The following is a 72,089-nucleotide window of genomic DNA, read 5'->3' as shown; positions in this document are numbered from 1 at the left end:
TTTGATAATCTCAGTCCCAAAACATTTCGAAAATCAAAATACAGTACATGTCGTAAATTTTTGCGCATTTCGATAAAATCCGTAAGTTTGCGATAGCACAAAATTATATTTTATATCGCCATAGTAAGGGCCCGTAAGGCGTCGCCCACACGTATCCTGCCGACAGGATGTTCGGTTCTCGCCTGTAATCGTCCTAATTACAGCGTTCTTACTAATTTGACTCACGCCTGACTTTCATAAGTGGATGTACGAGTAGGTGTATGCGTCTTCTTTAGGAGATTATCTTTTGGTATTGTCTCATTGATGCTCTATTTAATATCCTTTGTAATGTCCATATAATGGAGGGTGAGGCATTTGTATTGCATTGCATTCTTTTTTAAGTTATTGGATCTACTATAGATGGGATGTCAAGCCATCTGATGGAAAGTGGTAAACCGTCTCCTATGTACATTAACTAGACCATAGACATCACGTTATCAGTAACTATAAACTGCCGACGATCTCTATGTAAAGTGTAAATACATACTATACTTAATTTCCTTTACATTAGCTAGTTTTTGAAAGCATTTATTCAAAATTATATTTTATATATTCTTAAATCAATCAATCACTCTATTTATTTGTTGAATATATGTAGATATTTGTAAGTTTATTTCACAGTGTTTTCCTCTATATTTTGCACGTGCAAATTTAAGTATTAAACAGTATATTATATGTCATTTAATTAAATTTAACTATTAATATTATAATAATTTTATTCTTAAACTAATTTATTATTATAAATTAAATTAAAATATTTTTTTGCGTCTACCTTTATTGATGATATGTCGAAGTCTTGTCTTAGTTTAGTTAAAGTAGGTATATCATAATTTGCATTAAAAAAATGTGCGATCGGCCCTAAAATACAAAGAGCCAGATATTATTCCAAACAATAACACTGAATCAATTGTTCAAACCCTATATTATTGCATACATTGCAGTTCCTACTCATTTCATCACATAAAACGTTATTACGTACGCCAATGCATTACGCGATATATCCGACATTGAATACAGAATAAGTTTGTAAAATCGAACCAAGTAGGGAAAAAATCATAATATAAAAAATTGACGTTCATAAGCAGCTAAAATGTTCTCCTGAATTTGATGTTTAAATGGACATTTATGTAATGATAATAATATTATCTTATAGCACACTTTTAATTTCATAGTTTTTAAATATAACAATGAATTCGGTAGACATTTTAGCTTGACAAATTTACCTAATAAAAAAAAATTAAGGTCTACCTCCATATTTGCGTAACCTCATAAATCCAGATATTAAGACTTAGGTTATAGGGCACAGATGATAAGTTGCTGTCTCGTTAATTATCTATTTGCAATATCATATTGAAAGAGGATATTGGATTTTGAGTTGAGAAAAGTAAACTATGAAACTAAAATTCATTCATGGCATACCTACAAAAGTCTTTAAGTTAAGGCAAAGCCCGGTAGGGGCCTAATATTGCATAAAGAGACACATAGATAATAAATTAATTATGGTATATACCTACCTAATAATATTACCTACATTATCTCTGTCTACCTGATAATGAATCTTCTGGTGTGAAGATAAATAATATTATCTTAAACAAAATGAGGGAGCGAGATTACGTTGGTTACGTAAATAGTCCAGCAACAAAATTATTGAAACTTCAAATTAAAGTCAAAGTAATATTTTATCTATATACATAAACATCTCCACAATTTATATAAAATATAATTAATTAGATTATTATCAAATGATTTATATTACTCATTATCATTATGCAAATAAGAACAAATTCTTGAGATATGAACTAATAAACGTTAACGCATACTCTCTCGTGAAGTCCATTGGTTATTCAGGTATCTCGTATTATTATTAATGACATACAAAAAGCGATCATACAAAATTACCAACATGGGGGACGGCAAATACACCGTAAATGAGAAAATAATTGATTCTAATAACGAACAGATGGGTCACTTTCAAAATGCTGCGATTTTCCTACAACTTACTTTAGGTCTTTACCTTCAATATTTCTTATCATAATCTTCAAATTTGATAATAATTATTCATATGGAATGTAAGATTTTTGTGTAAATAGTTTTTTACACTAAATTATTTTTATGTAATAAGTAAATAATTTTCATATGTGAATCATTGTGAAAGAGGTCGCTTTAATATTCTTTCTGTAAGCGTACTTAAAGGTCAAATAAAAAATAATTAATTATTATAAACAATTAAATTTTAATCAGTTTCTTATTCAGGTTATATTACATTGGTGAGATCTACTATTAGAAATGACAAAGTGTAAATATCGCTTATTTCCTAAAATACCATGGACATCATAAATCTATAAGCTATAATATAGTAGGAATTTTTGAGGATTAAGGCTACCATTTTAACAATCGTACTTAAACATTTTAAATGCGTAATCTTACATTGAACTATTAATTATAGCCTTATAGGTATTATTCAACAGTTCAATAGCAAGTAATATAATAATTATTAAGAAAATAAAATAAAATAATGTTTCTGAATTACTAATATTACAATATTAAATACTAACACATTAAAAAAATAAAGTTAAACTCACAACTAGCCAGGCATATCACTTCAATTACCTTAACATTACACTCATTAAAAAAAATGTTCATTCATTTATCACTAACACAAAACAACAAAGATGTTTAATATTTATACTTTTAACGTATTCTATAAACTGTTCATAAAAGTAAAAAAATATAGGTAAATTCTCACGTAAAACTTTAAAAACATAAAGTCGATATCTCTGATCTAAGGTCCATTCATACCGCGCGATGCGGACCGCAGATAAACTATCAACGTTGAAACGCGCTGCCATAATATTATGCTATTTCAAAACGTAACGATATCTAGTTGAGCTGCCATCGTACTGTCTACAGCTTCGGTCAGTACGCTATCTGTGGTATACCTAATCCTATTTCGTCAGCCACATTATTTTCTAACTAATGATAAATATCAATATTTTCCAGAATTGCTCACAACTGTTAAACACTGCAAGGCCATTGGGAATTCAAAGAATGTTTCAATACAAATATTATCGCACAGCGTATATTTCACGAATTTGTAGACATTATAGTTAGCGCAAATAGACCGCCTTTTATAATTACCAAGAAAATAAAGTACTAAGAAATCTTAATAATATGTGGAACTGACTTTTCATTTAAATGAAGCATTAATTTACTTAGTTATAGACACTAAATAGAATATTTTATACAGGTAGTTACAAAAGACTCATAAAACTATATATTCATTTTACTAGTTTTCTTCACACCTAGTCCCTTGGGGAGTAGGCAGCGTGAATTTAGTATAGGCCTCACTATCTCAATATACGAGTCTTTGTATGTTACCCTAAAAAGGATTTACCTATTAATTATATAATAGATATAAATATTCGCAAACAGAATGACATCGCTATGTATTTTGATAAAAAAAAGAAGTATTTATCATTTATCACCACTGCATTTGGTTCTCTACATTCATAGGCGTACTGTACTTAGGGTTGTTAATTCTACGAATAAATAGTAAATATTCAAAGTTTAATGCTGATGTTTAAAAATTATTATTATTGTATAATATGTAATGTAATACGGTATTGTAAATGTGAAAGTGTGTGCTCATTTCGTATCTTCTTTACGATTAACGGATATTACTAATACTAATAAAGGACGGTGGGATGGTAAAAGACTACTTTTTATTTTAAAAAATCACACAAAATATTTTGCCTAACTCACAATCTACGCACAGCCAAAACTACTAAGTGTCGTAAAGTCAAATTTTGAATATAGTTCTATTTTATACCAAAAGCATTCTATATAAATACTTTTTAATGGATACTCTTTCTTTTCTTAATTAAAACTTAACTACAGAACGCATGCAATATTTAAGTAACAATTTTATATTTGTATAAATATTTTTTATCAACCCTAACTGTGCTATCGTATGATCTGTCGAAACAACGATTTCGTGTAATCCTTTGACGATGCGGCTCCGTGAAACGAAGGCGGGGTTCCACAGGCGCCTCACGCACGAACTAATTGAACGAGCTTTGCTTTTATGTTTGAACGTTCATTCAAGATTTTTTTAGATAACTTGTCTTGGTTTTGCGGTGAGAAAATGAGTTCATGATTATTCACCGGTTAGTCACTCTTATTATGTTCGTTAATTTAAAGTATACTTATATCTATACCTAATGTAACTATCATAAGCAATCTAGATATAATACACCACAACAATTTTTTTATCAGTTTCTAAAGACATTCATGGTTACATAAAATTTCAAATTTTTCTGAAACGTTGGGTTTATAAATATAGCTTTAAATGCATGTCTTATGCATAGAAGAATTCTTAGAAGAAAAATAATAAGTAATGATCAACAGTAATTTCTTAATAACTTGTTGTATTTATTATGTAACTTGACACGATATACCTACTGGCACGAGATTATTAATTCAATTGTTACATACAGTAGTTCTTCCATTCTCTAATTTACATGTCTCCCATAGAAAAGAGTCTTAAAAAATATTTTAGCAATACATTTTCAAATAAACAATTGACTAATTAATTTATTCTATGTAAACATTAATAGTGTAGCAATTTCAACAATTTCCTACAATGTTGTTAAATGGCTCATTTATTTAGCATATAAATAATAAAACAAATGAATCCAATAACAAAAAGTAGCCTGAACAATTTCAACATACGTTAGGTGCGTCGAGTCGACGCGTATAAATTAGACAAGCTCACCAGGGTTGCCAACTTAGAACACTCTGGTACGAAGAATTAAAAAATGTCGTATAATAGTCTAATTTGTATCTTTATCATGGTACATCATAGTATTTTGACCGATTTTCATAGATCAAAATGTGGTACAAACTTGTACGAAGACGAAATTTTCTATGTACCTACTGAAGTTCAAAATGATCGTATGTGTACGGGGAACCTCATCCGGTTGACACCCCTGGTGCTAACCGCTCCGAACGCGGCGCGACGCAACAAGACTACACACCCGCGAATATCGCAACGAACATCTTAAAGTCATTTACATATTACGATTAGTGTACATTGTTGTCTCTAAATTAATTAAAAGGCCATCGTGCACTAGTAGTTTAGTGTCCGTTCTTAGACAGAGAAATAGTAAGTTCTCTGGCAAACATCAAAAATATTTGTTTATCAATTTATATTTTTAACTTATTATCCGGTAATCGAAGCAAAATAAATCGAGACGGCGCGGCAGTAGGCTCGCGCCCTGTATTTACTCTCTATTCTACATTTGATTTAAGTATAATTAGATAAATGTAGACGTATTATAATGCTGACAGTCGATTAATGCCATTAATTACCTCATCTGAGGTAACACATGATAGTAAAATTTACTTATTATTAGACTTTAATTAGTATTATTAGTCCTTAATATTAGTTCTTGGGTCTTGATGTCCTGAAATTATTATTAATATTATAAATAATTCAATACAGTGTATATGCAAATGACTACTGAACTGTATTGTAACATCTTTTATGGAATTTGAAAGTGAATAAGCTGCGCATCTGTATATCGCAAGTTTAGTAATACGTTAGTTTTATGAAAGAATTAAGTGTGATTTTTCTTAAACTGATACCTATTAATAAAATTGGTCAATTGAAAATCATAATAGAATGCGGAAATCATAAAACATCTATGGTAGTGGGATGTTAATGAGTCCTTAAGGTAGTATAGTGTGACCATATTATTATAATTATTGTCATTATTCTTTATAGAATAACTTTTGAGACACACCTGCTTTGCATGTAATAAGAATTGTTCATGCGGTAAAATAAAGCCTATATTTTAAATTATACTATTATTTTAGCAAGGTCTGTACCTTCTCCTGTGAGAAAACTGTATTTAATTCCAATGCGTGTACGAACAAACGGATATAGAGACAGAAATAATTAAAACTGTTGAATTGGTTTCTATTGCTCTAATTATAAAAAAGAACCCATTATATACCTAAATATTTTCTATAATATGTAGAGACATCGGCCTCTTACAGTATATATCCATATTCATATTAGGTATTCATGAAAATTATCTGTATGCCTATTACCTTTAACTTTTAAGGTACCGTATGAAAATCGACAAGTCAACATAGACTGTAGATCGTATTAACAGGAGGAAAATGGGACTTGCCTTTTGACTTTTAATTAAGAAAATAAGCAGTCATATCGGCATAGTTTGTGCAGTCGAAGTCGCGGGTAACAGCTAGTTTTATTAGAAAGATCCATAATAGATTCAAGGCGATCGTATGGTGTAAAACAGTACACATTCACAGACGCCGCCGTAGCACCCGCTAGGCGCCGCTCGGTAACCAAAATGTAGTCTTTTTGCCTTCTCATTGTCCTTTTTCAGTCTTTTGGGGGTCTACATACGTTCTTTTTTTTAATGAATCGGTGTTAACCTTCACATGGAACGAGTAACAGGGTGCCGATTGGAGATAAACACGCTTTCGATTTATTTATTTTTAAACGGTAAAATAGAAATGACAGGATCGGAAAGCGCTTTTGCCCCGACTGTTAAGATAGCCATCTTTTGGTTGGCTGTTTGTCTTAAATTTTGGATGGTAGAATATAAATTATAGCACTAATTAGGAGGTACTGATGTGTAAGTTGCAAGGATACCTTGTTAATAAGTTTTCCTTTTAACTGGTGTTTGAAGAAGAATAGATTATACATGATTCAGACTAATTTAGTTTATGAACGTCGAAATTTGATGGTTAATGACTATCAAATTTCGACAGACAGTTTTCTCGAAAAATATTGGTTAACAATAATTTATTTGTATTAACAAATAATCATAAATTATTGTATTTGGGTTTCTGCTTTCACATTTAAGTTTTGATGTTATGTTGTATATACTAAAGTTTATTGAAAAAATAAAGATTTATTATTTAATTACCTGTCTAATGGTAAGTATAGATAATTATTCAAGTATTCATATTTACTTGCCACTATTGTGGTATAAAAAAATTGAATTTCTATATCACTATCTCATGCAGAGACCTATAACGCCACCTATCGACTTATTGGTGTATTAGTAATATAGTAAAAACAGAGTTATTTCCTTTAGATAAGAATAAAATCGGAAATGATAAACTTGGATAAAGATAAGTACGTAGAATTATTTGTCAATATTTGTCATGAATAACAAATCGATTTTATTATTTAAGTTTCGCTACTCGTCGCTAGATGGCGCTAGTAGTCACAACAGGCACCTACAGGCAATATAGTTTTATTTAAGTTTTACTAAGTAATAAATACATCGAAAATTTATTTTTATTAACATATTTGATAACTGTGGTTCGTTGAATGTCCAAATTGTACCTGTACCTGTTACAATACTCAACAAAAAAGTTTGAAGTATTGCAACAATTCTAACTACATGCTTTACATTAACTCTACGAACTATTGTAATTCTTAAAATTTATGTATCTATATTTTCTTTACTTTATAAGAAAAAATATTTTAATCAAGGCTATGAAGGAGGTAGCTTTTATTTTCATTATAATTTTCTTCATATTGAACTTGTAAGTAGAACTTTCATTGATCTAATAATTTAGTCAACATTTGCTGCAAAGATTTTCTTAGAATTATGTTAAATTTATAGCTACCACTTAATTTAATCCCTTATTATAGTTAGAGTAAACCGACAAAGAAAGATTTCATTTCGGCACTCTTACGTTAATACCAGCAAAAGAACAATGCCTGTATTAAAAGATAACAAAGTATTTACTTGAATATACCCTCATATTTTTCGTTTATTGGTGTATCATAAAAAAATATAAGTGTAACTACTTAATATTCAACAATTCATTTTTTAATAAAAAAAGCTAAGCCCTCCCAGAGTTTCATTCATAAAAATATTTGCCTGCAAATTAACGGTTACCCACCAAACGAGGTTTAGAATTTAGATTTATGACTAATCTTTGTGGCGACGACTTGAAACCTTCGGCCTTCTTTCATCTTTAACCACGAAATTATAAACTATAGTATCGTTCATAATTGTTATAAATTCTTTGTTCGAAGCGCCACCTGATTATATGAAATTTTTCCCACAAATCCAAAACCAGGTAGGTATTTTATATATACCTTTTTTAATGTCCAAATGGAAATATATTAATATAAGATAGTCTAAAGAAACTGAGTCATAACAGTTTTACATAGGTAGGTAGTTAATTTTTACATATGTTTAATAGTTTCATCACGTTACTATTGAAGTTGTATAATTAAAACTAGGATAAGCTGTCGCTTCGCTTGTTAAACAGTGGTAATGGTAAACATGAACAAGATCAGACCATTACCAGTAGGTATCAGACAGAGATATCGCTGCTTCACCACCATTATTTACAAGTTTGCGCGTTTACCGCTAAAAAGAATCCATTTATCGTATCTCCTCAGTTTCAAGACACTCTCCTTGATGTGAAGCCAAATCTCGAGGTCCTTGGCGTTGATATATCCAGTGACGTTCAGTTTTGCGGTCATTTGGAGGACAAGGCTAAAATAGCCTCAAAAAAGCTTGGTGTGCTCAGTAGAGTGAGACGGTATTTCACGGCGGCCCATCGCTTGCAATTATACAAGGCGCAGATCCGGCCGCACATGGAATACTGTTCTCACCTCTGGGCGGGAGCACCACAATACCAGCTACTTCCATTTGACCGCATTCAGAACCGAGCAGCCAGAATCATTGGTAATCAACGTCTATGTGACAGACTCGACCCATTGGCTTTGCGGCGTGATATTGCATCTCTGTGCATTTTCTACCGCATATATCACGGGGAGTGTTCTGAGGAATTGTTCGGATTAATACCAGCTGCTGAGTTTCACCACCGTACCACCCGCCAGAAACTGAAATACCATCCTGATCATCTGGATAAATGGCGGTCTTCCACAGTGCGGTTTTCTAGAAACTTTTTGCCTCGCACAACCACATTATGGAATCACCTTCCAGCAATGGTATTTCCGAACCGATACGATATTGAAACCTTCAAGAAAAGAGCTTATTCCTTTTTAAAAGGCCGACAACGTACTTGCAGTTCCCTGGTGTTGCGGGTGCTCATGGGCGGCGGTAATCACTTACCATCAGGTGAGCCGCATGCACGTTTATCCCCTGTTATAAAAAAAAATATTTACCATTTTCTGGCAGTGGAAAAGAAGGTTATTTATTTTTGGACTATGTAGGAGGCAAACATGCATACGGCCATTTTATGGTAAACGGTTACTGTAGCATATGGACTCCTGGAACACCAGCGGTATACCGCCTGTCAGGGGTATACCGACTGGAACACTGTGCATTGTCAACCTTTAAAAACTTTAATATAATAAATACCCTTGGGACTCTCTGTCTTATGTTGTGTGTTATTATTATATTATAATCCATCACATTTATCATAGTAGATTAAATAAACCGTTACAAATTGCATAAATTGTTTGCCACCATAGTTGGATAAAAAAAAAGTAGTATATATATGAATTTTATTTTATGACGATTGTGCTAATTATTAGTAGAAAGTAAAATAAGTGCATTTAAATCTCATAAAATACGTTCTAGTAAAATAGTCTGGCAATAATGTATACTTAAGTATAGATGCACATACAAAAGGACACTTTATTTCTGAACCTCGTTTGATTAATCCTGAAACTTAAAAACATCCTTTCATGGCTAGTTAAACCGTTTCCGTTCACAAATACCATTTTCATATCCTCCATTCAACAGCCTTCTATCTATTCAAACCACGAATAGAAAGGATTTAGCAATATTTAACGCGTCAAAGCTTCCGATACAGACCAAACGGAGCCTGAAATCTTACTTACGAGATAATCAATTGTTAAAATAGGTGTCACATATTTCGGCGCGTCAAAGTACAAGATTTGGGCGATAAAGTAAACCCAAGCGAACCAAAACTTAACACATTGTTTTAAAGATAACATCTGCATGTTACCACTCAATGAATAACTGTACCTGCCTATCTATTGAATAAACAGTTTGAATTTTGTGAGATTACAATGACCGTAATCCGTTAAAGTAGCCGACATAATCATTTTCACAATAACCAAACAAATGTTGGGTTTTCTTTTATTTGAGATAACAAAGGGTTTTGCTGAATGCTAGTGGTAAGGATATGATAACAAGGGGTTTGTTACGCGTTCACGCTCCTACTTTTAGGGTATAATGTGTGCAATGATGCAAACATATATCCTTGTAATTTGTAGCTGTCCATCATTGGATTATATTTAAAAATAATATATATCGATATCTACTTTTTGGATAATTGAAGGATGAATTAGATATATATACATATATTATGAAGCCGATACAATAAATAGTATATATAGAATATCAAATAGTTTGTAACTTACCTAATCTATTTATAATACTTACAGTGGGTGTATAATATTATTTTGTATTAGTATTTTGAAAAAAAAATCTACACGTTAGATTCCAACTTCGTAAAGTATCTACGTCAGCACATTATCGGTTCCTATATATTTGCAAGAATTATAATCTAAATTCAAATTCTGTACCTAGTGAATTGCGTTCATCAGGCTGAACAGATCTACTGCGTCTTTATCGTACCTACTAGCATGGTTCTGCAATACCACACATATTTTTTTCTATTATAACTAATTGGTGGTTGAAAAGATGTTAAAGATTTATCACAGTATTTCTCAATCGCATCGACAAAATCGCGAATACTTTATTTACAGCAAGCAATTTCCTAAATTGAGGATGTAATAACAATATGCAATATCAAGAGGCAGATATTACTTAATACACCAACACTCAACAATATATAGGCGGCATTCTGTCCGCAAAGTAACACCATACCCTTGAGAACGTGACAGTTTCTCATCGACATATTTCAAAATTCGATCACTATCGCAGCGACTACGGCAGTTATTGAAGGAGACGTGAAAAATGATGGCCTGCGAGCAAAGGCTCCGCCGCTGGTCTCTTTTTTTTAATGAAAAATGGGAGCAAGAGACGCAAAAGAAATTTCAATGACTCACTGTATAGATTTGTCTACAGGTATGTATAATTGTCACATGCAACATATGATATTGCACATCCAAACTAGTAGAAAGTAATTTTGATTGTCTGGTATCATGGCTGTACTGATTACATTATTGGTACTCATGACTTAAATGGAGTGACTCATGAGGAGTGTACCGGGAGATACCCATGCTAGAATTACTTTATTAGTATCGTTGTAATAAATGTCTTGAGAAAAAAAAACATTTATTGGTAGGTAAAAAACATTTATTGCGTTGCTTCGATTTGATTAATAAGCATACATTTTAAAAATCATAGCTGTATGAGCGAACCTACCACAATCCTTCGAATTAATTCGGTTTGGTAATTTTTTGATATAATTACTTTATAATTGTATAATTGCTCTATGATATTAAAACAAATCTCATTGAAACTCATCAGTGTTATCTGACATTAGTCTATCATATCATAATCAGGTTTAAATACGAAAGCATGCGAAGGTAAGAAACAAGAAGTTAAATTATTTTATTAAATGGTATTAAAAATAAAATAATAACTAAGGACAATCTAAATAAAAGTGGGCTTGATGACAGAGATTTCTTTAAGTCAACCGAACACAGCGTGGCATAGGAAGTAGTAAGTGGGTAACAGTAATGCACACAATAATAATATTAGAAGAAATTCCTTAGGATAAAATTGCTCCGACTGTTAAAATGGTAACAAGCTTCATAAATAGAATACGTCGTCATCTTGAGCAAAAGCGGCACAATGTGACAGAAATGTTCAATATAGTTATACCTTCGCTCGACGGTGGTCTGCGCCAGCGGGGGGCCTCGACTTGAAGCCTCGGTCGCCTTACCTCGCCCACCGCGCGAACTTCTCACAGCTTTGTTGTCACATAATTAATTTATTGCACTTACTGCAATCATTCTAGAGCACCTGGCTCAGTAGGTTCTTTTAAGGGCGGTATGTTTTCCAATCGACGTAGGTCCGTTCTCGAAATTGAGACATTAGCGGCGTCTTTGACTTTGCGTGTATTAATGCGGTACCTTTATGTGTCACGGTCAGAGAATTTGTTGCCAAACACGAAGCTTTTTATATTTAGGGCGTATCCACAAGCACCAATTATAGCTGTGATTTATCCCTGCGTTATTATCCTAAAATGATCAGTGTTTTATTTGTATTACCTATAGAAACAGAGAGTTAGACATGATAATGTTATTTAAGGCAAATATTGACTTATGGCTAAGGTAGATAATATGTGTAAATACACAAAAATACTTATTACTTACTGAAATCAAATATTCGCGCATATTATTCAAAATGAATACTGAAGTGACAAGGAAAGACAGTTGAAAATCCGTATCCGTAAGACGCGTGTAATTAACGAGCAAATTTAAAAAGTTTCTAAAGTCACTAAATAGTACAAAATATACAATAGCTTGAAATAACTATTTTTAAATAAAAGTTGATGGCTCAATTGCTACTTTTAGTTAGTCATAAACATAATTACTTAATTGTTTAGTTTTAGAACTACCTTATATATACAATATACTTTGTTATTTTTCAAATGTAATTAAATATTTTTTAAAGTTACTGTTTCAATACACGATACAAATTTGAACAAGTCGCATCCTTATCACGTTAATTGACAGATGTACAGAAATAACTACAAAAATATGCATGTTATCATTACATAAAGTGCATTAGGATTAGGAGTTGTCGGTAGCGTATTACAAACGCAAAGCAAAGGTCACGGTTTGGAGTGGACACGGTGGGATTGTTGGTAATCAGCCGACTGGGAGCCATCAACTGAGGACATTGTCACAAACCAGTCCGAGCCGAAATCATGCCTCGAGTTTAGGTAACGTTCACTTCAACAGCGCTAATTTACTTTATTTAGCTTATTATTCTTATAATAAATTGTTATTACATGTAAGATACATTTAATATGATTGTAAATTAAATTAGGTCCGTATTAATTGGTCTGGAAGTAATAATAATTAAATAAGAACAATAATAATTAACTTATTCACTTATATCAGAAAATTTCAATTAATAGTATATTTTAAATAGATTTTATGTGTTTAGAATACAATAATTTCAATTTGATCATTTATTTATCAAAATATATTATATCTAGCTCTAACGATGTATCATACGCAGTTTGATTTGAAAATAAAGGCAGTCTACTTGTGAGTTCGTATTCTAAATCTTTTTATGGGGTTTTCTTAGTAAGTAGTAAACTATACCTACCAAAATAGCAGTTAACTATTATTTGGTCATACATTTTTCAACTATGTATGCTGATGAGAAAAATCGCAATATTTTAAAAAATATAAGAGATCCTCCAATCCACATGTTAGGGTTATACAAAGTGGAGAAAACCATAAACCGAAATGAACCGTCAAAATAATGTTTATCTCATAAAATATTGCCTCTACAAGCTTATGCGGTGACTGTCTTCGTAGCATTTTGTATCATATATGGGTAATCCATCTAAATTTTAAAACACATTAAGATTACTTTACCTTGGATTTGTAAGTATAAAATTTGTCTCAACTGTATTTTGTTACTTATCTTAATAATATTAAAGTTACTAGCTAATATACTAACAGATTTTTTTAACAGTAGATATGCGGCGAATATAAAACCTCAAAACGTCCGCTTACTAAGGTTATATCCCTACTGATATGAAACATCGATGTGAAAGGTTTACTAACACGCAATTTCGTGCTTTACTGCCAATAAAAACGGGTGCGGTTGAAGTGGGACATACGTATCGTAAATAAGGGTTTATATGACGAAAGAAGGAATAATTGGTGAGTTAAATGGAGCGTTCCCCGTGTGAAAAGGCCTGGATATTGAAGGCTGGCGCGGCGGCGTCGGGTCGGCTTCCGAACTATTATTGGTGGACACACAAGCTTACATCGTAGCTGATTTGTTAACAGACTTGTACGAAACACACGACGTGGTTTTGTTAAGTTTTATAGAGAAACTAAAAAGATACTTTTACATTGCTTCTATTTTTCACTGTGTTTCAATTAATTTTTTGTAATTAAAATCTTTTTGAATCACCATAAAATTAGTATTAAATTATCCTTTAATTAACTTTATAACAAATTAAGACTGTGTAAACCATATTCAGGATATATTAAATGATGTGTGCAATGCCATGCCATTTATTATGCCATTTACTACTATATATTGCTTCATTACGAATGGCTACAAAATTAGTGTATATATAAATTATACATATTATATATATAAACAAGCTAAAAATATACTTTTATACAGTTTTTTGCACTGTATTATTATTTTTTTATTTAATTAAAAATCTATTTCAATCGCTATAAAACTTCAGTGAAATCTTTTTCTACAGAAGGTTTTACTAATAATAAATAAATAATATTTGGTTATTTATACTATTTAAAATTTATTATTTTACATTTATACTGTATTGATTTATTAGGAATGGCTATAAAATTAAATTGAACAATATTCTCTTTAATGCATTGACATATTATAAACTACCATACTGAATATTTTATTTAATTTTACCTACTCATCAGTAAGTACATACAGGACAGTAAAGATACACATCAACAGAATATAACTAACATAAATTAATTCCAAACTAAACAACATAATTAAACAGATAAATTTGACGAAATTAGGTGAATAAACCCCAAAAGAATTCGCCCCGTGTGCGAGTCGCCGCAGCCACCGATTATTATCTGCCTTGATAAATGAACCATGTCAAAATTTATTGTGGGCTCGAACTCACAACTATTGTCTCAATGAATGCTTTTTTTATTGTCATAATATTATAAAGACTAGCATTTGACAAGTGGCGTTTAGGATTATGATGCATTCCTACAAAACGGCCTGTGTTATGACTGGCGAGTCATATCTCAACGGATCATAAATTGATTTTGATGTCTTTTTTTATTGGGAAACTAAATCGATTTTTGATTTTTATTGGCGACGCTTATTCATATGTTAATGTATTAGATTATGTCTTTGATGGCGAGTATTTGCCGAGGGCGCAGGAATTTCTATCTAAGTTTTTTAAGTGTGTGCGATCCGAGATGCGATTGGGCTTCGGGAGTCGGCGCAAGGTTGTTGCCACGGTTTTTATGGCGCTCTTATGGCGAGTGAGACACGACAAACAAATTATATCTAACGCGATATTTTTAATTTATTAAAGGCAGTGTTTATAACGTGTTCATACGTGACGTGTGCGCTAAGCGGCCAACTTTAATGACAAAAGAAGTTAAAATGACGAACATAATCTTTTTATAACTGGTATTGGGTTTGAATACAAATTCGTTGCACCGATTATGCTATATATTATTTTTAAAATCGCTTTTATGATACTAAATATTTGGACAGGGTTTTATTGGCATGGTAACTTGATATTTTTATGAAGATATGCTTTTGTTTCGGGGTTTTATGATTATTAGGTTATGCGGAAAGATTTCATAAGTTAATTTTAAATTTTCTCTTCCTAGAGAGTGTATTTCATTCATTAATATACTCGAATATTATTAATTAGTAGTATATTTTTAATAACTTTTTTGGTACTTAGGTACTAGTATACTACTTTATATTTCAATAATTAATAAACATAAGTAACAAGTAGTCATACAACTAATTACAGTAATTTTTACCATTATTATTTAATAATTTTATAGACAATCAATAAATAATTATTCGTATAAGGCACAGTAATACTTATAATGTAAAAATATGTCATTTAATTACGCTAAAAATTAAATAAGTTAAAAGATTTTTTGTGCACACATAAGTGTCACTAATAATGTATAAATAGGATTTAAATGATATCAGATGTATACATAATCGAAGCAGAAGACGATAGAAGACGCTCTATTCAAATAAAATTATTAAAATTACTATGAGATTCATAGTATACATCTATTTTATTTTTTTAACAAATTCACAAATTATCACATTTAGGTATGAACCACATGGCCAATACAGTGGTTAGATTCAATGGCAGACGTTTCGTAGCACACCTGTCTATACGCATGCACAGCAGCTGCTCAACCATTTGCAATTGTCCATTTGTGTGTCACCGGCACGGGCTCAGATAGGAGGTATTAATGAGATTAAATCTGTTCCTTGGAGACAAGTCCATAGAAATATGTGGAGGTTTAATAAAATCTATGGATAAGTTTTATTATCTGTTTTATTTTTATGATCCAAAATTTTATTAATACACTATAAAGTATATAATAACGCAATATTATAATATATAGACATAAATATAAATAATTCAAAATCAAAATAGTTCAAATGACAAATTTAAAAGAGTACGCGTTGATGTCTTTTACATATTCTTATACTTATATTACTGAAAGATGAATTTTGTATTTGTAGCATCTATAACATGTACTTACAATTGTATATAAATAAAGTAATACTTTGTAACTACAAAGTACAAAACAGTAGGTAGGTACAACAATGTTATAAAAATAATAAAAAATGTATAGTAATAAAAAATATTATAAAATAAAGAAAAGCAGTTGAACCATGGAGGAACTACAGGGAATCCATTATAGCCTGATAACTTCATATCAAGAAACTATGTCTGGAAATTTTTGTTTTGGGTCTAAATATTTCTTTATAACAACTTTCCTAATTATAATACATTTTATTATTAATAAAAAGTACAGAATTATGATCACTCGCATGTAAGTATAGTGTACTAACATACCGATAAAACTTTTCAGTTAATGTTTTTTAATTCCTAAACCTATAACCTATAAATACTAACAATAAGTTGTATCTTGTCGTAGTTTAGAGAATTGCCACTGAAGTGGTTAGTAATTATATTTAGTATTTCTAGGAAGATACTTATTATCTGAAAGTGGTTTAAAGGTATCGCTTTTAAACTCTTAGGTTTAGAATCTTTAAATGTTACTAATATGTATCAAATGAAGTCCGTTATTTTAGCGATACTCGATCATTATAAAATAATACAATGGAAAGAAATATGTACACAATGTTTGAAATAAATTTTATATATTCGAAACAAAACTATAATATGATATGAATATAAAAAGAGATTTGGATTACGCATTACTCTTTTTTACCAGTTTATTTTCAGTGATTTAGTTTTAGTGCCCGCAATATCGCTACTTATTACTGTCATTTAAAATTATTGTCAGCACACACAAAGTACTCGACGGAATGTAAAAAAAATGTTTAGTTCCAACGGAAATGCCACCAGCGCGCCTTCACACGTCACCATCAAAGTGGCCGCGGAATCGACGGCACAATGCACAAGTATGCCAAAGTCATAAATAACCATACTTCGATCACCCAAAAAACTATACATTGACGTCTAAATTATTGCAAGGAGGCAATCTCAGCAAACCGCCTTCTACACACCTAGGAGCATGCGAAACTTAACAATAGAAATAGCAAATAATATATAAGTATAAAAGAATTTTCAAAACAAACTCAAAATACTAAAGCGTTTGACACGAGCATCCGCTGAACAAAAAATACATATCTATCTAACATCTAAGCTCGACCTTATTACAACAGTGCAAAGAGCTATTTTAATTTGACGCCGCGTCCCTTTGATCCCTCTATAGATCTCAATAGCGGGTGATTAAAGGGCGCCTGTGATTTTGGTTGAATGCTTTTTTTTTCATGGTCCATACAAAATACTACTGTAAAAGAATATACAATTATTGGGCTTTGAATGGTTACAGCGGGGGTGAAGTGATCATAAATTGTTTTTTTTTTCGAATGTTAGACATCTCAAACTGAGGTTTTGAAGTGTCAAGAAGGCGTTCTGTCCTAGCATGTTTATTGAAATGACTATTTGCTAATTATACGCATCCTATATTATCGCATGAAGGGATTTTACGGTATTAATAAGTGTGAAATGAGTTGATATGTGTGTAATTTTGCTTTTGTGAATTTGTTTTGGATACCCATCAAGTCGATAAAAGCGGAATAGACGAATACAAAAGTGTTACATTTATGTGGGTAGTTATTACTACCCACATTGTTATTACAAACAAATGGGTTTGATCTGAACAACTATAACTTTAAACATTTTCAAATTTAATATTGCATGTTTTATTAAATTAATAAGTCCAATAAAAGATATACGAGTTCTTTTTAATAGGAGCATAGTTATTTATATCTCGCTTCACAGTAGATATTAATACAACCACAGATAACATTAATATTACATAATACAACCAATATATTAAACGTTATACTGTATACCTGCGTGATAGCATTTATAGGTACCATATTTCACTAACCCTTGGCTGTACTTACTCCATATTTTTTTAAGTTTTCTGCTATTTTTACGACTTTCGGTACATCTTCATTGACTGTTCCAAGGTGTTAATAGTAGTGCTGACGCTCATTATGTGAGTGCGAGGTGGGCCGTAAATTTGGCCCTTCAAGGCCGAACAACAAAAGGACCAAGTGTCGTTCAATCTCAAAGTCGATTTTACAAGAGGATGCCTGGGACGCGCGTGTGGGCTTTGAATCCGAATACATTATATGGACATGCCTATTTAAAATAATAATTAAATATATATTACAATATAAAAAACATTCTTTTTCGGATTCATTTCAAATAGAAATTTTAATGTTGCGTAAAATGTTGAATACAGGATATTTAAATATTTGATACTTGTAGTTTTTTATTCCAATGCATTAATCAATAAATATAAATATTTAAATAACCATTAAAATATATAGTTTTTTAATATGTTTTATATACAACATCCGTTGTAAAAATGTTCAGTACATAAATTTAGCAATAATATTATTATATTGATTAAAATTATTGTAACATTAACACAATTAATTACTAAAATATATTTAATATTCTACGTTTAAATATATATAGTAAAAAAATAAACACCTCATCTATATTTTGATATTCGCTTCCAATATCAATAGGTCACAACAATCCTTATGAATGGGTGGTATCGGAGGCTCTTTACAACGCGCGTTTTGTATGGAATGTTGTAACAAAAAAACTATAGATACACACCATGATAAACTTACATTTACTGCTTATAAGTTCAATCGTCAATCGATTGTATACCTTACTGCTTTATATTTAAGGGTGATAAATATATTATGAGGTGAATAAGTATTTCGGTTACAGCAAATAAAATAATCTAACGCACAACATCACGGCGGATGCTGGGTGGAGTTTGTTTTATATGCTTTATTAATAATGTCCAATTAATTTTGAGACGCTTCGCCTGACGCCATATCGCCATTTGCGATACGGTAGGTTATCTGTGGTTTTGTTATGAGATAATAAGTTTATTATTCTTAAACGGAGTGTGAGATATTCGGTTAATAGTGGTAATACAGTTTTCAAATTATTTTATTTATGTAGATAAGCATCTTTGTTTAAATATTATATGTTTTTAGACTGGATTAAAGAAAAAGAAATATACACATATTAAAAATAATATATATATAGTAATGTTTTTATATATGTTTAATATATTTATGCAGATTTTGTTATTTTTGTAAATCTTTAAAGCAGTTTCAGACGAGAACTAGTAGATAACTGCTACCTACTTCTAGTAGATTAGCTACTATCTGACTTTACTTGAACGTAAATGACATATTATTACTATATATGTAACATGTTGAAATAATGAACTGAACTAAACATGAAAAAAATGAAATGAACCAAGAATTTAATGAAGTTTTAATAAAATTCAATTAAACAAATAAATTTATTTAGAAAACATGATTTTTTTTTATTTGAAATTAAACTATTATAAATTAAAACTAACAATACAGAAATTGATATTTATATATTTATTAAGCATAAAAAACAAGTAGGTACCTGGTACTGGTGAACTAAGTAATATACATAAATATTTGACCTCAAAGGTCATTAGTATAACATCGCAATATTTCGTCTTACTGCTAAAAAATATATTAAGAAATTAATTGTCTAAAAAAGACATACGGAAAAAAACAGTCTTCTTTTTGGATGTCGATTAAATATAGATATAGTTTAGTTCGTTTATTACTGTAATATGTGACGTCGCTCGTCACAATCAGCGGACGTCCGCTTACGTAGGTATACTAATGAATAATCGTAACTTTATTGATATTCACTGATTGATTTTCAACCGATTTCTAAAAGGTATAACCTAACTAACTAAATTTACTATATTTTTATTGATCTGAATATGTCAACTGATGTCTTTATTAAATTACGGTATATAATTTAAGTTCAATGATTTAGGGAGTAAATAATGAGAAGACTGCGAACAGGGAATTAATTGAATGGAAGAGAAAATCATATTACGCCGACCCCAAGAAAATGGTATAAGGATGCAGCAGATAATGATGTTTTCATTTTCAGTTGGTTTTATAAATCATGATTTTTAAATTTTATTACTACTTATTGAGTTGATATAAAGATATTGTATATAACAAAGTACTTGAATCGATATATAATCAGTATCGATTTAGTACAGAATACATGAATATCGATTTAAAAAAGTGTCCTAATCTATGTAGTGTATACAAAAATATAACAGTTTTTATGTGAAAAATTGAAAACGTTTGTACTAAATAGTAGTAATACAGTTGTAATGTATTATTTACTTTACCCCTTTACATACAAAAGTCACAGAGTAATCTTTATAGACGACAAGCATTGCAACCGCAAAACAGAGACTTCTGTTGGAACGCTTTAGGTAAAATAAAAAAGATCGCTCCTAATAATAATGTAATCAGATGCGCCGGCGCCATCGATCCACCCAATGTTGTTGGGACTTACCACAACTATTTCCTGCTACTTCGCCTGTTTTTTTTAAGATAGTCTATGTTGGTCCTAATAATACAATCTATCTTTCTGTCAAAATTTCATTATAATCTGATCAGCCGTTTATTTCAAAAGGATAAAAATAGACACACTTTTGAATTTACAGTACTTGTATGCAGTTAAATTTTTATATTAAATAATTCCATGGCGAATGTTTGTCAAAGACGAAATTTTGTCTGTATGCTAGGATAATGTAAGTATGTATTATATCTTATTAGGTTATATTTATCTATTAGCCTGCTAGTGACTTAACTAAATAAATAAATTACTATTATATTCTACCAAAGATTCCCTCGGCTTTGCACGTTATAGTAATTTACATATTTACAGTTTATCCTTCCGTATTTTTGTACATAAAGTATACAACCTTCCTCAGAAATGACTCTACTGATGAAAGAAAACTACATGAAAATCCATTGAATACTATTTGAGATTATCGTGAATATACCGACAGATGTAGCAGGAATCTTTAAATTATAATATGTGTAGATAATAACTAATAGCAAATAAAATTTGAAAAACAAGTATTTTAGCATCATTACCTTCACAAAAGTTTACCGACAGCAGCATTTGTAATCGGATAACGATAACTAAATAAATATAGATCATTAAATTGTCGGTGTGTATTTAGATTAACAATGAGTGGGCATCGTTATAATATTATGTTACCTTTCGGGGCGCACTTGCAAAATTTCCTATGGCAGTTTTTACACAATATCAACATAACCAGTCTCTGGAGATTTAATAATACTTTAGACGTGCATTTAATAATACGTGGACAATTCGAACACCGTCATCTAGTCCGGAGCTAATCAGAGCTTAATCTCATTTTTTTTTTTAAATGGACAAACGGCAAAAAAATTGTTCTATAATAATAATTGTTTCTGATTTTGACTTTAAAATCTGACATTGAATTTTGCTTATTATTTGTAAAAAATGCTTTCTTTGCCTATGTAAGAGAGTAAAATTATTATTTATGTATTATAAATATATAGTATGACTTTGAAAACCAAACACTCTGTGTATATATAGAGAGTCTGTACTGTCTGAAGTTAGCTGATAAAGAATGCAAACAATAATAAGCCTGCGTTTCATATAAAATAAAAGCCTCAAGAATTATATTATCTCTTATGTAATCTTTATCTTAACATACAGTAAAATAGTGACGAAAATTGTCTATTTGTCTGTTTCTTATGATTTCTCGTAAAAATGACTGGAGGAATTAGGATTATATTATATAAATGGTACGCACATGTGGCTGAACATATAGGTCAAAACACAGACAATATAATATTATATAGTTAAAGGAATCATAAAATCAAATTTGGCGAATAGGCAATTTAGTATTTTTGTCGTTTAATAGTCATATGATATATTTATAGACAAATGTACATGCGTATAAAATCTCGGGCTCCACTAGTTACTTATAATAATGGTGAGAGTATCCCTCAAACTATTAAATAATAGTATAAAATTTTAGGCAAAATTATAATTATGTTAAATAACTACTGCACATTGAATTGTATTATTTTATATTTAGAGCCATATACTTTTAGATACTTTTAGAAGTATATGGACAATATAAAACTAATAATATTATTAAAATTCTCATACTACTTTAAACAAAAGGAATGGAATTAGAAATCAAAATGCCACGGTGGTCAAAAGTGCCAAACGCTCGCAAACAAAGGCGCAACGACAAGAAATAGCACCCGGCAGCCTAAGAAAACAGTGGATCCGTGTCCTATAGATAAATATTACTAAAGAAACAAGAAAGACATTCACACGATAACATATTATGAGTCAATTAACACTGCCAGAATAAACTTACTAGTATGGGAACGAAATTTTTCTATCCTTTAATTTTTTGTATCCCTTTCTAGTTGAAGTTACCTCTATTAACAATAACTGAATTATCATTGTTTATTAATGATGTGATGATAGTAAAATAATTACTTTTAAGTAAATGTTATATATAATACCGACAGTGAATTTTTATTTCAGTAGTATGTTTATACATGGTTATGTAGCATAGATCAATATACGAGTATATAGTAAATGTACTTGGGAATGCCGAGACCGTTGTATGCTATGATATTTCGTTGGTTAGTCTAGTGATAGTTGCACATAATGCTGATATCTACCGTCAGCGCAATACTTTAGTCAGCCCACCTATACATATATTATATACAAGTCCAGTTACAGATGGTAGATAAGCAGGCAGTATCGACAATATTATATTAATCTTTTTTTAATATACTTTCATTACATGGTATATACATAGGTAAAATAACTCTAGACTGCCTTACATTACTTACTGTCCAATGAAAATTAGGTATTGATTGTACACTTATAAGAACTATAATTTACAAAATGAGTAATAAAAAGTATTCATATGTCTACGCACAAGATGTCGATAGTCAATGAGTAGACTCTGTTAAACTATCCCTATCCATAGAACACTTTTTATTTAGGTTTGGATTTCTCTTTGTTAGTATAACGGTTGTTAGGATTTCGCAGTACAGTCTGATTGGAACTTTAATAGTTTTAAACTGACCCTCACAAAAAGTAGAAATGCTCCGTCCTTTGTTTATTTATACCTACGTAATACTATAGTATTATGTAGGTATTATAACTTGAAGTTAGCAATAGCCTTGTTCAGATTATAAAGCCCACAAATAGGTATTAATAATTTATAAGTATATTATTTTACGTTTAATTAAATTATAAAATAATGATGCATTAAGCGTAAAGTTGAATTACGGTAGGGATTACGTTAAAATTCGAGAAATGAAGAATAATTAATTACTTTTAAAAATTTGATAGAATCCTAAATTTAATATAGTATGTTAGCTAACATGTACATAGAACTATTTTTTTATTTGATTCCGAATTTTTTAATAGATTAATATTACAAGTATTATTAAATCCTCAAATAGAAAAACATTCTGAAATTTTACTATTTTTGTTTCGATTAAACTGTCTTATAACATAAATTTCAGTTAGCTATTTTAGTTTTCAATCCTAACTGTAATAATGACAATGGCATAGACGACTTGTTACAAAGTCTACCTCGGTTATTTATGAAACCTCCATTTTTCTTCTAAAAAATCAAGACCAACCACCCTTAGTAGAATACGGGTGGAATATATGGAATCCTTTTCCTCTTAAAACCACACGATATACTCGACACGCCTCTTTACCGGCGTCATGGCTTAGCTTTCAACCACAATGCCGGTGTCCAGGCGGGCCTATATTTCATATTACTTTATTCACAAATGTAACAAATCTCGTTACACAACAGCATGTCAATAGTAATTACATTTTTAAGATAATTATGTCACAATTACAATTTTAAGTATTCAAAATAATAAATTAAATAATATATAACATAGTAATAAAAGTCACTTAATGGAAAATGTCATAATTTTACATTGGAATTCAGATATTCCAATGTACAATTATGACATTATAGATACTAATATACTGACTCCTATGTCTTATCTCTTACTTTCAAAGTGTACTGTAGTGTGCTGCTTGATAGCAGAAGCAAACTATGTATCCTAACAATTTGTATAAATGCCATATTTAGGGAATAAAATATAATAAAAATAAACACAAATATCATAAATAAAAAAAAACAACTACAAATGGCTCTAGTTCTTAATTTACATTACGTTGTAAATATTGTGGTCATACCTGCCTTCCAGAGCCTTCAATTTAGTCCTCTGGTATTAACGCCAGGGCAAAAGAGTTCTCTCTGAAGCCGTAGCCTGCATCTTCTAGGAGCGCTCGAAAGACCTGTATCTCTCTGGTAGCAGATTATAAACGTAGATGGCGTTATACATAATCTTCATCTGGTAAACATTACAAGATTTGATATGAGTTAGAATTTACTCTATATCATATATTTTTCTTATCTAAACCACAACAATCTAATTACATTATTTAGAAAAAACTGGTTACTCAAGCGCAATCATAATTTACAGACCGTCATATTTTACAGCTCGCATGATTTGCATGTTAGTCATATTATATTGTCTACAGTAAATACTAAGATTACACGATAAATTCAGTAAGTTTTATGTAACGTAACTACCTTATTCTTGTACAAAATACTTACTATATTTTCTTTTGATAATGTATTCGCAAAATGGTCTTTCTTCAGCGTGTTTCTTTTCTAATCAACTTTGATAACCCTTTCTAAATGAGGATACAAGAAAAAATTAACTAACACTGTAATAATAAAAATAATCTTGTTATGTTAGCATTATTCATTATGCTGTTACAATGTTAACCATTATATAAAACAATAAATATTAAAATTTATTGTAGACATTCAATAGCCACTCTCACTGTTTTTCTATAATTAAGCGTAGTTCTTGTACAAACTTTGTACAATAACTACGCTTTATTACTATTTATTTACTTAATCTACTACACCTGATTTCATCTAGGTATTTATAATTACAGCTTACTTCAGTTATGTCAATTTAATCGGTAAGTTTTGGCAGTAAAAATGCAGGGTACGCAGGCATGACATTTTAGTTTCAGGAATAGCGTGGACGTGTAAAATAGTCATCATTTGATAACTTATATGTATAAGATGTTCATGTGTATAGGTAGTGGTTACAATTTTAGTAGGTACTAAAAGAAAAAACCCATTAAAATTATTATCCTATTTATATCTACGTAAGTACATTTAACTTTTATTCCAAAATAGACACCAGCGGTCCATATCACAAAACAAAATCAACGGTTATTGTCGTCCGACATTCCAGCTCATCACGAGTGTTCCCATGAGCCGGGCTTGGAAACAATTTCATATCTTTACTCAAGATATTCACGCGGCGCTTATTTGCGTTGGTGACTCGCCCCGACAAATTAGAGCGATGTAAGTATAAAAAACAAGGCCGTTAAGGAAGACCTAACTTGTGTCATTTTCTTAAATAGGTAAGGTTCAAAATTGAACAGAGGTCTGCAAGTGAAATTAGGCGACATAGGGTTATCGTATTAAAAGCGTTATAATATTAAAAAATATGAGATAATTTGATTGTATCTCTTCTAATAACTTAGTTTAAATGCTTAAGAATTGCGTGAAATATTGCGAAATTTATATCTTCCAATAAAATAATGATAGTTCATATTTATAAATTAAATAAATTACCAAAAATCTTTAAGATAATACAAATTTTCGAAAATCAGTACAATTTATAGGTACTGATAACCAACTCAACTATAATGCAATTAAATAATATATTCCAGATATATATATATATATATATATCAGACCTTTTAATTCTCTTCGTATACACATAGTAAGTAATCTTTTGGTATATATAATTGTTTATCACCTTGGTGGCAGGAAAAAGTAGTCCACTTTTTCCTGACAAATATCACATATTTTCGGTTTCATATTATATTTTATACTCATTTTATAAATTCTATATAACTAAAATAATACTTATATATTTCAATTATAGATGGACATGAGACATCTTTAGAATTTTATCTTATTATTTAGGAAAAAAATACCTAGGAGATTTTTAAAAATATATATCATATTTTCATTATTAGTATCTTAAATATATAAACGAAGATTATATAAAATAGACAGTGCACTATAAAAAACAAATTAGAGCCACTTCATTTAAAATATTATAACCATGTTCTTGTATTTTGGACAACCCTACGCATAATCCTATCCAGCTACTGATCACAGGGAGAAATGTCAAACGTGAACCGCTGTTTGTTTAATATGTTAGATGTGACCACAAGTCGTAATGTCACCGGCCGTTCTAGGTGTTAGTTTTCGTTTGTGAACTAGTCGGGAAAATCAAAAAGTGCAAGAAGTTTGGCCCTCCTACTCGGATTAGTTTTTATTGTGTTGAAAATGTGTTTATTCGTTGGTTATCAAAGATGTAACTATCATACTTCATTACTAATAAAAAGAGGAGATTGGTGAGAATAGGAAATTGTTTCTCCATTGCTATCATTCTACATTTCAGGTTCCACGTAGTTACCACCGGAAAACCATCGTGGATAATACTCTTAGTAAATTTATCCTAGTGTCTTCTACACTATTTTACATTATATAAAGCGGGTCTTTTCGAGTGTAGTACTGAGGCGTTGTTAGAATCATGATGCCAGCAAACTGCGATTATTATCAAATTTTTTTAATTAAGTTTAATCCTAATTCTCGCATTATGTAGCCCGTAATAGAACTAAAAAGGAAATTATTTCTAAACGTATAAATTATAATAGTAAAATAAGAAAATTTGTAAAATTATTTTCATGTCTTCGGAATGTTCGTTTCTTGGGAAAAGTATTGTAAATTTTAATTGAAATTGCTACAGTAATATACTTACTGTTACAGCCTGTATTACAATTTTATTATACTATAGTACTAATTTTAAACGTTAATCCTACAAACGTGTATGTTTTTCCTCGCGACTAGATCGGTTGAGACGGTCGTCACGACCATGTAAATATGAAACACAATATTTACACATTAACAACCAAAGCTCATTGAGTGTGACCTACCACATTGTGTATCGAGTTGGGACATTTTTTTTCATTAAAAAGTATGGTGAGAATGTTATATGTCTTATAGGTTTTTGGTTCCGTACATTGTATTTTGAACCTACTTTTCTATCTGATGAATTCTCGCCACCATCAGGGAATTAATCCTCTCATCTTAGAATGCAAGTGGACAGTGTGGTTTTTCTTACACGCACCCTTTAATTGTAGAAAGAATTATGTAATGAAGGTTTAAACTACTATAGTATGAAGTTTTCAAGAAGATTTCTTAAGGGATCGATTCCGCATCATGACTCATGACACCCCTGATTTTTCTATCTTCTATAGTCGGCTGTAACCGTTTACAATCATATAGGCCGTATGCCTGTTTCACAGTGGAAACTTCACAGAAAATACAGTAGCACAATCAATATCTCCAGAATTCTTTAAAAAAATAAAAGTTGGACAGTATTTTACTTCATCTAACATCTGTGTTATTTATACCTATATAACTTTTGAAATATATTGTTATTAAAACTTTCCTCTAATTTAACTGACTTAATGATTTAAACAAATATGAACAACCAAATCAATGTAATATTAAAAAAATATTTCTTCGAATATCTTGATATCTCAAGATTTCTTCTAGATTCATTTCAAGATGTTCTGTATATACCTACTAAAGCAAAGGAACCCCAAAATCACCTATAACCCTCTACTTGCCGACCCCTAAAAGGGCACAAAATATTTTCACATTCATTTAACGACCCGCCGGCAGGTCACAATGGCGTTTAGGTCGCACTGAACGCGCTGCCCCTTTATCTCGCTCACGTTCCCTTGTTTTATTTATTAGAAAGATTTATTATTTACCACGGGGCTCGCACACGATGTGTCACGAATTTGAGACGAAAAAACCAGGTTATGTTAATGCGCGACCCGTTCGCACGTGACAATACTTTTTTTTATCTGCCGTACGTACCGCACTCGAAGCGTCTTAAGCGAAATTATCACTTCCTTGTGTTTTTGGATTATCTCGTTACTTAATGTTATATAACTTTGAACTAACGAATTTTTATTCAATACTTTAAATAAATAAAATGTCTCAAGATGCATGAAAATATATTATGAGATTTCCACTTACTGACAAGTTAATAAATATTCTTTATTTGTGCATTAATTCAAAATTTAAGAGACCAATTCTTGGAGCCATTTCCATAAATCTGTTTAATTGTTGACAAATGATATTACTCCAACTTTTTCCTTGATCTGATTACTGCGTATTGATTGATATTAACTGCGTCTTGGTCCATTCCCCCCTTCTTCTATTCTTCTGTTTGTATATTATACAATTTTAATTTTATAATGTATATGTATCTAAGATAAATTTATACGCACTCCAATTATGTTTCTAACTACTACAATGAAGCAACTAAGCAAGCAATAAGAAAAAAACTTAGTGAAAACCCATACATATCATGTATGCGGAAAACAACTATCCCCATAAGTGAAGTTTTCCCGAGCACAGCAAAAGTATGTAAAATGTTAATTTCAGACACAATCAACATTCTCTTTCTGTCATTATGATTTCTTATTACTTTGAGTTTTTGGCATATAGTTTTCTATATGCCAAATCAAAGTCAAAGTAATATGAAAATAACTGTTCAATTGTCTGATGAGGACTGATTAGAGAAGAAAGGATGTGGATTGGTAGTGAATAAAGGAATTGATGTGACAAAATAAGTAGATAAGTGGAAGGATTAGGAAAGTAGAGATCCTCTTTTTCCTCATTAATCCTTCAATTGTGCAGTTGTGAATGGTATTGGTATTAATTGCAGTTAACTTATTAGAATAGGAAGCTTCAGACATATTTTCAACAAAATATATAATGTCAGAAAAAGAAATAGATTATGTTCATGATTATAATTAAATTGTCTACATAGGGACATAATTAGTGATAAAAAAAACAACGCGAATTATGTAAATCGCACTTGACCCGCACAAACCACACGTCTGCCCTGACCGAGTAGGCAAACAAACAGTACAAGAGAAAAGACAAAGATGGCCAACATGTCGTGTTTGCCATCATATTATTATGTGTACTTGCGAGCTTAACAAACATGGTTGACAGGCGAGTGGTGTTATGTAAAAATATAGTCTAGCCATGAACAATAAATGCACAGTTTTCGCATTCTTTTCATTTAAAGTCAGAAATGTTAATCAAACTTCAAACATTGCATATTTTTTTATTATATCTTGCATGACTTCCTACATGATTACTAAAAGGTAAGTAGAGTTTAGCGAGTGTCATTAAAGCTAATCAAATCATCTTTGAATAATCAAATGGATCTTTTACATTGATTGAGGTTTAAGAGACTTCGATCATATAGCATACAATATGATCAGGTTATACCACTGACGTCACTTCATTTATAAAAATAAATAAGGTAGTTTATCTCATATAATAATACTGAGCACAAATTTCTATTTAGAGATTCAATGAATACGCTGAGTATGAATTAAACAATACGTAAAAACAAATATATATAGAACTTCTCTATCTCTTGTTAAGAAACTATTTTAATAAAATGCGAGTGAGATAGCTCACTCTATTTCTTATTATCATCATTATTATCATTTCCTCATTATCCTAGCCTGTTTACGGTTAGGAATTTTGACTTTTATTTTGATATTGTGGAGTTTTTGAAATGGACAATAAGTCAGATTAGTAAAGAAGATTTTTTAAATTATTTTGAATTATTTAAATATAGGATTGATCTATTCTAGTAGAGAATAGTATGTTATGGTCAAAGTTATGGTCCTCAGAGTGATATACCTATTAGATCTCATATACTTATTTTTGAATTAGCATCTATGTATCCATGTTTCCTTACTATAGCAGAGTACCTAACTATATACTAGAACCTTTAGTTAAGCATTTTCTATTTTCTAAATTCAGATAGTTTTCATATGTAATATTACGAGTATCTTATCTGCATGTGTTTGTTTTAATACGTAATTATTTTTCTAAATTCCAAAGGTTGCCATCTTTTGTATCCATTTTTTTTAATAAGTTAACAAAATTAGTTCCTAGTGTGTAAAGACTTTACTACTTTATTATTATTACGTATACATATGTAATAATAATAAAGTTGAGTCAAAACCAGGAAGTCGAATAAAACATTTTATTGTTTCGATATTCATAGAGGTAGACTTTGTAAATAATAAAGTTGAGTCAAAACCTCGAAGTCGAATGAAACATTTTATTGTTTCGATATTCACAGAGGTAGACTTTGTAAATAATAAAGTTGAGTCAAAACCTCGAAGTCGAATGAAACATTTTATTGTTTCGATATTCACAGAGGTAGACTTTGTAAATAATAAAGTTGAGTCAAAACCTCGAAGTCGAATGAAACATTTTATTGAGAACACTTATACCAAAACCCAGCTTACAAAGCAAGTAGCTTTGCGGCCAAAATATAATATCTCTGTCTTTCGAAATGGCAATGCATGAGTGGTATCACAGGCGTAACACGGTAACGTGATGTCGTAGTATATAGGCCATGGTTACCACTTACCATTAGATGGTGTACAGAACTCCTTTCATCCGGGCCACTGGCTGGTATAACAATTCCTTATTTATAAATATTTATATTTTATACTGGTTGCTATGGTTTTGTTATTGTTCATTCCTGTTATTGCTCTTGCTTTCATACATAGTTTGTTATGACATAATAATATATTTTTATAATATACTGTTACCTTTACATATTGCGCCTTTAATTACCACCATCGTTGGCTGCACCGACCCCAGCGCCCTATACGCAATCCCACACAGATGGGTCATTATGTTTGTCATTCTAATCATATAAAACCTCCTAGTTATTTACTTCCTAAAATATTTTCAATACAAACACTGAGTTTGTCTGTGGTTACTTAACAACTTTATATTATCTTCATTTATTTTACATTCTGTAAAGTAGCATTCCTTGAAACTTATTAACTGTTTAAATATTACTACCTACATAAAATATACATTTAAATTAGATAAGTAAAAATATATTTGCATATAAGCGACAGTTATTAATATTAGCTCAATCTAAATTCTTTACGTAAACGATTACTTGAATGACTAGCGTGCATGGCAATAGTTGTTCATGCACGGGATTTTCATTTTATATTAAACATAGACACCTATATAAATATACATTGTAAATAAACTGTCTTTAAAAAAAAGTCATTCAATTGAGTTTCTTTCCAGTTCTTCTCAAGTGGATCTATATACTGAACTGGAGGTTAGGGCAAAAATTGTAATATAAAAATTTGACGTTCATAAGCGGCTAAACTGAATAAATTATTTTTGAATTTGTATTCCAATTCCAATTTGAAATCTTATGTGGATATTTCTTTTTTATATAATAGCAGAACCGCCTTCATCTTCAATTACCTTAAACGATACGTACCAATGCAGTAATAAGAGTAGGGAAAAGAAAATTGGCAGTGATGTAATACATCAGATTGACCTCCACGTGGTTTCCCCTTGAAACCATGATGTTAAATTCCTGGTGAATTTGACGAACAACAACGAACTGGCTTGACCTCATACTCATCTTATCATCATTCACTGGTGGTCACACTATCAACATTCACCCGCCAACATATACCATTAGTGCACGTGGGTGCACTATTCTATTATCATCCATTATAAAAAAATACGTACTAATAAATTATTTAGATTATTTTTATGACTCCGAATATTCAACATTCTGAAAATCAATGTAAAAGATGACGTGTAATTCCAAAAACACAAATTGAATCCATTGGGACATCAAAATTTAGACTGAAACTTAATATCATCAGATAGTCCAATTTAAATTAGTCTCAGACGGGATTTAGTAACCAGTGATTGTAAGCAATTATCTTTACGTTAAAGGTCACACACGTTCCGTTCGCACCAGACTTGACCTCGCGTCTAGTAAACATAAAAGGACGTAAGTGCCATTGCTTCGCATATAGACTTAAGCCCACTTATCTCAAGCATATCGACGGCGGTCACGAAATTGTGACAGGAAGTGCCCGCATGCCTTTCTTCAGGTGTCACCAAACTACGGTATGTTTTTCACAGTGGATTTTTCACGGTTATTGTTAATATTTTCATTGGAACAGATAATCACGCTTATAATTTGTGCAAAAAAATACATATTAAACTAAATCTAGTGAGTATTGTGTAAGGTTGAAATTGCCAACGATTTAACATCAACAACAACAATTTAAATCAAGTTTCAATACTTAAGTGACAATTTACATATACTGTATGAATAGAAATTTAATAAAAAAATAATTGGATATATAAAAAAATATAGGAGTGTAGATGTTTCTTTTTTTTTGGAATTACATTTTATTCAGATTATATAAGACAATAGAATATATAAATAAAAACATAATGTTATTATAAAATAACAAAACATTAAATGACAACCTCTGACAAAGTAGGATTAGGTACTTATGATCGGTAAATTGGCGTAACAGACTCAATTCACTCGACATATACGAACAAACGACTAAATGAATTAAATAGTATTGCCTACTTTCTGAATTATTAACATGGCAAATCATCAAAAATACTAATGACCACTTGCTCATGATAGGAATAACTAAATTGATTAGAGATAAAGGGCAGCCCATGTCTGCTCTATCCCAAATAATATTTTCTCTTAGACCAGGAGTCTGACTAGTAAATCATGTATTCGAACTGAAATATTGTCTAATTTTCCATATATAATTTCTCGCCAATGCTACTCTGAATCGAAACTCGAATTCTGTTCAAAACCATAGATCTGAAAACAAATATTTACTTCTCTGTGTTGAATATTGAGGAATTTATTGTGGAAGAAGAATGATTGAAAATTTCTATTAAGTTTACTGTATGCCTATGCCTAAATTAAACCTATCGTACATTATAATAGTTGCAGCTCGATTATATGTATAGCTCCAATATTTTCATCGTTAGGGTTATCTATACATCTATACATATGTATATCTAAATAAAATTGGAGTGTCTGTTTGTAATATTGAAATAACCATTTTTTGTTACATGCATTTGAATATAAGTACATTAACCAAAATATCATTTTTTCATATCTGTCTGTGTGTATGTTTGTTCCGGCTAATCTCTAAAGCGGCTGGACTGATTTTCACTGCAGATAGCTGATGTAATAAGGAGTAACTTAGGCTACCTTTATTTTAGAAAAAAACTTTTATTTTAGGAAAATAAAGCTTAATTCCACGCGAACGAAGTCGCGTGTACAGCTAGTTAATAATAAAAATGTAAAGAGTTTACCAAATGTATACTGTAAAAAAACAACCGGGTATCCTCACCTCAGTCTCAATTCTCTTTCAGTCACCAAGCAAATAGATATATAACATCTTGCTAAGACTGACAAGACCATTAATGAAAAAGGTTTCCAAATAGCGGAATATTTATTGCTGGCCAAGTTTCTCGGGTCAGTTGTAATATAAAATTTAAATCAAAATTGTTACATAGAAAATTATTAGATTAGAAACCCAAAGAATAAAGATATAATTATACATATATTCAACTTAAAACGGCCATTCCCAAAAAAATTGTGTCAGTTTTGATTTTAAATATTAAAAAATATTAATATATTTTAACATAATATGTTTATATATTATGTAATATATATATATAATAAACATAACACATATATTATATACATAATATATATTATATTATGTTTTTATATACAGATATGAAAAGGGAAAAATTACGGAGCGCAGCATCAGCTGTTATATGAAACTTTGAAGCTTATTTATTACCTAGAAATTTAAATGAAAGAAATTATAGACTGAATATTGTTCTTAATATAAACGAAGCCTCCACTGTTATATAAATATAGAACGTGATTCAGTGGACTACTATATATAAAAGCAAGGCGGATTAATACTAATATTGTGTAGCATTATCTACACGTAACTAGGTGAAATGAAATCACCTGTCAAAACTATAACTGTTTGAATATGCCGTGACCATTTAGTGTGCAATTTGTGTCAAGTTTGCTCCGGAAGGAGAGGAAATTCCCGAACGACGGATGTTGAGCTTGCTATTCTCACGGCGACGAATCGTAATGAGCTGTGAGTCATAAACACTCTCTACAACATATCTTCCTGACATGTACGCAATTGTACACCTCGATCAGGAATACGGTAAGATATAATGGCTGCGATTATTTTAAATCGAGAAATTAATATAATTAATATCTAAATTAATAAAATAAAAAAAATGACCAGAAGTTTTTTGAGTGTAATGGATAAATAGTTAAACGATTTTAATAAATCTTTTGTTTAAAACTAGTAAAAAGAAAAAATATATTATTATTATTATTATAACTCTTTATATATTTATTTTGGTAACCACTCTGGCTACCTGTTCATAGAAAATAATGAATATCGACTAATACTAGGTTTTTTTTTAATTCTTAGGTGTAGCAAATTGTAGCTATGGCATCTTAATATAAAATTGTAAGACACCGCTTATTTTGTAAATTGTGTTTTGTTTGAAAGGTGAGAGGCAGTGAAATTACATGAAAAGCAACATATCTTAGTCCTCCAGAATGACAACGAATGAGTAGTATCATAAGCTATGTGATCATGATAGCGTGATGTTCATAGTGGGCTTATCATCAGGTAGGCCATCTAGTTGTTTGCTACGCCAATCACATAAAAATTAGCAATATACATTAATTAATGGAATAAAGGCAATGCAATGATAATCCTTCAGTTCCTATTTTATCAATTCAAATGTTTTTTGTAGTATGGTCGTCGGTGGTGTAGCGGTTTAGCACACCACTTTACCTCCAATGGTCGCGGGTTCGATTCCTCGTACTGCACAAACATTTATATTCATGAGTATAGTTGTCAGTCTGGGTGTTTTCTATGTATAATATTTATATATTTATGAAAAAAAAAATGTATTATATCAGTATCGTAGCAGTTATCTAGTACCCATAACATAAGCTTTAGCTAGCTTAACTTGGATCTAGATGGCGATGTGTGAATTGTCCTAAAATATTTATTGTAGTTTTTATTCTAAGATTTTTGCTGGTATAATAAATTAGTTTTTAGTTATTATTGTAGATTGGTACTAAAATTATAATAAAAATCTATTAATGACTGAACACACTATTACATACTTACTTAGAGCAGAATTCTATGTTATTTATTGTTCCTAAATGGTAGTGATCAGCTATAGAAGTGATATACTAATATAATAATATTAGTGAACAACTTTAAAAGGGGTCTCTAATTGCACAGTATAAGTATTTTGTACATACAAGAAATGTTTATTACAAATTTGAATACCTACTATTTATTTATGCAATATAAATATTTTCAAGTAATGCATATGAATCCAATTTTCTTTTCTTTATAGGGAAATTGATTTTTATAAACTTAAATTTATCAATACTTGTTGTTTCCAAAACAGACTGAAAACAGAGTGCTTAACTTTACAACCTATTTAGTTCTTATTTCTGGATATACCTACTTATTATTTTAATTTCTCTGCCTAGCTATTTTGAGATGAAACTCATTACTGCTGACATATTGACTATGTTGGCACGTTGGAAGAACATTTCATCCTGGTAAGTAGACCTTAGAAACTAACTAAACTTAAATTTGAGGAAAAGTTTCATCAAATGAATAATTATGATAACAATAAAAACAACAACAAAATGTAATAATAATTTAATTTCACAAACATTGAAATCATGTTTGTCAAGTTATAAATAAGTATTATTTGAACTATACAAATAATGATTAAGGAATAAATACACTGGCTCTGTATTTTACAATAATTAACAGCTCTATTAAAGCTATTCTATTTCATTGGATTTAACAGTAATATAAATAGTTAACAAAATGTCAAGTAATACTAATTAAGTTAGGAATAAAATGTACAATTAAGCGTTCGCCGAAACGTATCGAGCGTACGGGATACTCACATGAGTGATCTATCATACAAAATTACAACCATCATGATTCATACACTGACGCATACACGAAAACTCAACAATTTACTAACAACGACAATCTCAATCATTATCTGGTGGAATGGTCTCTAATACCAAAATCTAAATTAAATAATATCAATAATAAAGAAATTCAAACTAGGTGAATTAAGCGAGAAATAAATAAGTTACGACCTTGACTAGGATAATCGGGAAATTTAGAATGTTAATAGAATGACAATAAATTAATACCGTTTTTAAATTCGTCACTATTTACATAAAATAAAAGGAACTATTCCGTTCTAGACCAAAATGGCAATGTAATGGCAATGACGTTTTTGTATAACGTTAATTAAACAGCCAAATGCTATAACAGCTTGTTACAACAAGCTGACAATGAATGAGGAACAACAGAATGCCATCAGATTTGTTTTGATTCTTATTGTCGTATTACTTGTTACATCATATTATTGTAATTACAGAGTAATATTTAATAAATCAACGAGAATAATAAGTTAATTGAACAATTGGCTCAATATGGCAACACATAAAATATTATCTAATACAATTTAGGCACCAGTGTTATAGAAAACACAGATCATAAATCATTCAGAAAAACATAATTAACATTCAATGAAGTAATTAAGTGCGTGTTTACTCTACAAATTTATGTATTCACTTTTGTATGTAGCATTATTGTTTAAAAACATTCGTTCCTCAAATATTTGCGGTCTTAACAAAAGTAACACAACCAAAGTTTTGTTTTCTTTAAGCTGATTGGGTCAGGTCAGTCTTGGACATCTTTTGGAAAACCAGGATCAGGTACTCCAGATAGTTGAGGGTGTCCCGATAAATGGGGTACGCCTTTTTCAACAGATTGGAATCATTGATTGGCGGGATTTCACTGTCAAGTAGCGGCAGCATTTTAAGGTCCCGTGATGCGATTACATCCTGAAATGAAAGAAAACATTTTATTAATTATTTTGCTATTTATATTGATATTAATGTTATACCCATATATATAATATAAAGCAGTATTATAAAAAAAGTTGTTATAACACAACTGTAAAATTAAGATTCAGAGAGAAATGTATCATATCACATGATACTTTCACTATTTAGTATTGAGACAATAAGTTGATAAACCCCTTTATTCGTTAAACCATTTAACCCTTACTGGAGGACCCTTTATTGTTTTGTTCAAAACTATCACTACTGAAGACAGTCTTTTATTGGAAATCGTTAATTATATCCTGAGTAATTTTTATTTTATTTCACGAATGGCCGCGATATTTGGATAACAGCAGGATAACGATACATAAGAGAAGAGGTATAAATATTATATTTTGATTTTTTACAGATTAAAAATATAATTAGATACTTACAAAAAAGAGACATAGCACTTTGCTCAGCTTGGGTATAGTGTCCTTGATGTTTTTAGCGAGATTTGCGTCCGGAACGATATTGTCATTAATGAGGTTCTCTGCGAACATTTGAAACGAGGCGACAATCATCTTCAGACTTTTGTACATATACGGCAGCACATCGTCTATGTGTTTCTGTAAACAATGAAAGAAAGAACTTATAAAATACAGCTTATATATAATACAGAAAAATATAAAATTCATTTAATTAAAAAAATACAGTAAAAATATAAGTATACTTCTACTTAGTTTCTAACGTTAATGTTTGTAATGATGAACACGCTGTTGCCCCAGCTAATGAAATCTGTAACCTATCCCTATAGATATAGTATCAATAATACTATGTTATTCAAATCTACTCTTTTTAATGTCTATATTATATATAAGTTATATAAAAGAACAGGATTAAAACGAAATTACATTGTGTAATTACAATATTTGTCTATAAAATATGCATATCCTTTACGTATCATAGTTATTTATGATTTATATGTTTTTTATTTATTTCTATTAATATTTCAAACAAGTTTGTGAATTATATATATAATTTGACATGTTTTTATGCGATTTCGGTTTCAGTCTCATTTGAAAATGTCAAAAAATAGAAACTGTAACAGCAAGCAATTTGATTGCCTTCCTACTAATAACTATTGCCTATAAATTAATATTATTGTGGCCATCACGAAATATTGGTGGTACTAATTAGTGGTATTTAATGTCATTCTGGACACCATTAAATTAGAGTTCACAATTAAATTATAATTTCACCAATTTGATTTTTCTTATCCGATATTAGCCGATTACATGTCAGATTAAAAATCATACATTGCAAAACAATTGTGTTCTCACGTAAGCGATAGTCGGCTACAACAATGAAAACCACCGACGGAGTCGATTCCTTGAAATCGATTGAAAAACACATACGGATGCACGTTTTTGACAATCAGCGAATTCGCCGCCCCTCGCTTATTGTTCTCGTTTAGGAAACAACGATCAGTTCGACATTCTCAAGATATAATTAAACAAAGTGGCATCCTTACTAATGTGTATATATTGGGAACTTTCAATATGTTTTTGTTCATGCTTGTTAAATGGTTTTCGTCTTGCCCAGGAATTGGTACTTACTGAACAGATGTATAAATAGATAATTAAAAATCCATTATACTAATTAAAGTGGAAATACCAATATTATTAAAAATTTCCTCTGATAGAGTGGTCAAAAGCTGGTGCTGGTTGGCTTACTACATTTCAATTAATTACATTACGGAGGGCGTCCCATTTTATATATATATACATATATTTAGCGACATTTTCGCAGTTCTTTAATACATATTTATTAATATATAATTCATTCATTTTTTTATATGAATTTGCAAATTATTTGGAAATTTCTTGTGAAGAATAGGAGTAGCAAAGCTCTTGGGAAATATTCTGGGACAACAGATTTGACTTATCATAAATGTCTGTAAATAGACTCACACCTACATAATTAAGATCTGATTTAACATTTAAAAACTTATAATAATGAGAATTGCGTGTTTATTGAATTTGAACTTGAATTCCACACTTTGAAATCTTTCAACTCATTAATATTAATATTTGAAAAAACCTTACCATCAAATCATCCAAATCATCCTCTTCTAGAGACTTGTACAGGATCTTGTTTTTGGGCATAACGTCGTCAAGATGCCAAGGGAACTCCCGAAGCCAGTCATCATTATCGTTATTCCATTGATTATAAAGTAAATCGAAGTTTTCATAACTATACAGCTTGGCCTGTAACAATAAAAAATATTTCTAATTTAATTTACAATTATAAATTTTAATAGCAAGTAAGTAAAATACTATACGTATAGGATATATAGTTAGTTTAAGGAAGAGCTTCATTCCACTTTATCCAATAAAATACAGTAAGTAGTAAATTATAAAGTAAGTTTTAGTTGCAAGAAAGATTGCAACTATCAAAAGTATTATAGTACATAGTAGCAAATAGTCATGAATTATTATCTTTATTTAATATATATCCCTATATTTGTATCAGAAAATTCAAATACAGAGATTTTTTTAATCACTTATATATAATAACTATAATATTACTATTTAATCGTTGTATAAAATCGAATTTAATATAAACGCATCCTGCAGATAATTGGTGTGATTATTCTGAGTAGATAATTATAAACGGATGTGACAAAGTAAAACAAAACCAGACTTAAATTTCGCAGGTTTTTGATAATTAGCGCGTCTCCCAAATACATATTATATATATTTATCTATTTGAAGTGAATGACTTCCTTAGTAATGTAATACCTAAATTATTACATTGCAACGAACAATTGTAATAAAAAAAATTGAATTAATAATAAATAAATAGTTGAGAAAAGATAAGACATAACAATCTAACTGTACAAGCATGATGAATCACACAACCCTTTACCGTTGATTTCTCTGAATGATGAAAATAGAACGTAATCCTGACAACCTAACACTGTGTTGATTGACTTCCATAGAAAACAGTCGACGGAAAATGGACTCTTATAATTTCCTGAATGCACGGACGAGTATATAAAAGGTACAGAACATTATCTCTATGGCAGTGGACACACTGATATTGGCAACAGTTGTCTCTCCTATGTTATCTATCTAATATGGAGTATATAATGTATTAATAATTACTGAAATTCACAACACTGTTTTGGGTTTCCCCACGGCTTTTTCCAAGAGTTGAGGTAAATATGTACTATTCTATTTTATTTTTAAATGATTAAGTTTGATATGCGAAATAATTGACGTAATTTTCCCATGTGATTTGTATACAAAGCTATAGTAATTTCGACTACAGTTAAACTAAATAAATAAATTTTATTTTCACGGTCAATTGCATTCTTTTGAATTATAACAACATTATATCTACAAAGTGAGTTGCAACCATTCTAACTGTATCAGAATATAAGCAAATTGAATTAAAACACGACAGATGCAATCGTTCCGCGAAATGGCATGTTACAAAGGTGGAAGACGCTACCAGCATTTGTGATCTATTAGTACTGAGATATAATAGCACGGTAGAGTTCATCTTATTCTGGATGTTATGAATGCAATCAGTCCATTAAACTTCCACCTCTCAATTAGAAGATCACGTGTATTGACCACATTGTTTTTCATAGCAATTCAAAATATAATAACTAAATTTCCTGTTTACTGAGATAACCTAGATAGTCTAATATGTAATTATTTAATAAAATTATGCTTATAATACACTTATAACTACAGTAAATTCTTATGACTATTCTATAGTGGGTAATTTTTATAATTATAGTAGAGACATAATGCAAAAAAATAAGTCAATAAGTCAATTTTAAAACAAAATCAATACATTTAGCAACACCTGCGCGTGTATTGAACAATTTTGATGGCAAAGCCAAGGTTGTATGAAAGATGAGACCACTGCCATTGGAGTTCAGTTGCCGACTATACGTCACGAAAGCGAATCGTTCTCAATTAAAAATTGACACTACTTAATATAGACTATACAAAAATAATCTTTAACACTAGAACATAAAGTTCAAAAATAATTGATGTCCAAACGAACGTGGCAGATGCAACTCTAAGTTATTGGGTATCCCTTATAAATTGTTATACAACAATACAACTAATTAAAACGTGCTTCCCAAATAGCGATAAAGTACCGAAAATTCGTGTTGTGCAATATTTTTCACAATCGATCTTTGTGTGGTTAACAATATTTCAAGACCGATTAATTAAATCGATTCAGGTTGTGACATCCTTTGTACAAATAATGTGATAAAGGGATGTGTTTATGATTGCCAATATATCGATAAACTGTAGATAGTTATTTTGGTCTATGATGAAACAGTAATAAAACCCCATTTAGTTAAATTGGTAGGATAGATAATAAAATATATTAGATGTATAAAAAAAATTGTACAGTAATAATAAATACTTCCTTATACTGAAATATTCATAGCTTTTCGTTATGTCGTTAGCAAAATACGCATACGAAGCCTCTACTTGAAAAGTAAAGTTTTAATAATTATATATATATATTTATTCCATAAAATAACTGAAAAGGAAATGCTATTACCACCACTCTCTTTAAATAAAATTCCATCTACTACGCTTTTGATAGCCCATTTTAAGCTTACATGAACAATGATTCAAATAATACATATAAATCCTACTCTCTACATTCAAGAGTACATTGTTAGTTATTAATGACGAATTATGTTTTGATGATCATAATAATTATGAGATGGAATGCGCTGTTGTAGCCGTGGCACAGGTGCGCGTCCGGTCCATCGCCATATCCGAAACCTACACCTAATAATAGCGAGTACCTTGTGTAAACAGTCTGATTTCCTAGAATTAGAGCTGTCTATTTTGCTACTAACATATAATTTATATATGTAATATTTGTCTACATTTAAAAAATAGTATTAGATTGATACAATGCCCTGTAGACTAATTGTCCTACTGGTTTACAATATACTATATAATCTATTTTATCTTTGTAAATATATTGATATTTATATAAATAAACTTATTGTGAAATATCTGAGACAAGATTGTGTAACCGTTTTTATTCAATAAAATCAATAATATTCGTACAAACATCATCAATGGCAATAACTAGTAATCGCAAATTCGTAATTATGTAAGTAACTATATAATATAAAATTACCCTTTTTGAAATATTATAAACTATAGGTACATTATATAAATAAATTTTTCTAAAAGTAAAAAATATTCTTTTGCTCTCAAAATCTATGTCTAGCTTTCTATCCTCAATGGAAAATTGTATCATATATGCTGATTATGAAAATTGTATCTATATAGTACAGTGGCATGGATTTGACTCGTCAACTCGAGTATGGGTGGGCTATACGTTAAGGAATTTGATGACATATTATCCAAATGTCTAGCTCGCATCGGAAGCTTATCAAATAAACACGCACACATACATACGCAGCAAATGGTATATTTACGGCACACGTTCGCACCCAACGGCGCAGACAGCCTGTCGCCGTTGAACATCGATATCGTACTAAGTATGTACATATCGCATATACTATGTGTAATTCAACGTTTATAACGTCAGTATAGGAAAGATAAGAGATACGAGTGTGCGAAGTGACGCGTCATACATGCGTAGCGATAAATACGGATGCCTTTGAACAGATTACATTGTGATAGTTATTAGAATGCATTTTAACATTTTTCTAAAGTAAAATAAATATTTCGTGATTATAAATGCGATGGCATACGATACCGGTGTACTAAAAGTACGAGTGTTGAGAGACATTCACACGGTGCCCGGTGGCAAGTCACACATACCGGTAGAGTTCGTTGAATTTATTATTGCGTTCTTAGTAACGCGTCCAGTTATTATACATGAAATGGCCTGACGACATATTATGCGACAACCCAACTAATTCGGATATTGTATTTTTATTTATGTTATGATATGTCCACTGTCTTTTCCTGCTGCGTGTTTATCTTGATCTAACCTGACTATGTAAATCATTTTAGTGAATGCGGTGCAAACTAGATGCAGACACAAGGTAATAATTCAGACAAAGGAGTAACGTCCTTGACTATAATAACAACGGTTCATCGACTCATAGTTCTATCTAAATCGCAATAAATATGATACATTAGGATCGAATGACCGACATTAAGGGGAGAGACAGAAGAAAAAAATCGTCGGGCAGGTGTGTCGCGCAATACTAATGCGCAATCAATATTCGATGCGTACCCACACCGTCCTGTACCTCGTTCCGGCTACTGTAAGTCGATAATGTCGTTTTACGAGGCGATGGTGAGCGGACAGGACGTCGCCGTCGTTACGACCGACGACTATTACAATGCCACCATACCTCATACGCGAACACCATGTTCGATATCTGGACGCATTGAGAATTATTCTCATGCATTGTTCCGTATCCATTGACTACGCGATACCCGATAATTGGTATGCGCTATCAACTGCACACGAAATAGATACGCTACACGTGAATATAAGATGTGACTATCGAGTACGGTGGTAGGGTCTCGTCCATAAATGATTCGAGACGCGACATCGACATAGCATTATTGCTGGTTGATCGGTCCACCTTACTTCCGATTCGGAAATATCATATTCTTAGTATTGGAAACATAGAATCGTCGCATAGATTCCTGTATTAATACGCCATACGATTGTTTCTTATAAATCGTGAATGTTTTACGAATTCTCAAATGTAGGTTGACACGTCGTGTTGCTACCTGACTGTCTGGGTTCATAACTATGTCGGTTTATATATATGAATATCGCACACAAAAATATTAATTTTGTTTTCAATGCACATTTCCAATACAGCTTTGTAAAACTGCATTGCAAAATTATAATTAAAAGGGAGGAAGCGGCTCTTTGGAGCCGGACGTGTGGAGTAGACGCGGCGCCTGCGCTGATACAATCGTACGACCACGCGGTGAGAAAACGACGCTAACGTATGGATGCAGCCGATGGAATCGATAATGACTCTAAATTTGTATATATGAAATATAATTAGATGCCTTTCATTGCAATGTGACAATATACTTGCATACTTAATGCCATGTTCTTGATGTCATCATCATTCAATAATAACTACCTATTTACAAATAGATGCTCCATTTTAATATAAGGATACGCAATATATGAAACAGTCTGTTAATATTTAATCTAAAAGTATGCAAAGATTTTACTCAATTACGCTGTACTAGCTAAACACAAATTTGTTTAGAATTTGGCATACATAAAGATAATATTCTAGATTCGAACATGTATTACTATATTTTAACATAAATTCTTGCAGGCAATAATCGAAGGTAAGCTAATACTGATAGGTAGTAATTATATTTTTTTTTCAGTAACTAAAACTAGCATTTTTAATAAGTACTTACAATAACCAACTAGTGTATTCAGTTTGTGAAATAAAATAAAAAGTATGATATTGTTTAATCGGTACTGCTACCGAACAATATAAATGTTAATAATAATTATTTGTATTCCATATTTTTATTAAATCCATCTAGCTTTAGAAACTTGCAAATAATATTAATAGAATTATAATTAAAGCCATATGTGTACGAGTATGTATAATTTTAGTTATGCGTACTAAGGTATGCGTTAGGTTTACTTTTATTGGTATTGATATCAAGTCTCGTCCGTTCATTTGAGTGACGCGGCGGGCATATCGATGTGCAAATACTATTCGATTGTGACAATGATTGAATCGATCAATGAAAGCGGCAAATTTGTAATTTAATTATGAATAAACTTTAAAAAAAATCGATTAAATGAATGTAAATACTTACAAATTCATCTTTATATTTCGCCGTCTCTTCGAGCACATATTTTGCCTGACGGGCCAAATTCTCTGCGAATTTCGGCTCATAATCTGTTTTTGTCTGAAATAAAGAAAATAAAAGTGTTGGAGATGTTGAAAAATATAATTTATTGTCAATCAGTAATCATGTAAAAAAAATTCAAGTAACTGAATAAAAATTTTAAATATAAAATATTTCGACTTTCAAGCTAACTAATAGGACATCATTTCCTTCTTCTTTATCTCATTCATTTGGGTTCGGTGTAATATGTTTTTCTCTTCCATTCATCCCTTTTCTCGTAATATCATCTTTTACAACAATCCATCCACATTTTTCATTTATCAATATATACTATATATCAGGTACTAACTAAGAACAATATCTGTAACTCCTTTCATGGAGATTTGCAGACCGTTTTTACTTTCTGGGTCTATATTCGTAGCAATATTAAAAATGCGATAATTTATGTAAATATAAATTGTATAATGAAGAAGAAGAAAGACTTATTCATCGTAGAATCTAATGAGAGCACGGTAATAAACCAGTCAGTATTTAAAAATAAGATATGGTCCAGATTAATTGCAGATAATATAACATTATATGTGTACATCAATAAAATCCTCCATCAGAAACTCCTTATGATACATAATATGAAATATGAAATAATATATCCAATACTTACAATGGTTGAACCGTATACGCAAGGGTTCCCCCATAGTGGATTTTCTTCTTCAGATGCACGCTTCTGTCGTTCCATACTGCGACTCTTGAACGGCGCCGCCGACGACCGCGGTGACCAACTCCCCACAAGAAGCAATAAACACGCGACTGCGCAGACGTTGACGTATCCTAAATAAAAAATATTTGTTAATATTCAAGAAGTTTTTAATAGATTTTTATAGGCAGTTCTATATAATTTCTCACGAAAAATTCGTATAGTTCCTCATGCTATTTTACTCTGATATATATATGGAGAAATCTAATGACTCGGCTAGAGTCAGTATGTGAGATACTGACTCTAAGAGATAAATAAGAGCTTCAACAACTTGTATAATAATAATAATCATAATATAACTTGTTCATAATTAAAGAAAAAATGTTTTCTCTACAATGTAGAATTAACAAATCACTTTTCTGAATACTTTAAGCCAAAGTGACTTAATGCATTATTTTTAATGCAATAAACAGTTCATTGGATTCATTGACTCCCTGTGTTACTAACATAAACATAATCTCTACACTTTGGCATTTAGCCAGTTAGACGAATGTTAATAGTCATTTTGATGTGGTGCAGTCATATTTTGTTTACTAACATACTTGCTCATATAACGGTATACATAATGGTTGTAGTTTTGTGCAGTTACCATTTTTTAGGAAAATCGTTTTTTTTTTAATTACCATTGTATTTGACGATGCATCTCATCAATGAAAACGGAGAGCCACTTGTTCCGTATGCGGCACGCGCGATGCTATCGATTATGGTAATCGTTGAACATCCGATGAATAAATACATCGAAGCTCAGAGGTGGACAGCCTTTGCTAATTGTCCAGCGAACCTATGTGAATCACTAATGCAGCATGATTTAACAGTTGGCCGGCAGCAAAACGGACATTCTTCCGATATCAAATACATCGTTACTTCACTACGCGGACCAATGACTTTCGATTAATCGGCACTCGGTATTTCACTATTGTTGTTTTTTCTTGTTTTATTTCAATGTGAAGAATGAACACACGCACGTACATTCCTCGGTATATATCGGTAGACTATTTAGATTCTATTCAATTACAAATTTAATTAGATCGTCTGTAATAGGTGTATGAACAATTACGGCCTTACGCCTGTACTGCGCGAATTACAATCGACCCTTATATGGGCGGAGCCCTAAAATTGTGTCAAGTTCAATTCGCTATTTCGAACTCTATTGCATATTCTTTGTTACTGAAGATATTTATTTTATTAGATTTACTTTGTGTAATAACTATGAATATCCAAATATAATTAATGTGAATATATATTATGAAAATATTAATTTTAATGTCATTTTTATTTTTTGATATTGTAGTCTTCAATTCCCTTGTATATTTTCTTATCTATATATCACATAATAATATTGCATGCCCTAAAATAATTCTAATGATTATTTTTTCATTGGAAGCGGTAGCTTTTTTTATCTTTTATAATAATTTTATTAAGTATGTATGAATTACTATGTAGGCATTATAATGAAAAAAATATTATTTGTTTCACTCATGTTTGTAGCGATGCAAATGCAAGAAGGAGATTCTCAATTAAAAACAATTGTTTTTTATTTACTGTTATGTTGGTATTATTTAATGTTTTAGTATTAGTAGTCTTTTGTTTTATATTTCTTGACATAATCTTATATTATTTTTGGAATCACCAAAAACTGAAAGACAGTAAACATGCCACTACTATTGGCACCTCTTTAGTTGTTTAGTATTACTCACAGTTTGGTTAATATTTTTTACTCAATGTACGTATGATTCATTGTCTCTAACCTGTGCCTACTCATTCATATGACTAACGTGATAATATTTTGAGATATTCATAAGTGTAATCAGTAGAAAAACATGTGTTTTACTTAATTTCAAGTCTTTCTACATTATACAATGGTCGTTTTTATTTTGAAATTTTACATTTGTATTGCCTCTATTAATATAGATACTAGATATTACCATTAATTTCTAATTTATACCCATGAATTAATTGTAAGAGTCTGTAATGTTTTTAAACGAAATAAAAGATAGCCTATGTTTTTATATTAGATATACGCGAAAGATCATATTTAAATTCGGTAAAATCTTTTTTTTAATTTATCAATTACAAACATAAAGATAAATCTTTTTAAAATCTGTTCCTTTAATATTAGTTCTAGAAGGAAATACTATCGTACGTAATTATTTTTATTTTATTAATATTATTAGTATTATCTTACCTTGTTACCTAAGTAACATTTTTGTTTCTAGTAAAATGAAATGAAAAGTAAATTTTAGTCATCGACTGTACCGTGTGGGAACGAAAGATCCCAAAGTCAAATTCATCAATACACTCACACAATTAGTGCAAATGTATGCGTGCACTTTTTTACCCTGCATCTCGTTAGCCAGTTTCGTGGTGATTTCGCTCCTTAGCCCGCGGCTTGCGCGGCGGTCAAACAAAAGAAAATTATAGTTATAGGGCGCTGCGCCGCTTATTATTTAACTAGAGCCTGCGAATTGATCTCGATTGCCACACGCCCCCTGCCTTAGAAAGAGAGCTACATCTTCTATCTCACAGATCGAACAACCATTGAATTCGTTTTGCATAAAACAAATCGTTAAAAATATAACTAGCAGTGATTTAGTTATAGAGTTTATATAGCTCTGTAATTGACACAATAATAATGTTGTATGTTGGATTACAAAAGGCGACCGCAAAGGCAATAACGATCATGTCCAAAGGAAGGCCCGACTCGCGTTAAACACACGATCATAACATTTTATTAGTGCGTCGGTCAAAAGCAACCGCGGGACCGCCATCAAAAGTTCAACGAAAAAAAAATAACAGGTCAGATCGTAAAAGACGTAGAGTCATTCTGAGACAAATATTTCCTTGAGAAACTGGACTCTACAGATACGTTTGGGAACCACACAATTCAGATAAGGGGACATAGATAAGCATTGCAATGAAAATCTATGAAAACACATATTCTATTTTACATAGATAATTTGATTGAATGAAAAATATTCAGTAAGTAAAAGTAACTTTCAGTAAGAATATGGAAAAAAGTTAATCCGATAAAACATTATACTAAAAAATATTTCATAAGCATCATATTTTTTTTATTTCAATAAAAAAGTTTATAGTAACTTATTAAGATCAACAATAAAGTGGCCCGATTGAATTCTATAACCTATTGAAAAACTGACCGCGCTGCCATAAAAAACGTAGATACCTACACGTAGGTAATACACAGGTTACAAGGGTGCATAAAAAAGTAGGGACCGCGTCGGAGGTCGGCTGCCTACCCGAGAAACAAAGCGTTCGTTTATTTTTTAACAGCTCGCTGTTCACAAAAGCATCGCGGCATGAAAAACAACCCAAACGAGATCTTGTTAAGCTTTTTACAAAGAAATCGCGCGTTCGCTAACTAGAATTTCGGTTCGAAAACCGAGAAAAGCCGTGCGCCGTTCGACCGGACATTCGGGTTGGTCGCCAGGCGCCATCGTAATCATTATGTAAATTCTGTTCATCAATGCGTCAAATTTTACCGCTTGCATTATCTTTGTAGTGTATACGTTGGTAAATTACGGACGTCATGTTCTGATTATTTGTAGTATATCCCAAGAAATATGAGTTCAATCACTAATAGGGCAACATCCATGTGTGACATCGCCGTATAGAAAAATCATGTTTGCCCGTAAGTAATAGAGGTTTAATTTGAGTCGGTTCATTTTGTTAGTAGCGGCTATCAACCGATGCGCTCGTAAAATTTGACTGCGCATAATAAGGGCGATTAACGCGGAGACGCGCGTGGCGGCGCGTTTTACGCAAGGTGATACACTGTTTAACTGAAAATCGCTCTAAATGGTAATAGCGTCGCATCGTGCCTTCGAAATTAACGAAACAAGCGCGAATTTTTCTCGAATCAAATTTAATAAGGTAACAACTGATGTTATCTCAATTACCTACTTTGCAGTGAAATTGAATGGAATCTGATGTTATTTAACGCCGTGCAATTTCGAACTGTATGAACTGAATTTGGCGTGTTTTTAATGGTTTCCTTTGAAGGTGATATAAAAAAATAAACTCGGATCGACATCTCTCACTAAATGGGTGACAGCTAAACACTGCAATTATGAGTGAGACGGGCTCACTGAAATAACTGTTTATAATTGACGCGGTAGGTTTACTCCGCGTAAATGAACAACGTTTTATGTGAAAATGTTGCTAATGAGTGAGTGGATCGCGGCCCTAATGACGCGGACATAGTTCATGAAATCGAGCCGAGTGCTTGTACTTTGATATAATGGGACGCCACAACATTGCTTTCCCACAAAGTCTAATATTTTCAACCGATTTTAAAAAAAGGAGGTCGTCTATTTCTGTATTATTTTTTATCTGGAGTAATTATAACATTTTTTTTTCTAAAGCAACATGTGTGTATTACGCAATAGTTTTGTCAATTACAAACAAAAATAAATATAATATTTACTTATTTAATCGAAAGGACTCCCGGAGACCATATTTACCATTTCTATTGAAATAGTCAGTTGGAATTCTTAACTAAAATTTGTATTATTTAAATTTTTATAATAATAAATGTCTTTTGGTATATCTTGTTAGAGATTTAAAAGAAACCAAATAAAAGATTTGGCAAACGTAGTCGTTGATATGTCATTGAATGGAACTATTATATTTCGTGCAAATATAAAAATGTCTACATTATTAAGTTGAACCGAACGTACTTCCGGGAAAATGAGCTGCGAATGACATCAATTAATTATTCCTACGTTACGAGGCTTTGCGGCGCATGCGTATAAACATAATTCATATTTAATTGTTTTGATAGTAATGTGGTCAAATAAAATAGACAATTAATTAATGTCTAATACGAAGGATTAGTAATGTGTATTTTGCATCAAAATAAACTCAGATGATGTTCGCATTGTATTTTAATATAAATAAAATTCTATATTATAATGGATATTGCTGGTAAAGAGAATACTGTGTTTGTAAGTAATTCCTACAGATAATACGAATTCATAAAATACAATAAATATTAGCTACCTCTATTTTAAGTAACCAATTGTATACACTAGCCTTTTGTTTCGCTAAAGTAAATAATTTTTAATTAATTTTCTCTTTATCAAAGATCCGTAAATAAGATCCGTGTTGACAAGATAAGAAAAAGTAGAGTACATGCGCAGTTGAGTATCTAATATAAATAAATAGACATAACGATGTACGTAGGTACTAATTAATGTATTGGTACAGGTTTAAAAAAGATAAAGACAGTTTAAAGATATAGACTGTTATTTGAAAGAAGAATAAGCAGATGTATTACTTACGTAACGTCGTTAATACAAACACTATTTACTTTATTTAATTTTTAAATTAATGACAAATGCATATATTAAGATAAATGAGGCGCATAATGTAATATAGGTATGTACTGACTATATATGAATTTTCATTTCGTAAATTGAAACTAAGTACTATGTTGCTATTCATAGAAGTTTATAAGATTTTAATATACATATATATATATTACTTTATGATACCTTTTAATACTTATATTTATAAAAATTATAACTATATTACTAGCATACAGAGCAAAGCACAATTGCTTCATTTAGAAATTCTTAGTTTTACTTAGAGATTTCTTAAATATTATACCTAGACATTCAGAATTTTCTAACTATTCGCAAGGAATCTTGAAAGATAGATTACAAGTAATAAAAGCTGAGTGTACTTCTAGTAAACATACAATATGTTTGGTATGTGTGTGAAGCCCTCACTAAATGTAGTAATAAAAATATTTCATGAAACGAAGCTATTAAGATAATTCCGAATATATATATGTATTAATACAATTGCTGCTACATTTTCAATATCCCAGATTAGATTCAATATTTCACAGATGACAACCCTATCTGGGACGATATCGCTAATTACGAAATATCACCGCGGACGTGTGTAACTGTATGACTGTTAAAGGCTAGAAACATTTAGTCAGATATGTCATGCCGGTAACAGTACGTTACTTTAATTGCAGTTTAACTCTAGTTAGCTAGCTCTGATCTTCGTGTTTAACATTGTAGAGGCGCGACCGAGCTAGGTTTTTGTGCGTAATGAAAATGTAAGCTCGATTACTGAGTACAGTCGGCTTCATATTTTACACAATGTACATTGTAGGGTGAAAGGTAGTTAAAATTATCTTAAAAGACAAATTTATGTTTTTGTACGTTATCAGACATTTTTAATAATGTTATAGCAGTACATTACGTTTCAATAAGACATTAGAATACTTCTGATTATTACGTGAATGGTTTTTTCGGTGAAAATGTTAATTGTTTGTAACAATTTGGTAACTTCAAACGCTATGATATTAATTTGTTTGCTATTTGTTTAATCATAGCAAGTTGTGTTTCGGTTTATGAAACTATAGGATATAGAATCAAATTATCTTTAGCATGGCTACGCATGACGGATATCACGTTATATAATGTGTGATGTTCGTGGTATATAGGCGACGGTTACTACCTGCTTTCTATTAGGTATCTATCTATCGCAAAGTTTCAAAAGATGTTCCAAAACTACGAAAATTAACATGAAACTAGAGGCATAAAATTAGCAACGATATCGCTTAAAGCGCATATTTCTTTCCTTTTTTATACTTATTTTAAAATAATAATAATGTAGTGTTATATTGAATAGATAATTTATTTATACTGTATAATAACTACATAATATAGCAATTATTATTAGTCTACTAATTTGATACTGTATCTTATATTATAATAATTTATATTTATTATAGTTTATACTTAAATAAACTTTTTAGATCAGATAACAATAACAGGGATGTAATTCCCTATTAATAAAATATTACTATTGTCTAAAACACTACCAGTTAAATATATTCATGTTTTAAACTATCATTAGGTCTGCAATAACAGAAACATAAGTATACAAGGTAACTATATCTTGATATATCTAGTAACGACATCCGTATAGGTACTTTTTAAGTACAATTTTGTAGTACTTATTCCTAACGATAGAGGTCTTAATATTTGGTTCTCTCTGCCTACCTTGTTAGAAACTTGGAATAAAGATATAGTGAGTATTTCTTGTAGATATAGAGTGACTCTTTTCTTTAATATAAACTATATTCAATTAACAGACATCAACTCCTTGCAATATTTTATATCAGACAGTCGACCTCTCACGGGAGGTCGTACTGTACCTACTGCGTTAGCCTGTGTAAGGAAGCTACTTGGGATGTTTTCTATCTCTATTTTATTGACTTCTCATCTTCATCCTTCATAATCATTGAATCCTTTAATACATCCACTATATATTGGGTACTTATTTTTTCTGCAGATATACATAGTTGGTTTAAATTTTATCACGCAGTGAAATTTCTTTCCCCTTCTGTCATTTAGGGCATTCTTATACTGTTGGCAGTATATCATCTAAGCTTAATATATATATATACACACAAACACACACGAGTACAGCCACACGTATGTATTTTATGTCCCACTATTGGGCACGTGTCGCTCCAGATAACACATTAGCTCTCCACATGCACATCTTAATGATGAATTAATACGAATGAATATTAAAATTATCAAAATACACAGGTAGAGATACTCCTTGGTACACATTAATTTAGTATAAAAAAATAAAAAAAGGTACATAAGTATAATGAAATTATGGCAAAATATGTTATTTGTAGTTTAATTGGTAACAAACATTTAGATAGGCAGACAGATAGATATAGTTTGAAATATTAGTAGAGATTCCTGAAATTGACTTAAAGCTTATGCCCATAAGTTCACGTGTAGGAATAAAATGTGTAGTGGCTCCCATTACCTGACTTAGCTAATAGACTTGTTTTATTAACTGTACATAATAAATATATTAAGTACTAGATACTAAAATAAATTATATTTAAATAATAAATAATATTATCTATTAATAAGCGGTATTCAGATAAACTATATTTATATATCAATGGAACTTATAATAAATATTTATTTATTAGTAGTGAGTTTAAAATAAATATAAATATTTATAGATAACATTAAATAAAAATAAAATAGAAAGATGCTTACTACTTTTGGCAGTTCTCGATTTATACGATTGACACTTCCTCACTTTATCACTATCACAGTCACTGTATCTACTATTCAGTCTAGTCCTAGAACAATTCTCACATACTGTCGACTTCAAAACCTTCGGACAGTCCAGCCCTGGACAACTTTCTGACGGCCAACTCTGATCAATCACATCCATTTTGAACCTAACTATCACAGTACTGATCTGCCTATTCAAAGCACACGCTGGGATGTTAATGTAATCCATTATAACTAATGATCGCAAATGGCATCCCCCAAACGACAATGTGACACGCTTGGTGTCAGGTGAGAGACTAAATGCTTTTCTGTGACCGCGCGAAGATAAAGAGTCTATATTGAACACATAGACGGTAGAGGGGCGAATGACGAATCGAGAGTGAGCCCGGCCCTCTGTGGCCAATTATCGACATCGAAGGCGTACCCGGTCCCACCCAGCTTATATACGAGGGTCCCGTTTGGATCACATAAGTTTATTTTTTATTTACTTATATTGAGTGAGGCTGTTGAACCCTGTGGGGGTTGTAATAATAGCGGAAATTATTACTGATATGTAATAAATAGATTTTTTTTAAATTAATTAAAACAACTTTCTGTACATACAGAATACCAATTTTAGATAATATTTAACAAAAACCTATATTTTTTATACTGTAGGTATTTTTTTTACATAAAAATAAAAAAAAAAAATGTTTCTACTTTTTTTCTCTACGTATATTTAATAAATATTTTAGCCCCCAATCTATTTTTATTTAAGAGTACATAGGTATATTTTGAATTCAATTGTAGTGAAAATTATAACTGAGTAGAAAAACCCATGACCAACATCCGTTTTGCTAATTCAATGCGAGCAGTGTATCCAGCATCTGTGATGACTAACATTTTAAGTAACAAGTACATAAACGTTACAAAAGTAACGTCCATCTCTTTAGTAATCAGACTAATTAGCGGAAACAAAAAAATGCAGTGTTAAGGAAAACCCGTGTGTTATCACTAAACATTCGCACGTATTAGATAACGTACCTAAAAGGATATTTTACTGGATCTTAGAGACTAACTTGATCTGTAATAGATTAGCAATTCAGATAATATTTTTTTTAATAAATAGATACTATTATTACACATTCATTTATTCTTATAGACCATTATATGAGACAATAAATCAGGAGGCTGCCTATCAGTATTAGCTTAATATTTCGGATGAATAGCAATAAAAATTCCGCAAGATTTTACTACGGTGTACCACAACCTTTTATAATTTTTATGTATTTGTATACCAGCTTAAATGTCCTAGGATAGATTTTTTTTTATACATATAAACTTACATTTAAGCACTTTTCACATTTGAAAAGCTGTCTTGTCACAAGAAGGATGAGCGAGAAACTAGAGTGTTGATCCTCAAATGAATAAAAACCATAATACGGGGGCAGAGTAAGAAAGAGTAATGTTTAATGACGTATTCATTAATATTATTTTTTCTACTGAGCTATAAAAGAATGCTCTAGACTTGATGATCAACGGTGATAATATATGGAGACTAATAAGTTTAAAACTTGAAAACCCAATCAGAAACTTTACAAACTTGGAAGTTAATGGAAATAGTTTCTTTGGAAAAATTTAACCGGATCACTCATTACATATAATCACGAATTGATTCATTTGTAATTTTCCTTCTCCCCTTACTTATTACATACGTACAGACCTTATTGGAAATAATACGTGTAATTAATTCACCCAAGTGGTATTAAGAATTAATATCCAAGTTTGCGTTAACCGGTTTGTCATACTTCTCCGGTAATTTACAAGGTGCATAATATTAATACTGTCTACTTAATAGTATCGTTATACTGAATTTACTAAATGGTTTGTAAGTTTGAGCTTTGATAAAAAAGAGAAAGATTCATTTAAAAATTTAAAGCGCATTTAGATATCTTTACTAATTCTAAAAGGATTTTAATAGTAGTCGGCAATTTAATCGGTTTTTAAATTTCGATTACAACATGTAAAGTAATATGATCACACAAATAATATAAAACTATTAAATTAGATCCATAATTTTAACAAGTTTTTATGTGAATTTATGGTAACTTTTACTAAAATATTTTGATATTAAAAAACTATTCATTACAAATTAATAATTCTTATTACGCTTAAAATCTCAATATATCTACTAAGAAGTCGAAACAATACTTATGAAATAAATATTACAAACAAAATTGTAAATATTTTTGTATATACCCCACGTATATACAAAAATATGAAGTTTTTGCAAATACGTGGGTTATTTGAAAAAGGTTCGTAGTGCTTTCGTAACTTGCTGTAGCAAAGCAGTATCTTCTTACCTATCTATTGCTACGCCGACTACCGCACGTTTCTGTGAGTTCGCCTAATAATATTGTCATTAATAAAACTCACGCCTGTATTCGATATATAGTTTAGATTAGGTATATTATGATTTTTTTATAACGTATGTGATCGTTGCGGTTTTGTCCCGCCTGATATAAGATGAAAAGTACCTTTATCTCTGGTATATGGTGTAAATATGATTCATATGTACCTGTCTAATACTCGAAAACAGAAATAACATATGTATAATCATCTTTAAATAACAATAATATCGAATGTTTGTGAGAATTCTTACTCTATATTTCCTAATCTTTATCCAAAAACTACAAAACAGATTCGCATTAAATTCGGCACCAATATATTACACATATCTACTGTTACATTATAAAATAACACATAGAATACTTTTAATTTAATTCACGCAGGCGACGCTAAATAATACAACTATTAGGATATATAAGGAAAAGGGAAAAACTTTACTAAATCCAAATTTGTTTTCTAATATGCTTGATCAATTATAGACATGTTAAACGTCACGTAGTACTTAAAACGGCAATAATTCGTTATATTCTGTCTACACAGGAATAAAACTTTCCTGTGCTCTTAAATAGTTTACAACGAATTATTACCGTTTTAAGTATCAAGACAGAAAAAACTAAATAATAAATATTCAAGACCGATTTTTTATAAGAGACAATTGTTATCACCGTATTACCAATATAAAAGAAATATCGGTTTTTAGGTTTTTGTTAAGATAGGTATAGAAGATAACGGGTTCCACGCAACCTCTGAAATAGCTAACCAATTAAATCTAATTATATAAATTTTATCATTAATCCCATACAATACTGACGTTAAAGGAAACTTTAATTTAATAGGAACTTGTGCATTTCCGAGTAAATATATTACCTACCTGTATAATTATTAATTAGCGATTAAATATAAATGGGAAACAATTATATTATTGTCGTTTAGATAATAGAAAGGGTTTTACCCGAAGATAAACTTCGATGTATAGTTGTGGTTAAATGTTAAATTTAATGCCATTAACGCTTAATAAAAAAAATCATATTGTAAAGATATGTAATAAATATTCATTTCTATATAGGGATTTGAATCTCTATGGGTACAGATAATGAAGGTATAATAAAATATAACCTAGTTAGCACTTATAATATTATAATTATGATTCAATATAGCTATATCATATGAATTATTAACCACTGTTCTATTTCTTAATAGCCGTGTTGGCATTTTTAATATTTTGATATAAGTTTTTCAGTTTAATAGATTGGAAATGATAACTAAAGTTTTATATAAATAAAGTAAAAATTATAATATTATACTATATTTCAATACCTTAGTAATATTCGTATGCGTGTATAATCATTTGGATCACACATTAAACAAATGTTACTCACTGAATAATTCGGTTGACTCAGATTATACCTTATACCAATATCGTAAAATACTAAAAGATTTAGTTCGTGATAATCATGAGATAAAGATTGAAAGACGAGAAGATAAGAGTAATCTTGTTGACAGTTTTATAGTTAATAATTGCAATCCATAAGGTCAGTACAAGTCCAAGATGTAGATAGAGAAACGAAGAACAGAACAGCTCTTACAGTGCCATCCAAGTTAAGAAGAGCTTGTATTATGGCACAGATAAGTTAATATTACATAGATACTAAATAAATAACTGTCAGAAATACTTAATTACATTTTTTTTGTAAATACGATCACCAATCAAACTCATTAATACAATGTTTGTACCGCGCGAGGAATAGAACCCACGACTATACGGATATAATGCGAGATGTTAATTCGCTAGATATCCGAGACCATACATAGAAATATTTTTTTTATCATTTTAGTTAGTAATAGTTAGAATCTTACAAAATAACATATTATTTATAAACTTCCTGAAGAAATATTTTATTGATTTACGATTATATAAATATTGTGTGTATGATGCATACTTATATAATGAATAAACCACATATGCGGTTAGCATCATCAATTAGAAAAAAATGCACGCTAATAATTTAATTTGACCACAAAATAACCACAAACCAAATGAATAAAGGGAAATTAAACTTTAACACATAAGCATTAAGATGTTAAAAGCATTTTTAAGTTCATATCAATGTGAAAACGTGAAACCTCGGAAAATCAGTGATCTCACTCTATTGTCTTCCTATAAGAGCGATATGCTGTTTTTTTTAATCCTTTAAAAAAAGTGTAGAATTTTAACGAAACGTCTTTTACCATGTACTTATATGTTAGCAAGGTAGACATTGTACTAAATTGCTTCCGGAAACGCAACGTATGAGAACGTGATACGTAGTGTGATACGGTTGTCTCATATCATCAGTACATATGTAATATAATGTAGTAATAAAATTTAGTGAAGAAGAAGATCCATTAAAAAGGGTATTTCAACCCTTTTTATTTCAAATAGTGCGGCTAAGACAATTTGCTCACTAGTGACGTAATGTAGTAGTAGTTAGTTTTAGGACTGGTATAACTTTGAATTTGTAAAAGATATCCTACATTATAGAAGAAATTAAAAAACGCTTTTTATCTCCAGATTAGCAAGTACTGAAAGGAGGAAAATACACCGATACTATGTGATTGTGGCAAGATGAGAAAAACTCAAAAGAAATCCCTATACCAACAATAGCTGATATCCGGTTCGTATAGGGAGAGACCCGCGTCCTGCAGTGGAATACAATAACTTGTTATGGTATAGTAAGTAAAAGTTATATATATGTACATAATACAAACAATGAAACTGATAATTGTTACACGTAACTATTAGATATCTAACTATTTAAGTTACATGGTTTAGTTAATCTGCAATTATAAAAGTGCTATATAATAGTCTAATAACTTTTTAATGACCGTCACATATCTACTTATGTTAAATGTTTTAAAATATTTTCAAGTATAGTAATCGTATACCAGTATAAATTAACAAAATAGCCCATTAGAACCTTTAAATTTAGAACATGTACTTCTATATATTTGGTGGAAAATAATTTCTCACGGGCACCTGAGGTATATGTTCGTGCGGGCGAAATGGCCTTACGAGAGTTACGGAACAAATATATTGAATATACGTACATAATAAAATCACAGTTTTCTGGGAGTTTTACGGCAAAATATGGAAATAATTCAAAGAGCAATATAGTCTATAAAATGTGCCAACAACTTAAAATAATAATAATTAAAGAGAAACATTAAAATGTATTAAGAAGTTCGCTGCAAGTTAATCAATGATAAAGTAAACAAACTCTACAACCGGATGCAACGTTAGTTCTATGAATGAGTCCAGATCACACCTGCGGCTAAATCAGCTTGTTATTTCCTGCTGATAGCGATTCAGGTAGCACTTTCAAGAATACTACACGACACATTCTGTCGTCAAACTGTCTAGCCAACCCGACAGTTGTGAGTATTAATTATCAGTAAACGGTATGCAGAGGAAATTACACCTTTGGTATTTTGCAATCTAGTGTTTTGATGAATTAGATTCATATGGGAAAGAAGAAACAAAGTCAACACATATTTATTCACCGTACCTACTCATATGTGATATTTTGTATTATAAGATACTTATGTTATTTTTATTTTATTTCTTAATAACTAGTACTAATAATTAGATAACTTTGTACTATGCTCTTAGGCGCTTTTACAGTATAATGGTAAACCTGAAATGAGAAATAAATATTTAGTTCAGTTATGTCAATAAATAATAATGTTATTGATGATTGTATATTATTAATTGTATCATCAATTCATCATAGTTATAACTTAAGAAATATCAACAATGAGGTTTTTTATTTTTTATCCATAATTAATGTTATAATTAAATTCAAAAATTTGCTGCTAATCGGTCTTATTGTTTGTTATTTACCTTCATTATTCATTATTATTAATTCGATCTTCAAAATTATATTGTGTTGTATCATAACAGTAATAGTAGTATAGAGTTGTATGTTATTTGTTACTAGCCATTGAATACTTTCTTTCTACGAATATGACTTAGTTTGAGAAATAATTTATCTTATTTTACAAAAGATATCTAATTATTTGTACTGCTATTTTTAAAGTTTCAGTCACAATTTAGGCTGGGCCGTTATTACATCATTGGTGTTTTGACTACTATATCATTATTCATAGATAAGTCGTCATGAAGGACGTCATTTCACATTCCATAATTGGTGAGATTTTTTTGCGCGTCGTTATGTTCTCAAGTCATATCCGCGCGTTTAATATTATTTGTATTAACTTATAAGGATTTAAGTCGGCGTCTGTTTCTTATAAAGTTGTGTATTGTGTGATAAACCTTCGTATGTATGTTTTATTTTTTTTAAACTTAGTTTGGTGTTTAGGACGTGCCCTATTCACTGGTATCTCTATTGTGCCCCCTACCGTACTCAATAATTAAATTAGTATAACCTAAACAATCACATTATTTAAATTCTAGAATAAAGTTACCATGAAATGTAGGTCATTCTACTTCAACTAATATTAATATTATATGATACCATATTATGTATTTCCTAAACAATGATTACGCAAAATAATGTAATTCATTGTTATCAACATCTTAAGAATAGATTACCTTTTTCTATCGATCTTTCATGTATGCTTTTTTTACACAAATTTCTAATATGTTCCCACTATTAACATCAATCATCTATCAATAATATATTAATTAAATTTTTAAAATTTTAATTTATTTGTGTACTATTTTAATACAATAAGACAATAACAATAACATCTGTACACAAGAACAAACAACACGGTGGTCGTAAAAGAGATATTAAAGAAACTATAGTGTGAATGGTGAACGCTACCTGCTGCTTCGTATTCTTTTTTTGGCTTAAATTTTTTTTTTCAATATTGGAATTGTCTCTTTAATTTTTTTTATGACAAACACGTTAAAACTAGTTTCATTAAATAAGATATATGTAACTTTAAATTCGGTATATTGTTATAAGTGTATAGATAGTACAGCTTTTTTTTCAAAGTTTCATTTCATTTCAAAGTTAATGTGAACTTACTTAAAAAATAGGCTGTTTGTGTAATAACAATAATATAATTATTTATTTATTTACGTGTTATATGACACAGTTTTGGATCTTATTAAATGTATAATAGTACAAGACATGCAGCACGTAGAAGGGATACGCATATATTGAAAATGATATCATAACTAATTAAAAATAATTTAAGTCGTTACATTCTATTCATTGAAATATTAATAATGCTAAATTATAATTAAAATATAATTACATAAAAGTTAACTATAACTACATAATATTAACCCTGATACGGTAAAACATATTTATATAATATGATATTTTCTTTTTCATATAATTGTATCTATACGTAAGCAATTAAATAAGAAAAAAATATGTGAATTAAATTTATTACTCTCTCCCTTTTCTCTCTTAAAAAATAATTTTCAATTGTTTTAATTTTGTAATATATCATTTTCATAAATTTTATAAATCAGCATGCTTCTCACACTGTGTTTAAGTTTAAAGTTTTAATAATTTGATCTATTCGGAAATTACCTAGTCAATGCTTGTTATTTACTGTTTGTTCTTTGAGTAGTTCAAATAGGTATATAATTCATTAAATATCTATATAACATACAAAATTCATACTCTTTACTTTTAATATTAGTATACATATAAGTATTTTTCAAATGAACGATTTTTTTCACTAATACCGTAACACCTATATAACTTTTGATTATTTACTTACGCTAATAACGATAATCATATTAATTATAATAATAAAATACCGCACCCGCGTCACAGGAAGTAATTAAGTTACAAATTAAAACTAATTAAATACACGCACGTTATATTAATACGGGGTATTCCTTATTCTAAGAATCATTGTTGTAATATGGGTATATAATAAACTAGTGTTAGGTACTATGTAATAATTTTAAGGCAAATTTTACACCTATGAGGAAGTCGCATATATACATATATATCTATGAAGAAAACTTCATAATTATATATATCATATAAATATATATTTATCTGAATGGGTTATCTGCCAAACAGCTTACTTGAATCGTTTATGATTGTGAGTTTGTGTGAGTAAAATTAGTATAAAGTTTATTTATATAATTACATTTTTATCTAATTTGGCATCTTCAGCAATTTGTAGGCGTTACATATATAATAATATTACACTATATTTTATTACAATTCATGTACAGTTGATTATGTTAATTAATGAATTTTTAGAGTTAGTAATCGTATCGATAGACAAATGGTACTGCTTTCCATAGGGCCTGCTTGTTTATTATACATAAATTTGCTACTCATAAAATATAAATGTAAAAAATAAACTCATAAAATTTTTGCAAAATACTTTTATTAGGGATAGTAGCTGCCGACTTCTGTATGTTGGATCCTTTGTCCCGTTGCCGATTTGTTTTGTTTACCGTTATAAAATAAACGTTAGTAACAATGCTTCAAGCAACTTTCACTATGTTATATATGATGCAATAAAATGCACTATTGTCGATCCTCAGTCCCTTAGAGCGGCTGTTCTCCACTATTGTCTTTACTTTAACGGTAGTAACTTTGAGGAGGTCTGACAAAAACGGTCGTGAGACTCGAAATTACTATAGCATTGTATTACTGTAGACGGCTTTTAAAAAGGACATACTGTACTCGCAGATACAATAAAATCGGTTCGTATGCAACAATTAAATTTGTTACAATGCTTGCTGTAACATCACGCTTATAAAAGTTTTGAATAGGCGTATTATTGGTTGTTTATTTGATAAATTACACGTCAACAATACGCCCCTCTTTCCGGTTCAAGTGTATGACTTGACGTCATTAAACTATCAATGAAATCGATAGTGATACACATGAATATTAGGTAAATTTTCCGTATGTATAAAAAATACTTGGAAAGTCACAATATCAAATTTATTTTAGGTAAATTATACATTAAGGTAAATTTCGTATAATCTGTATCACACCATGCGTATCAGTATCAAATATGCCATTATCATTGTGTCCTATTTTATATCTATAAAAACGTAACGTTATTATATCCAAAAATAGGCGGATTCTGTAAACGTAACCCTATTTTACATTATATAAGCTACAACTTTATTATGCAAATTAGTATTACGAACAGTGAATATGGACAAGGAGAAAAAACTGGAACGGACCTTGCTTTTACGCAATATACTTCGCTTGCGATATAAGCAACATCGTATATAGGTAGATATGTAAACCCACTGACCCAACGTAGTGACTATAAAAATAAATGAATACTAATTAATGTTCATTAAACGTCTGATTCAAAATATACTATGAGTTTTACGCACTACCATGCAGACATATCATATAGGTTTCAATTGATTTCTTAGACAGTCAGTGAGTCATCAAATGTATCCTCAATGGTCGATTACACAATACAAATACTACATTCATTGGGCAACATACGCAACTACAAATAAACGTTGTACAACGGCGCTTTATTTGTGTATGACATAGAAGAGAATACCGTAAACTGATCAATGTATACAATACATTAGGAAAGTAACACAAGTAAGTACAGAAATGGCCGAATATCCTATAACTCTGACGTCAAACGGAGGCTGCGTTGCTTAATTTAGAGGTCAAGTATATTTAGCGTATCTGAATGGTGTTGTTAGTTATTTACGACACTTTCAATCTTGCCAATATTCAATCATAATAATGTATTTGGTTGTAGCCTTTTGAATAGAGAAGTTTTTCTTTTAACAATTTAGATTTTTATATTCGTGCAATAAAAGATTATACATAAAAAATAAATTTTGTAAATACATACACATAGTGCATGGTGCACATGGTTCTTATTAAAAGTTAGATACCATAGTTTTCTAAATCTAATAATAATATAGTCAGTATTTAGTGATTTTGTATAACTTTTGCTATTATTTACTATATACAAAATATAGGGGTAGGAACAGAATGTTTCAAAATGTTTATAAGAATTTAATTGCAAAATATTTTATATACATGTATACAACCAGTAGATAAAAAAAACAAGATAATACGCACATATAAAGTTACTATACGGGAGAAATCTCACTCGCTAGTACCAATCCAAGTCGGTATATGAAACAAACATAAACGAACCGCTATTAAACAAGATATAACAGCATAATTTCATTTGATTTGACATACCGCAACAATTTAATCATTATCTCTTTCGGAAAATTAGTTGTAATACATCCAATCGAGTTTAATCATAAAAAATATTGAAGTAGAGTTAAATATTGCATGAACACATATAGGGTTATAAGTCTTGTGGGATGAAGGGAGCTATGGCATAGGAATTGTCGGTATTCGCCGACGACTGCGACTGCGATCCGGTACAGTCAACGGACTGGGTGGGCAGGTCACAGCGGCCCCACTCAGCCTCTTTTTTGCTTGAGAATTACAAATTTAAAATACAAAATGGTGCGAAAATATCGCCAGTTCCAACATCAGTCTGGCCGATATATTTCAAGTCATCATGGCGTTATGAATAGCATTTTTATGGAAATTTCAAAACCATATTTATATTTGAATTAAACGTAGAGATTATATAATTATATCCATTTCTAATTGCAAAGAAAATACAAGGAGACCTGTGTACAATTAAAACATTACTTCGTTGTCGTCAAATTATGTCGTAATTAGCAGGACAATTAAAATCGAAGGTCATTATGGTAGTAAAAACTGGAGTGGGAAGTGATCCTCTTTTTGTTGCGAGTAAAGATTTAATAATTTACAGAGGGTTATTTCTAAATTAGGCAATTAGCGTTCTAAGGAATATTGTCAGTATTAGTGTTGTAATTGTATTAGTTGCTTATTATCCATTGATAAATTTAATCTATGCATGTACGCATTGATTAAAATTTATAGCAATGTTTTTCGTATTGCTTAATTAAAAGATATGTACAAATATTATTATAGAGTGAAAGAGAGAAAACGAGCGGATTTTGTTACCAATACAATAACTACAGACCTACTACACCAATTTAATAAATCCTTTCATATCCTATTTGAAAGGTAAAGACTGATACAGAGTAACACAAGCTCCACGTTATATTAATATATACATAAATCATAAAGGCACGGACACCCGGGCGAAGCCAGAGCAGGAAACTAGTAATTTTATATTCCAAAGCAGTAAGTAGTGACTAATTTAAGAGCAGTATATTAAAGAGAATGATGTACAATTTTGTAAATATGTACAATTTTTTTTTTAAATTGTACTATACTGTGTAGATCATTTTAATATCACTATTAACTAACAATGAGGTTACAAAAGAGAATGACTACCGCCAACAAAAAATAATGTAAGCGTTGAATTAAAAAATTACAGATGTAGAGCGAGTGAATCACGAATGATCAATGTTTTAAATATGTTACAAGGCTTTTAGTGACGGAAACACCATATCTGATGGGCAGAGATGGTATTTGATATATATGCTATCAGAAATATGACGAACTGGAATCGTTTGTTTTCACCTAATAATTAACAAGAATAATATTGATTGAAGCATATTCACTATTTCATATGCATAGAAAGCAAAGCAAAAAAATTGAGTTTCCTTACTTTGATTATGCATACCTATTTTAACAATTTACCGTGGTAGCAAATGAATATTTCTTATCCAGTAACCGATTATCTTCAGGGTAGTAAATCACCAAAAATATAGCGGGATTGCGAAAGCAGAAAATTTGATAATAATATTTAAATTTAATTTATAATAACATTTTGATAAAATTTTTTATAATAATATACAAAGATTTTACAATAGTATACAAGAAAAATGTATTGACATATTCCACTTAAACACATTTTTAGTATGCATAGTGGAAGCTCTACTTAGTTGGGAACTAGATGGTGCTGACTTAATTATCCTAGGTTATTATTTTTAAAAAGTACAACTGGAATTAAATAATTATGTGTGTGTGTGTGTGTGTGTGTGTGTGTGTGTGTGTGTGTGTGTGTGTGTGTGTGCAAATCCAGCAATAATATATAGGACACTACAATTAGGTTCAGGAAAAGAATTCAAACAGGAAAAATAGAAGGAAGAGTTACTTTAGTATTTAGTGTTAGAATATAGGCTTTATAAATGTGATTACAATGTTATTGTGACCGGTCTCTTCTTTATAAAATCTGTGACAGAGAGAGGGAGGGCTGTGTGAAAACATCCATCGAGGGCTGGCGCTTGTCGACATGTGTGGGACAATTACTGTAACGGTACTAAATACAGGAAAATACATTAAGCTACGACCTAATGAGGCACTCCTGATGATTTACTTTTTTTATAATGAAACTGGTTGATTACTTGAATATTGATCACGAGACTTTATGTCTTTGTTATCCAACACATTGAATGCCTTTAAATATATATTTTTTTGTAATTGATTTCTATGAGTACTTTTAGATTGTGAGTGAATTGGAAAGATTTGTTAGTAATTAAATTATTGACTGCTTAGACAACATGGGCATTTAATTTGATTTCTTTTAAACATTTATATGCATTATTAATATCATAGTTTTTCGTTATATTTGCAATGTTATAATATTAAAATAATTGATTAAAATTTTACGGTTAAAACATTATAATACATTACAGACAGACTTATTAATAGCAAGTTCAATACCTGAAAACTCCCAGTAAGAACTTCTTCTATCTTTCGATGAGAACATTCGTTCAACATGATGAAAACGCAACGATTTCTTTCACGCACCTAACTAATGCACAAATGTCAAATATTTCCATGAACAATTTACAACACATGATACCAGACCATGGGGTCAAGTAAAATAAACAATTTCTTCAAAAATAGAATCACGAAAAATATTAAAAAATTAATTATAAATTTCACATTTACACCGATTGATGTGAATGCAGTAAAGTCAGCGTTAAAACGTCAAGAGTCGTACCATAGACAATCTAGTTGGTTTATTTAAAAATCATATTCATATAAACTATAGGTTCGATAGGTTTTAAACAATTAATTTTCTTTGACATTTTTATATTTTATTTAACATATTATAATATCGAGGTAGAAATGTAACGAAATCGTTTCTGCGGATTCCTTTGTCTCACTCATTTCTGGCGTTTAAGGAGCGATAAGAGATAAGGCAGTTAAATTTCGATATACAAACAAATAATATCTTAGCCCTTAGGAATATCAATACATTAGGGCTATCAGGGACATATAACAACGTGATATATATGTATAAAGGCGATGGTTGCCACTCTATCAAGTGAACCATTACCACATGTTTGCCAATTTAAATTACATAAAAAATAGAGGGTAATATAAAATAATAATAACGCTAGAAAATTCACACAGCGCATCTAGTCCTAAGCTAAGTAGATCTTATGTCAAGAATACTAGACAACAGATATAAATACGTATACACTTTTTTTTTGTAAATACAAATACATAATGTACACAGAGAACACCCAGCCCTACAAACAATTATACTCATAAATACAAATGCTTGTACAGTGCGCGGAATCGAATCCAAAAATATGGCGGTATGCTAAACCGATAGACCACCAAAGAAGTCAAATAAACAGGTTTAATTATTAGTTATAAATTATAATAATTGGTACCCCAGTAAAAATCTAAATATTATAAATACTAAACATTTTTATGTAAAGATATATTATTAAAAAACTGTATACATTTTATCTAAAGTAATATTGAAAGCCACGATTAGGTACCTAACCTAGTACATAGTGGCGTGGTAAAAGTGAAATGTCTGACGATGTTCTAAAGTTACTGAATCAGCTTCAAGTCATTGATCGGACCGGAAACCTCACCTGGTGTATAGTCACCATCTGGTATTATTATATCTACCTATCGACATATTGCAAATTTGAAATATGTAGGTACTCAACCCACTGACAAGAGTCACGTAGACCATTTGGAATGAGGCCGATAAATTCAGGCAAATAATAACATATCTTACAAAAAGAATACACTAACTTATTAGATCAATATAAAAGTGAAAGGTTTTTAAGTTAAAAGAATCGTCAAAATTAGTTCAACTTTTCTGATGACATCGAAGACATAGAAATTAAGATATTCTTAATTTGTTTACATTGCTCATAGCCGTTGTATAAAATAAGAAAAAAAATACAAACTATTTGTATTTTTTTTTAAACAGCACAGCTATATGAAAAAGAATAACATCAGCAAGAGATCTAGTTACCCTAAAATCAATATCATAATTAATATCATAAAATTAATTACTATAAATTTTTATTTTTATAATAAATGATTATTTTTGTTTTTCATTATTTGTTTATGATTGTCTGTATAGGTCTGGATACTTTCTAGATCTGTAATGTATGTATTTACCAAAATTATGTATGGTACTAGATGATTGTTTGAATTGTACTGAATTTTTATTATTGTTAATAATAAAATAAAACTATCATAAGACTTACCTTAGATTGAATACGATGTGTCCGACGCAACTAACTGTTGTAAATCCTGAAACAGAAAATATCTATATTGAATCGGGTATATGTTTTCATTCACATCACTTCGCTGATTATTTGTAATTTATTCATTCATTTATTTACCAGAATAGAACATTTAGTAGTCTCAAATTATTACATTGTATATTATTACATACATGCTCTACCGTTTTCATTATGTAAATTATAATCATATTCAATAAAATGATAAAGCAAAAAAACATAAATAATTTAATTATTACAACAAACTCACTATTCAATCATTTTTTTTAAGAAAAGCAATATCTGTCAATATTAGTGTTTTATCTAGTGTATTTTTGCTAAGTAAAGTGTTAATTACTGCGATATGACTTTTCTCTTGTGGAACATTCGTATTTTGTAATAATAATGGCTTCTTAGTGGCCGAAATAGGTGAGATTGAGATATCACGTAGATGACTTTTTACAAGTTCTCCTACAGTATAATATTTCTTGCTTAGAAACATCAGTTATCGGTTAAATTGTATGACAGATTAATGACATTTATTAACTCGTGTACATGTTCATAAATTGCAAACTTGCAACAAAAAAACTACAAATATAAAATTGGTATTGTATTTTTTGTACACCAAAACTAATGATCGGTCTGAGTTTGATGGTAATTTGATATTTAGGTTAGGTGTTTAAGCCTGAGGCTGGGAGCAATGGTTTTCGTGACCTAGATCTTTTTGAACACCACACCATTTTAAATGGAACCTTCAATGCAGTGAATAATTTACAGGATTCTTTATTCCAAATAGTTAGAATTATTATCAAATAGAGATGTAAACTCCTTGAGTTTTCTTTTCAGGTAAAGTTCTTGATATGATGGTCAATATTATCAAAATTACAACCTGTCATATCGCAGACAAGATCATGAGGAACACAAGAGAAGGTCATATCAATAATTGTTGTTATAATATATGGAAATTACACAAATATTGTTCAACGCCAATTTGCAAATGTAAAAATTATAATTGTAATTAGTTTTATGGATTGAGTCAGTAGATCGTTAATAAATTTATAGTTTAAACATTCATTACTTAATTGAATCTTTGACATGTTCTGTTCACTGATTTACAAAGGGCAATTACGGTAATATTTAAAATATCTGTGACTAATTAAAGTTATAAAACAATTATCTATGTAGGTACCTCTTTGAATTAATTATATATATGGTACAGAATTGGAAAGAAAATTATTTTTCTTCATGTCATAAAGCTCTAAAAATCAGTATAAAAGGCAGTCTGGAAGAGATTGCTTAGCGATAAGACCGCCTTTTGTATCAGTTTATGTAATCTATCATTTTATGTATTTCCTTTGTCTGGTTCAATAAAGAGATATAAATAAAATGAATATAATACTGTAAATTATTTTGGTAATAATTTATTATATTTGGATGGGTAAAATTATTTTTAAGAAGTATTAATTATATGAAAATATATTTATCGACATAATTATTTTATTCGATATAAAATAACCACCCTCTAACTGCACTATTTTTAATAGTTCTTCTATGTTTAATAAACAGTATTTTAAATTTTAAAAATTTATTCATTCTGTCGAAATTAAAATAGACCGTTAGTTGTACCATAAATCTATTATGAACGACAAAGCTGTATGGTAGAATTATAAAGAGAGCATTGCTTGGATACAATCTGTTTTTCTTGGATGTGGTTCCGAGTAGCTTGTAATATATGTATGCATGACACATAACACGTAGTAGTTAAAGTCTGGATATTTCAAAGTACTTAATAATTGGAAATATATTTAGTCACAAAGTCAATAAATATGGTATACAAATTACACGGACAATGAAATATATCGTCACATACGTCGCAGAACGACATATGGTTACGTTTTGGTTCATGTTTACATTATCCACCTATATGACATTTTGGTAGCAACTTGTTATAATTATATACGTTATATAAACTGGATATTGACCATACTAATATTATTTTAGAGCTGTCGATATTTTGCCGTTATCACAAACGTTTTGGTCAGATATCGATTGGAGATGGCGGTAGATGGATGTAAATACTTATTACGTGAAGACAATTCGGTCTCCCCGTTTCTTAATTTTTTACACAACAAAATACCCTTACTTACTTAAATTCCTCGACTATTTGAAGCATATCCTGCTTTACTGTTCGCGATACGCATATTTTTAAGATATTCTATATAATATACATATATTTATATATAAAAGTCTCTGCAGAATACCAGCATCAGGGAACCTCATCATATGCAGAGCGGAGACATATTTGACACAGGATATTAGAGCCCCTAATTGTCTGTTTAGTGTGTGTGTTATATAATGAACATATTTCATCTTTTATTCACAAAACAATAGTATTTAAGTACCTTTAAGTTCTGTCAGTGATTTAGTACTCATGTTGCAAGTTTTGCTTTGGAATTAGCACTGTCTGAATTGTTATTATTATTGTTATTGTCTGATTTTATCAGATTTTTTTAAATTTATTGTAATTACAGCTAATATAACATTTTTAACGCAAATAAATCCTTATAGTAACCAAATTTGTGAGAACAGTAAGTTTAAAAATAATTATTATTTGAACACCATAAATCGTTTATTTAAACAGAATATATAATTATGTTTACATATGATCTGAATCAATACTGATGCAAGATTAATTAATTCCGTTTAACTGTTGTTTGTATGGATTGATCTAGAAAAAAAAATAGAGCCAGATGTGTTATTGAAATTATGAAAACAATACGTCACTAGTACACGATACCAAAATATGGATGACGATAGTACGTAGTACGCCCCGTTTCGTAATTTTTATAATAATATTAGGTACTTTATTTTATAACAAACAGAAGTGACGATATAGTAATACGTTTTTAAAACTACGTTTGAATTGTATGTGTGTATTAATATGAAATGCATGTACTACCCAAACTTAAAATGAATATATCATAATGATACTCTTTTTTTTATGTAAAGTCGATTGCGTAGTAAAATTACCAATATATAATATATAAATAT

General features: G+C 30.3%; 1 protein-coding gene across 2 annotated transcripts; it reads right to left on the bottom strand.

Annotated features, from left to right (window-relative positions):
* Positions 1 to 36,275: 36,275 nt before the first annotated feature.
* Positions 36,276 to 67,468, bottom strand: LOC131844991 (uncharacterized). Of its 2 annotated transcripts, none has more exons than XM_059194001.1 (6): positions 67,219 to 67,468; positions 45,981 to 46,147; positions 45,287 to 45,379; positions 39,542 to 39,703; positions 37,889 to 38,062; positions 36,276 to 37,454 (listed from the first exon to the last, which is right to left on the bottom strand). In XM_059194001.1, the coding sequence occupies exons 1-6, from the start codon at positions 67,262 to 67,264 to the stop codon at positions 37,272 to 37,274; spliced, it is 825 nt and encodes a 274-aa protein (XP_059049984.1). In that variant the 5' UTR covers positions 67,265 to 67,468; the 3' UTR covers positions 36,276 to 37,271. The 2 variants fall into 2 exon arrangements, with proteins under 2 accessions (XP_059049984.1, XP_059049983.1); XM_059194000.1 differs by lacking the exon at positions 67,219 to 67,468 and adding an exon at positions 54,146 to 54,444.
* Between the last annotated feature and the right edge of the window lie 4,621 nt (positions 67,469 to 72,089).

Source organism: Achroia grisella, unplaced genomic scaffold (assembly GCF_030625045.1).
Source record: "Achroia grisella isolate CSIRO2021 unplaced genomic scaffold, CSIRO_AGI_Agris_v1 utg445, whole genome shotgun sequence".
Classification (NCBI taxonomy): domain Eukaryota; kingdom Metazoa; phylum Arthropoda; class Insecta; order Lepidoptera; family Pyralidae; genus Achroia; species Achroia grisella.
The sequence above is the reverse complement of the archived record's forward strand: the minus strand, read 5'-3'. Positions and strand labels throughout refer to the sequence as shown.

Coding starts and splice junctions, on each gene's coding strand:
- LOC131844991 (XM_059194000.1), bottom strand. CDS start 54,395: ATGGATTACATTAACATCCCAGCGTGTGCTTTGAATAGGCAGATCAGT. Junction 39,704..45,286: donor CGAAATATAAAGATGAATTT/GTAAGTATTTAC, acceptor TTATTGTTACAG/GCCAAGCTGTATAGTTATGA. Junction 37,455..37,888: donor AAGTGCTATGTCTCTTTTTT/GTAAGTATCTAA, acceptor CTTTCATTTCAG/GATGTAATCGCATCACGGGA.